Genomic DNA, 72,089 nt, shown 5'->3' on the forward strand with positions numbered 1-72,089 from the left:
GAGTCAGGCAACGTTCGCATTAATGTCGTCAAGCTTCTCGTGAAAGGAGGCAAAGTTTTTAGCCATTGATTCCATCATGGCAGTGAGGTCTGGTGCTGCCACCCCCGGATTAGGGTGGTTGTCAAGTTCTTCCTGTGGGGGCGACGTGTGGCCCACCTCAGCCCGAGGGACCGTCTTAGTAAATTTGTCCATGGCACCCCCTTTAGCAGATCCTTTGGAACGACTCGACATGGCCGGAACCAGAGGGGGAGGTAATAAGATGAAGGGAGCGGGCTCCAGCGGCATTAGGGGCTGCCACAGGGTCAACGAGAGCAGCCCGGCAAGTTGAGAACACAGCCCCCCTCGGTCAGTCCAGCTAGTCAGTCAGGTATTGAGGAGGCCCCGTGCACGGGGATTCTAAATATATAGCTCAGCCAAGTATGAGGCTAGATGGATCATCACATTCTCTATTGCGGTTCCCTCGGGGAGCGGTGTCAAGTCTGGGGAGGCTGCAGCTCCGAAGCAATGTATGGCAGGGTGGCAGAGGGAGATTCCAGCGGGAGAGGTACCCCCTACAGCCACGCGGCTGAAGTGTGGGTGATAGGGCAATCTGCCGTAGAGAGGCTGTGTCCCGTTGTTCCAGGGAATGGACCAAGCAATGCACATGCCGCCAGCCAGTGTCAAGGGAGAGGGTAAAAGAATCGCGGATACATGTAGGGCTCAGGTGGAGCCACCCCCTCAGCTCCTCACCTGACCGGCATCGGATCGGCATTGATACAGAAATCCCTTAGAAAATGGACACACCATTTAGGTTCAGCTGGGTTACAGATCAGCAGCGATGCAAGTGTAGTGTGTGCCCCAAGGCGCCAGGGGCAGAGCAGCCAGCAGCGAATCCGGCGGTAGGCACCCGATCAGGCCACGATGAGGACAGGGCCCGGCGGAGGCCCAAAGGCGGCCCTCAGCAGGACACAGTGGGACGAAGATCTCCGGCTCCGAGGGTCCGATTTCTCCCAAAATTCGACTTGCGGATAGTGCTCGTTGGCCGCAGTGCAGTGATCGTAGCAGGGACACAGGATCCAAAGCAGAACCGCAGATGTCAACGGATAAAAGGCGGCTAGGCACGGAGCTCTTGCACTAGGCAGCCATTTTACAGGCTGCTTCAACAGCACCCCCCCCCCAAAAACATACTTTTAAAGTCAGACATGTTGCTTAAACCTAAACTAATCTCCCGGTTGGTTTCTTTCTTTTTTGTAGAAACACCCACACAAACACTCGCCATTCATGTTCAACTCCTTAGAGTATGTCACCCCAGGTATACTTAATATGTTACTGGCTTGTCAAACTGCTTAATTGAAATGAAATGCTTCTTGTTTGCTGACAGCAGTTATTGGGAAATTGTGCTGTGGGTTTATGGGTGCCAACCTTTCATTTTCACAATGGGGTTGAAAATTCCCTCACCCCTACCCTAAATATAAGCAAGTGACTAGGCCAATCCTTCTCCCTGGTTGATCAACCCAGATTTATTTAGAAGCAATAGCAAGAACTCATAGGTTTTACAGGCAGTTTTAAACATATAACATCTCTGCAACATTCACTCAACCGCTTGAGCTGCCTTTGTTGCTTTCTTCTTTAGGATGTGTCACTCTACTATCAAAGAATTAATCTCAGATGAGGATCCCTGGTTAGGCTCAAAATTGCTGTATCACTGACTGTGGAGGTTCATGAACATGATTCATGGGCGTAGGACATGAGGGAGTAGGGGGGACAAATCCCTCCCACAATTTTAAGTGGGGGGATATAATGGCATTTATCCCCCCCAGAAAATGTAAGTGTTGTGCACAGTGCCCACGATTATTGTGATTTCTGTAACCCGTTTACAATGCACAGAGGAGGTTGCTGTCAGAAAACTTTGTGTCGACTTTTCAACTTTAAGGGCCTGATTCATGGATTATTTTGCACCGTTCACAGTGACTTTGCACTGCCAACCCAAACCCTGATTCATGGACCTGGGCAAACTGTATGTTTGCACTGCAAAGCCAGTGCCAAGTCATTTTGTACTGCAAAAATGACTTTGCACTGCAAAAATACACTTTGCACAGTTCCATGAATCAGGGTTTGTATCGGCAGTGCAAAGTCACTTTGAACTGTGCAATAAATTCCACAAATCGGCACGCAATCACTAAGTGCATCATCTGGCATTGGCTTGTAACATGAGACTCTCGTGACCATCTCGAGGGATCAGATGGCCTCTGGCTGTTGTGCGCTGCCCTAAGTTGCCTACTATCTATCAGGCCACCTTCAGCAAGTGCTGATGAATTGGGCCATTCATCACGCCCTAACATATGTCCCTGGAATGGATCCTGTCCCCCCTGCTATTTAATTTCTGAATGTAGTACCTGCAGTCCCCTGGCCCTTTTATGTGTCATAGATGTGCATGCCTTGTACCGACATGGTATCAATCTCTTTATGCCCTACCTCAAGAAGATGAGGTCTTGGATGATTGCTGACTTTTTGAACCTTAACCATTAAATGAAAGTTGTGTCTGCTCTCTCCTGCCCATCTCTCCAATGTCCAGTGAAATCGTGACTATTCAGTGTTTCTTGTACGGGTGCTTGCGAGACCAAAGATTTTAAGTTGTGATCTAGTTTCCAGGATATTGGTCCTTTGTCACCTCTTACCTAATGGATCGCTCCATTACCCGATGTATACCCTTGTGACTAAGAGCCAGGATGGTTGGCAATTCAAGATGTCCACCTTAGTAATCCGATCTCCTCGGGTTGGAAAATGTGCCTGGCTGGCTCTGTCCACATGCATAGTTAGTAGCAGTATCTCCACTATATTCGGCAACAGCTATGGTTGTAATCCTATGTGATGCCTACCAGAACACCTATAAGGAATTAAGCTCCTGCTGTAGCCGGCGTCATGGAAAAACAACCACAGACTCTTCAGGTGGATTGGTGAATGTCTTTATTAGCAGCCATTAAAGCCTGCAGGGATTACACAAAAATACATATATATATTTTTTTAAACGAATGGTTGAAATGATCAGATTTTGGCTGTATCAAAATTGCATACCGCCGAAATGCTGAACATTTCAACTATTTGGTTTTCATTTTAGGGAACAAGGGAAGCAGGGGTTGTGAGGGTGTCCCCTGCACCCTTTTCCCCAATATTGAAATTGGGGGTGGAGGGGGACGGGGTGTCCCTCGTATCCAAAACAAAGTTTTTGAACAAACAAAAAAAAGGACCCTGCAGCGCTGGTTCCCATCCTCGGAAGTGAAGGGAACTGAAGCTCCAAGGACCGGGCCGCACACAGTAAAGTGTGCGCCAAATGGTAACTAAAGTGGTGGGGTTGTGTTAAGCAGTGTCTACACAGGCCATTTAGCTGTGGGGTGGTTATTTCAAATACATTTAGAATTCAACATTTTCGTCTTCGAAATGTTCATATTCGAAATAATCACGTACATCTAAACCAGCATACATGGGACAAACAGCATCCCAACGGCAGCGCGAGACTCGGCACAGCAACCTCCCTCCATCCACTCACAGTGCTTTTATACAGATGAGTACCCATAAAAATCAATGGACGGGGTGGTTCAGGCATTGCATGAGATCGACAAGCAACTATGTTTTGGGAGGCTGTTCAGTCTCTCAACATACACGTCATCGGCAGATGCTACATTCTCATGCCCAGGAAGGCACAATCTTGATGTTAGCAGAACACCTTTTAAGATACATTAAATTCCTGCTGTTCATGCTACTTCCATGATTCTCACATGGCTATGGGGAAGATGGCTTGCTTACTATTGCTACGTCCACCTGCTAAAGCTGCCTTTCCTAGTGAGGAGAGTGTCTAAAATACACTTGAATAAGCCAAATAGGAAAAGCATCAGAAGTAAAGACGATAGAAGCGGGAATCATTATGCGGTGGAAGACGAAGTCCCTATGTGCTTAAGACATGCGCACTATAACATTGGACAAACACTGTTATGGCAATAAGGCACTGCTAAACATGGCAGTTAGCAGAGACAAGGACTATTACAGCGACAGGGGTATCCAGGGAGTTTAGAAACATTTTGTTCTCAATTCCCCCCATACCGGGCAGTGTTTGTTACGATGAACAACGTAAAGAAATGTATGGCCATATGTGATGTGTTGAGATGCATGATCATTGGGTTGGTTGTTCCATTGTAGAACTGACCTTCACCATATATAAGTAGTGCTTGTCAATGTCTGACTTACTTGGTGAAATTAATGGCACCCGCCCACCTTCTAGCGTCCAAGTCATTGTAGATATTTTGCTGCGTTTTGTTGTAGCATTCTTTTGGGGCATGAGGAGTTATTGTATTTTTTGTTTTAATTTCTATCAGTATTTGGGAGTTGGAGAAGGGGTGAAACGGGGTGTGAGGGACCTACCCCCATGTAAATTCCATACAAATGTGGGTTAACAGCCAGCATTGAGTTGGCCATCCATGAGTTGTACCAGATCCAACTGTGTAAAGTGCATTTTTGGCGTGCAAAGTCAGTGCAAATTCATTATTGCAGTACAAAATGACTTTGCACTGCAAATATTCCATGACTCGGGCCCAAAAATGTGTCTGTACATGACATTGGCGACGAATCGGGATCGGCACACACTTCCCTTCAACACTGACACAACACTCTCTAATGACTATCAGTGCAAAATGGCGCAACCCCGCCTCCATTTCTGCCACACCCATGTAAACTAGCTATTCATTGGAGCCAATGGCATAACTGTGAGAAACGACATAGTTTGGTATGGAATTTAAACTATCCAGAAAGACTGCCAGATGGCACACCACCAACCGCTGCTGAAGATTAGGATGTATATCAGTATACGCTAAAGCCATTAACGTGATAGAAAAGTCATTTGGGAACAACGAAAGCATGACGCGCTGAACACAGGCAGGTTTTCCGAGTGCAGAGGGCAGGATTGGCAACGCATACTCTACTTCCGCCCCAGTGTCAGCATGAAAACCAGATCGAATCATCAGTTTATCATTTTTAGATATTCTCCGATTACATGAAGTAATCATCGGAAACCTTTGCCACAACATTTCAACTTTGTATTTATTGAAAGCTCCTTCGCAACACAACACTTGCATTGGTGTGTTTACAACAACAGGGCCTTTACAGCTCCTGCATTTGTGCATCACTAATCCAATGCTTTGCTGGGTGCATGGTGTCATGAGAACATAGCTATTTATTTATGTATGTATTGGGTATTTATAAAGCGCCTAGACATAAAATGGTGTTTCAGGGCATCACTAGACAATAAAGGGGATGGGGCAGGGAGGAAAACACCAATGACAGTCCTACTAGGCCTTGTTTTTAACCATATTGCAACTAGAAGCTGCTGTCTGTCAGACGTCAGTGAGATAATAAATCAGTAGCTCCTAACCCTTATTCACATATCCTGATTCCTTCTCTTAAAATATCTTGGTGAAGCAACTGCACATGAACGTGGTTGGGCAACCAGAAAGGCTCGAAATAGAGAAGTATCCAAAGCGACCTTAATTATAAAATCCTCTCAGCCTCATGGAGCCTCACCAGTCCGGAACCCAGGGTCTTTAGGTCCTTTAATCACTGCTTACTCAGTTGAAGTTCTGTCCCATTCAGCCGCAGCACGTCCAAGAATGCTGGCAAAACATGCTTGCCTACACCAGCCTATGCCAGCTCCCACAGACTGTAGGCACAAATCTGAGAAATAGATGTCGCGGCTGCCAATGCTCTATCGGTGTAATCAAAATGTCGTAACCAGGTTCATGCTCAGCCACTCAATTTACAAGCACTATGTGTGTCCTTCACTGAAGTCCTGGTAAAAACAATCATTGGCAAAGCCAGCAGTTTTGGCTTGTGTACAAGTATTACGCATTTGCCAAGCTCTGCTGTTAGATGCCCAGGTACTCACACCACTAGTGACTTTGCTGACTCAAAAGCCCAAACTGTTGGCATTGTAAATGCTTGTTCTTTTTCAAATCAATTAGGATAAAATCAATAGAAGAAGATATTGTGTGAGTACATGTACTCTATTGGTGAAAGTAAGATGCAAGCACTTAGACTTGGGACTTCAAAAATAAGTTATTGATAGTAGAATAAACATCTGCAAAAAAATCCTTATAATAAAAGAAGCTTTATATATATTGTGGGAAAGGGGATGCAGGTATAGGAGAACCTGAGCCTGAACGGGTCAGTTCCTTTATATGGGGAGCCCTTGCAGCCCTACTTTATGTGAGGCTAATCAGGTTTTGGCTAATGGGTGGGCTGATTCATTCTGCTCACTGGTGTGGGCAACAAGAGGCCTGGAGTGTAGGAAATTGCCTTATCCTGGACCGTGTATTTTGGTTGGACTTGGATTGAGCCCGCTAGCACAGGAACCGAGATTGAAACAAGCTGCAGTCATTCAACCACTGCGGTTTGGTGGTGCTCAGGCACCTCAAAGAGGAAGGGAACTTTTATTTTTATATGGGAGCACAGCCTTTTGTTATTTTGTGGACATAGAATACCCTATGAGGTCAGGACACTGCATTTGACACCCTTCTAGGAAGGACTTGGAATGAGAGAGCCATATGGCCATATGACCTCGAGCAATGACAAAAACACACACCTCCTCTTTGTACACATATTTGAGCGATGTCTCAAGTGCACTTTGACTACCTCTGAAGGTTTCACACTGTATACATCAAAAAACAGTCTCTGCCTGGCAAGCCTCAGCCTCATCTCCCAGCAACCATCAATCCCAGACTCCCATGACCTTGTGTGGAGATTGGTGCAATCAACTCACTCTTTCATGGATCACATCCTTCTTGTCCACATCACTTGGAATCGCCATTTGCACCGCATCCATCAGGCAGCGATGAACACTTTCCACGACCCCATTACTTTGGGGAGGAACAGCCTGCTCTCCTGTGTTTTATACAACGTTGGCCGAGATACCTTTCTACCTCCTTAGTCAAAAACGGTGGACCGTTGTCACACCGTGCACTGGCTGGCTGGGTTGGACTGTCACCGAAAGCACACAGAGCTCTCGCTCCAACAGCCTGCTGCATGCCCTGCTCCATTATACAGGAGAGAGGGCTTTTTAACTTAATGGTTCTGCATGGCCTGGGGCCACACCCAATAGATACTGTGCCAGGCGAGGGGATGCCTTCAGTCCTACCCCAATAGTTTGATCCTAACTGCAGTACATGCTGTTAATGGCCTCTGGTATTCACTGAGCCATGCTTGGAGCACAGAGGGCCTGATTTAAAAACAATGTGTAACATTGGGTGTCTGTCTTGAGCCACCTCTCCAATATATTCACATTGCACTTTATGACTCAGAAAAGACTCAATCATGTTTGTGTGTGCAATATACACAACAATATAATGGATCTGCTTGACATACAACCAATAGCAACAGAATGTATCATGCAAATCAAACATAAAATAAATGTTCATGATCATCACTCAATACAAAATAATTGGCAGATCATTTTACTCTGTGGTTTGTGTCTGCAGTAAAGTCCCTCTCAAGAGGGTTTTAAAGTTTGTGGGATTTGTGGACAAGAATGGTGGGTGGACACCCAATCTTTTTGGGACCAGCTATTCTCAGGCCATGAAAGCCTTTTGACTTGAAATTGTAATATTTTTTACGTGAACTGAGCCTTCTGAAGTGAGACGCCAAATTGAAAGATTTTATACTCTGAACTGCTTTTATTTTTCTTCATGTCTTGTTAATCTTTCTTCATTTTCTTGTTTTCTTCTTTTCTCTTGTTTTATACAGTGATGGTATATGTCATTTGATACATACTGCTATTTTAATTTTAATTTTGTGAAAAGTTCAGTTCTTTGACTAAAACACAATAAATAAAAAATATAAAAGTCCCCAAGGTGTCTCCTGTCCCTCTCAGATGTTATGTGTCTCCTACGCCTCTGCCTCTGAGGTTACCCTCCCTGTTAGGGCTGGATCCTTCCTTTGGGCAAAGGCAAGATCTGGTAATGGGGTAATGCCCTCGACCACCCTTTTACTGATTTTCTTTCTAATGAGGTCAGCTTCGCCAGATCCCAGCGACCCTCTTTCGGTTTCGGCTAAGGTTTTAACCTCTTGGGACGCTGGGATGAGGGTTTTTCAACTATCTATTGTGCTAAGGCCTCCCCCTCTTTAACCAGATTGGTGCTCCAAGGTTATGCAGGATCACCTTCACATTACCCCCAGAGTCAGGATCTATCACACCTGCCGCAACCTCTAATGCATGTCGGCAGGCAAGTCCAGACTTAGTCACTAGTCTGATGTAGGTTCCCAGTGGAGGGAAAAGGCTTAGACTTACTGGTATTAATCACCTTTCATTTGGTGGGATGGAAACATTCTCCACACTACATACATCAAAGCCAATGGACTTGGGAGATGACAGAATAGGGCCTTTGGCCTTCTCATTCACCTTTGTAAATAACAGGGTCCTTAGCTTATACCAGCTGGCCGATATCCCACCTCTAACACCACATATGGCAGACCAGAAGAAGGACTCAAACTAAGATGTACCATGACTTATTTAAATAAAAAGAAAATGCCTATCTAAACTTATTGCTATAAAGGAAGTTCCCTACCTAACAAACTAATAAGTAAGGGGGCTTGTCAAAGTCTAAAAGAAATAGTCCTTAGTCCAAATCCTATTAGCTAACTAGTCCCTACAACATAAGAAAAATATAACAGAAAAAGGGAGGCCTGAGCAATAACCTCTGTCTTTGGCTTCTGCCTGTCCCAATCACTTGGATCTCCTCTTCAGGACGTTTTCAGATGCCCATCAATTGTTTGCAATACAATTCTCAACCTCTCTGCTGGTTTTGTATGCCAATTCTTAATTCCAAATGGTTCCCTCTTTCCAGGAAGAAATGTTTTCCTTATACGATACCCCCATTTCCGACTTGATGCTGGAGAATGTTCTAATTCAATACTTAATGACTGGAACCCTCCAGGGTCTCTCTTTCTCCAGTTTGGACTGTCTCTCTGTTTCTCTGTGCTCTCCAACCCACTCTGTCGCGATCCACCTGCTTCCGAGGGCTGGTCCTCCTTGAACTGACTTCCTGTTTCTTTCCACCTCAGCAGCTCTGTTCCTTTTTGACATTGCTTTCTGTATTAGCCCCCTTCTGTGTCTGATGCTTGGTCCCTCGTTTGGATTTCCTGGCTCCCTTGATCTTGGCTCAGGTGTACTGGAGTGCCTTACCTCTTTGTTCTTTTCCTGCTCATGAACTTGGACTCTTTCTCTCTGGAATTCTCTGCTGAACCCTCTGAGGACTTCTTGGCTCCAGTTTTCCCCGGATCCCATTCTTTCCCTGTGGAACTGAACTTGGACATTCAATTGGACTGCATCTGTGGGAACTGTTGCTTCTTTTGTAACTTCCTGTCTCATGAAATCCTGTGACTGTGTTTAGCCCTACATTGCGCCCTCGTACCGCCCGGGTCAGGCATCCTCTGGCTGCTAATATCTTGCTGATTCTTTCTTGGAACTACACGCTCTCCTTGGAATCCCTTAATCCTTCAACTACTCTGGCTGGAGTTTTGCCAGTAGGCTCCTTGCTTGCAACTGTACGACAACAGGTAGGAGTGGGATTTAGTCTGAGGGTGGAGTGGGTTATACTCGGTTTTCATTAAAGGTATATTGAACTGTTATCTCTGTTTTGTTCCCCCCTTCTAGCTTTGCTGTTCACTCCTGACTTTTCACCTGAGCCCCTGGCCTGTTGGGTTTCCATATCCTCCGCAGGCTGCGCTCTCGGGGGAAAAGTCTCCCTGTGAAAGGAGACCCTGGTTGGCCATTGAGACTGGGGTTACCCAAGTGGACCCAGTTCCTGAAACCCTCTGACCCTCTGATGGGCTTGCTTTAGCTCAGCTTAGATGGGGCAACTTCCCGATCATGTCTATCAGGCTCTGGTTACCCTTGTGGCTTTTCCAGCCTCTACAGTTAATGTCTCTTGGTTTATCCTATTTATCATTCCAATTTCAAATCTGACTTCATGGCCCCCTACCTATCAGACCTAAACCTCACCTTTAAATATCTTTCTTTCAACCAGGCCTCATCTATTAAGCAGGCACTCAATGACTTCAGTCTAGCTCCAGTTTCCCCCTCAATAGCACTACCCGTTATGCACCTTCTCACCCTCTACCCCTCACTCACAATCCTGCGTGAACCCTCATATTCATCCACTCAAAAGCTCACACGAGGCTTCACTTACACCAATAACATAAACCTCTCACACGTACACTTCTTACATGCCTTTAAAAGGACCTTCTTGAGCTTCTACATTCAACACTGCCAAATCCAACTACTTCCCCCAACTCATCTCATATTTATCCTTTCACTCTTGTACGCTATCCTTTACTCTCAAGGCCATGTGAGGCCCCTCGTCCTGAAACGTTCACTTTTCCCACTCTGCTTACAAATTTGTCTACTTCTTCTCCTCCAAAATCCGAGATACCCTTTCTTCCCTGCATCCCTTTTCTTTCGCCCACCCTCCAATCCACCCTCCTTCATTCGCTTCCCTCATTTTGCCTGACCTCAACCTCTGTGCTGTCTCCTCTTAGGACTGCCAACCCCTCTTGCACTCCTGTTGAACCCTTTGCCCCACAAACCAACAAAGAGCTTACTCCTATAAACCTCATAGATCTCTCATCTCTCTTCAACCTCTGTCTCGCTACTGGAATCTTTCCCACACACTGCAAGGTAGCCACAGTAATATCTCTCCTTAAGAATCCCTCTGAGCTGCCAACTACCAGCCAGTCTGTCTCCTGACCCACCGTTCTAAAATCCTGGTGTCCGTGTTCCTCAACAGGATCTTTTACTACCATGAAGCTAACAATCCCTGCAACCCTACTTTAATCTGGCTTCCACATTCGCCATTCTATTGAGACAACATTGACCTACATCACTGGCTTGCACTCCAAGATCTCCTCCATCCTCATTTCTCTGGACCTACCTGCTGCCTTTGACACTGTCGACCCCCTTCCCTCCTGCTAACCCTCTCAAACCTCTCGATCCATGCCACTGCTTTTGGCTGGGCTGGATTGCCTCCTACCTTTCTGCTACTCCTCTATTCCCTGAAACACCATTCACTCTGGTACTGCTTCTCCGCCAGTAAGTGCACCTCAAGGCTCGGTCCTGAGCCCTCTGCTTTCACGCTCTTCGCCTTTTGTCTTGGTAAACCTATCTATTTGATTGGGTTCTCTCACCACCTTTTTGCAGATGATACCCACCCGCATTTTATTCTCTTTCCACCCCATCACCCTGACCTCTCGCCATCGTGCGTCGCTAGATAATGCTTTGCTGTCCTACAGCCCTGAACGCCCCGACCTCTCCCTTCCCCTCTTTCATTTCTCCTTGGCCACCACTCTCCATTGCACTCAGGCTTTCCAGCTTGGAGTCCTCCTATCACCTCTACTCCCACTGCTGCCAGCCTCCACCTCTTCAACATCTGCAACATCCGCCCCCTCCTCAACTATCCCTCCGCCAACTTGGCCTCTTCCAGTACTGCTCAAGCCTCCTCCTAGGACTCCCTAGATACTTGTTGGATCCCCTAAACAAAGTCGAAAACCTTGCCGCACCCACCCTCTACAATTTGTCTGGCTCCTCCTCAACCTCTCCTCACTGCCTCCATGCAGGCTGCTTATCCGTGCATCAATGGCGCCTCGACACACATCTGTTCATTATCTTCTAGTGTATACACTGCCTTGCTCACCTCTGCCCTGAGTCCTGTTTTTCCACTACTCTCCTCACCGAACCCTATGATATAGCCAGGTCCCCAATCTGTCTACCCATGCCTGCCTTGGTCACCCTCCTGCTTCCGTTCCCTCTCCACCCATGCTCCCTTTCACTGGAACTGCCTGCCTCCAGAAATTAAAAACATCTCCAAAATGCACTCATTTAAATCAGCTCCCCAGCTGCACCACCTGCGCGCTAAAGAAGCGATAACCGTGTAGTGCGGGGCTTCCTAAATCCTCCACACATTTTGCGATGACACTTATTATCACCCTCCCCTATCATCTCTCCGGGAACTTCCGGGTCAATGTGCTACGCCAATCCCCATCTCCACCAGGTCATGTGTCAACTATAGTATCCTAGCTCGTTCTTTTCTACGTCACCTACTGCAGGGCTGCCTATGCGTTTCTGTTGCTGGTCGAAACACGCCCATTCCTTAGGACAATTACAAATTCAAATAGAAATGACACTTTCTTTCCAGCAAAGTACCCACAGGGCATCAGGTTGTGCAAAGAGCACAGTCAACGTTACTAAGCGTACATTTCTCGAAAATTAGCACTTAATGAAGCTTGAAATTTCCTGACGGAAAAACATTGCAAAATTTCCCCTGATGTCCTAAATGCATTTTTTAGTGACGCAACCCATTTCTGCAATCCTATGTCCAGTTAATTGGGTTTGTAAGTGCAAGATCTTAACAGCATTTTTACACATGCATGCTATCACATTACGAGTGCTGGTCACACACAGATATGCTCACACATGTATGTTGGCACGTTACAAGTGCTGGTCACACAGAGATATGCTCACACATATATGCTAGCACATTATGAGTGCTGGTCACAGAGAGATATTCTCACATATGCATGCTGGCACATTATGAGTGCTGGTCACAGAGAGATATTCTCACACATGCATGCTGGCACATTATGAGTGCTGGTCACATAGAGATATTCTCACACATGCATGCTGGCACATTATGAGTGCTGGTCACATAGAGATATTCTCACACATGCATGCTGGCACATTACTGGTCACACACAGATATACTCCTGTTCAGGGAGGAATTGCCATAGCATTTCGGTGCTGGACTGCCCATGTGGGCGGGACAAAGACTGATATGCAAATGAATATTTCCCAGCTGTGAAAGGTACAGTGAGCAAAAAGCAGATGGCTGCGAACTCTCAATGTGGTTAACAACCACTGAACAGGTTATCATGCCTTGTTCTTCCGAGAGAAGGGCGCCTGCTACCTTTGTTGAATTTGTTGAAGGAACTTGGGGTTGGTCACCCTAGGTTACCTGGGGGCAACCAGACGTGGACTCCCTGCTCACTGTGCTTAGAGAGGCTCAGCTTCACCTCACTGATGATGCCCAACAAGGTTGAAACACGTGTATGGGGTTGCTGGTGGTACTCTTGTTCAGGGAGGAATTGCCATAGCATTTTGGTGCTGGACTGCCCATGTGGGCGGGACAAAGACTGATATGCAAATGGATATTTCCCATCTGTGAAAGGTACAGTGAGCAAAAAGCAGATGGCTGCGAACTCTCAATGTGGTTAACAACCACTGAACAGGTTATCATGCCTTGTTCTTTTGAGAGAGGGGCGCCTGCTACCTTTGTTGAATTTGTTGAAGGAACTTGGGGTTGGTCACCCTAGGTTACCTGGGGGCAACCAGACGTGGACTCCCTGCTCACTGTGCTTAGAGAGGCTCAGCTTCACCTCACTGATGATGCCCAACAAGGCTGAAACACGTGTATGGGGTTGCTGGTGGTACTCTTGTTCAGGGAGGAATTGCCATAGCATTTCGGTGCTGGACTGCCCATGTGGGCGGGACAAAGACTGATATGCAAATGGATATTTCCCATCTGTGAAAGGTACAGTGAGCAAAAAGCAGATGGCTGCGAACTCTCAATGTGGTTAACAACCACTGAACAGGTTATCATGCCTTGTTCTTCCGAGAGAGGGGCGCCTGCTACCTTTGTTGAATTTGTTGAAGGAACTTGGGGTTGGTCACCCTAGGTTACCTGGGGGCAACCAGACGTGGACTCCCTGCTCACTGTGCTTAGAGAGGCTCAGCTTCACCTCACTGATGATGCCCAACAAGGCTGAAACACGTGTATGGGGTTGCTGGTGGTACTCTTGTTCAGGGAGGAATTGCCATAGCATTTCGGTGCTGGACTTCCCATGTGGGCGGGACAAAGACTGATATGCAAATGGATATTTCCCATCTGTGAAGGGTACAGTGAGCAAAAAGCAGATGGCTGCGAACTCTCAATGTGGTTAACAACCACTGAACAGGTTATCATGCCTTGTTCTTCCGAGAGAGGGGCGCCTGCTACCTTTGTTGAATTTGTTGAAGGAACTTGGGGTTGGTCACCCTAGGTTACCTGGGGGCAACCAGACGTGGACTCCCTGCTCACTGTGCTTAGAGAGGCTCAGCTTCACCTCACTGATGATGCCCAACAAGGCTGAAACACGTGTATGGGGTTGCTGGTGGTACTCTTGTTCAGGGAGGAATTGCCATAGCATTTCGGTGCTGGACTGCCCATGTGGGCGGGACAAAGACTGATATGCAAATGGATATTTCCCATCTGTGAAAGGTACAGTGAGCAAAAAGCAGATGGCTGCGAACTCTCAATGTGGTTAACAACCACTGAACAGGTTATCATGCCTTGTTCTTCCGAGAGAGGGGCGCCTGCTACCTTTGTTGAATTTGTTGAAGGAACTTGGGGTTGGTCACCCTAGGTTACCTGGGGGCAACCAGACGTGGACTCCCTGCTCACTGTGCTTAGAGAGGCTCAGCTTCACCTCACTGATGATGCCCAACAAGGCTGAAACACGTGTATGGGGTTGCTGGTGGTACTCTTGTTCAGGGAGGAATTGCCATAGCATTTCGGTGCTGGACTGCCCATGTGGGTGGGACAAAGACTGATATGCAAATGGATATTTCCCATCTGTGAAAGGTACAGTGAGCAAAAAGCAGATGGCTGCGAACTCTCAATGTGGTTAACAACCACTGAACAGGTTATCATGCCTTGTTCTTCCGAGAGAGGGGGGCGCCTGCTACCTTTGTTGAAGGAACTTGGGGTTGGTCACCCTAGGTTACCTGGGGGCAACCAGACGTGGACTCCCTGCTCACTGTGCTTAGAGAGGCTCAGCTTCACCTCACTGATGATGCCCAACAAGGCTGAAACACGTGTATGGGGTTGCTGGTGGTACTCTTGTTCAGGGAGGAATTGCCATAGCATTTCGGTGCTGGACTGCCCATGTGGGCGGGACAAAGACTGATATGCAAATGGATATTTCCCATCTGTGAAAGGTACAGTGAGCAAAAAGCAGATGGCTGCGAACTCTCAATGTGGTTAACAACCACTGAACAGGTTATCATGCCTTGTTCTTCCGAGAGAGGGGCGCCTGCTACCTTTGTTGAATTTGTTGAAGGAACTTGGGGTTGGTCACCCTAGGTTACCTGGGGGCAACCAGACGTGGACTCCCTGCTCACTGTGCTTAGAGAGGCTCAGCTTCACCTCACTGATGATGCCCAACAAGGCTGAAACACGTGTATGGGGTTGCTGGTGGAACTCTTGTTCAGGGAGGAATTGCCATAGCATTTCGGTGCTGGACTGCCCATGTGGGCGGGACAAAGACTGATATGCAAATGGATATTTCCCATCTGTGAAAGGTACAGTGAGCAAAAAGCAGATGGCTGCGAACTCTCAATGTGGTTAACAACCACTGAACAGGTTATCATGCCTTGTTCTTCCGAGAGAGGGGCGCCGGCTACCTTTGTTGAATTGACACAGAGATATGCTCACACATGCATGCTGACATATAACACGTGCTGGTCACAGAAAGATATTATCACAGATGAATTCTGACAGAATGCGTGTGCTGGTCGCAAAGAGATATTCCCACACATGCATGCTGGTACATTACGAGTGCTGGTCGCTAAGAGATATTCTCACACATTTATGCTGGCACATTACAAGTGCTGGTCACACACAGATATGCTCACACATGTATGCTGGCACAATATGAGTGCTGGTCACATAGAGATATTCTCACACATGCATGCTGGCAAAATAATAGGGAATATGCAAAGATACTGGTGCCAGAAAGGGAGCTCTCACTGAGGCCAAGCGCTGGTCGCAGAGAGATATTGTCACACATGCATGCTGGCCCATTACGAGTGCTGGTCACACACAGATATATTCACACATGCATGCTGCCACATTATGAGTGCTGGTCGCAGAGAGATATTCTCACACATGCATGCTGGCACATTATGAGTGCTGGTCGCAGAGAGATATTCTCACACATGCATGCTGGAACATTTTGGAGTGCTGGTCACACAGATATAGTCACAAATGTATGCTGCCACATTATGAGTGATGGTCACATAGAGATATTTTCACAATGCATGCTGGCACATTACGAGTGCTGGTCACACACAGATATATTCACACATGCATGCTGGCACATTACAAGTGCTGGTCACACACAGATATGCTCACACATGCGTGCTGGCACATTACGAGTACTGGTCACACACAGATATGCTCACACATGCTTACTGGCACATAACGAGTGCTGGTTACACAGACATATTCTTACACATGAATGCTCGCACATTATGTGTGCTAGTCACAGAGAGATATTCTCACACATGCATGCTGGAACCTTTAGGAGTGGTGGTCACACACACATTTTGTCAAAAAAGGATTCTGGCATGTAACAAGTGCTGGTCTCAGAGAGATAATATCACACATGCATGATGGCACATTACGAGTGCTGGTCACACAGAGATATTCTCATAAATGCATGCTGGCATATAAAACGTGCTGGTCACAGAGAGATATTATCACACATGCATGCTTGCACATTATGAGTGCTGGTTAGACAGACATATTCTCGCACATGTATGCTGGCACATTACGAGTGTTGGTAGCAGAGAGATATTCTCATGCATGCATGCTGGCACATTACAAGTGCTGGTCACACAGAGATATTCTCACACATGCATGTTGGCACATAACGAGTGCTGGCCACATAGAGATATTCTCACACATGTATGTTGGCACGTTACAAGTGCTGGTCACACAGAGATGTGCTCACACATATATGCTAGCACATTATGAGTGCTGGTCACAGAGAGATATTTTCACACATGCATGCTGGCACATTATGAGTGCTGGTCACAGAGAGATATTCTCACACATGCATGCTGGCACATTATGAGTGCTGGTCACAGAGAGATATTCTCACACATGCATGCTGGCACATTATGAGTGCGGGTCACATAGAGATATTCTTGAACATGCATGCTGGCACATTACAAGTGCTGGTCACACACAGATATGCTCACACATGCATGCTGGCATATAACACGTGGTGGTCACAGAAAGATATTATCACAGATGAATTCTGACAGAATGCGTGTGCTGGTCGCAGAGAGATATTCCCACACATGCATGCTGGTACATTACGAGTGCTGGTCGCTAAGAGATATTCTCACACATTTATGCTGGCACATTACAAGTGCTGGTCACACACAGATATGCTCACACATGTATGCTGGCACAATATGAGTGCTGGTCACATAGAGATATTCTCACACATGCATGCTGGCAAAATAATAGGGAATATGCAAAGATACTGGTGCCAGAAAGTGAGCTCTCACTGAGGCCAAGCGCTGGTCGCAGAGAGATATTGTCACACATGCATGCTGGCCCATTACGAGTGCTGGTCACACACAGATATATTCACACATGCATGCTGCCACATTATGAGTGCTGGTCGCAGAGAGATATTCTCACACATGCATGCTGGCACATTATGAGTGCTGGTCGCAGAGAGATATTCTCACACATGCATGCTGGAACATTTTGGAGTGCTGGTCACACAGATATAGTCACAAATGTATGCTGCCACATTATGAGTGATGGTCACATAGAGATATTTTCACAATGCATGCTGGCACATTACGAGTGCTGGTCACACACAGATATATTCACACATGCATGCTGGCACATTACAAGTGCTGGTCACACAGATATGCTCACACATGCGTGCTGGCACATTACGAGTACTGGTCACACACAGATATGCTCACACATGCTTACTGGCACATAACGAGTGCTGGTTACACAGACATATTCTTACACATGAATGCTCGCACATTATGTGTGCTAGTCACAGAGAGATATTCTCACACATGCATGCTGGAACCTTTAGGAGTGGTGGGCACACACACATTTTGTCAAAAAAGGATTCTGGCATGTAACAAGTGCTGGTCTCAGAGAGATAATATCACACATGCATGATGGCACATTACGAGTGCTGGTCACACAGAGATATTCTCATAAATGCATGCTGGCATATAAAACGTGCTGGTCACAGAGAGATATTCTCACACATGCATCTTGGCACATAACGAGTGCTGGCCACATAGAGATATTCTCACACATGCATGCTGGCATATAACACGTGCTGGTCACGGACAGATATTACCACACATGAATGCTGGCACATTGTGGGTGCTAGTCGCAGAGAGATATTCTCACACATGCATGTTGGCACATAACGAGTGCTGGCCACAGAGAGATATTCTCACACATGCATGCTGGCATATAACACGTGCTGGTCACGGAGAGATATTACCACACATGAATGCTGGCACATTGTGGGTGCTAGTCGCAGAGAGATATTCTCACACATGCATGTTGGCACATAACGAGTGCTGGCCACAGAGAGTTATCCTCACACATGCATGCTGGCACATTATGAGTGCTGGTCACAGAGAGATATTCTCACACATGCATGCTGGCACATTACGAATGCTGGTCACACACAGATATGCTCACACATGCATGCTGGCACATTACAAGTGCTGGTCACACACAGATATGCTCACACATGCATGCTGGCACATTATGAGTGCTGGTCACACAGAGATATTCTGTCAGATGCATGCTGGCATATAAAACATGCTGGTCACAGAGAGATAATATCACACATGCATGATGGCACATTACAAGTGCTGGTCACACACAGATATGGTCATATATGGATGCTGACACATTACGAGTGCTGGTCACTCATAGATATGCACACACATGAATGCTGGCACATTGTGGGTGCTAGTCGCAGAGAGATATTCTCACACATGCATGTTGGCACATAACGAGTGCTGGCCACAGAGAGTTATCCTCACACATGCATGCTGGCACATTATGAGTGCTGGTCACAGAGAGATATTCTCACACATGCATGCTGGCACATTACGAATGCTGGTCACACACAGATATGCTCACACATGCATGCTGGCACATTACAAGTGCTGGTCACACACAGATATGCTCACACATGCATGCTGGCACATTATGAGTGCTGGTCACACAGAGATATTCTGTCAGATGCATGCTGGCATATAAAACATGCTGGTCACAGAGAGATAATATCACACATGCATGATGGCACATTACAAGTGCTGGTCACACACAGATATGGTCATATATGGATGCTGACACATTACGAGTGCTGGTCACTCATAGATATGCACACACATGAATGCTGGCACATTACGAATGCTGGTCACACACAGATATGCTCACACATGTATGCTGGCACATTACAAGTGCTGGTCACACACAGATATGCTCACACATGTTTGCTGGCACATTACAAGTGCTGGTCACACACAGATATGTTCACATATGTATGCTGGCACATTACAAGTGCTGGTCACACACAGATATGCTCACATATGTATGTTGGCACATTATGAATGCTGGTCACAGAGAGATATTCTCGCACATGCATGGTCGGGCATTACAAGTGCTGGTCACACACAGATATGCTCATACATGAATGCTGGCACATTACGAGTGCTGGTCCTCAGGGATCACCTTTATCCCCGCTGATATTTAATTTGTACATGCGTCCAGTACCAAATATACCGAGGAGGCCTGGTTTGAGGTTCCACTCATATGCCGATGATACTCAAATCTATATTGAGATGAAGAACATCGAGGACGCATTTATGAGAATGAATCAGTGTATGGGTAATATTGACAACTGGATGGCATGTAATCAGCTCCAATTGAATGCAGCAAATACTGAGATTGTTTTGTTTGACCGTCAGGGTAGAATCACGGATGAGAAGCAGTCGTTCTCCCCTCTTATTCTCGGTGAGAAACTCCAGTTTGTAAAAACAATCAAAAACCTCATCTGTGTCTGGCAGCAGAACCTAGGCAGTGAAGCCCAGGTGGGGGCCAAGGTGAAATCCGTATAATATTCCCTGCGGATGCTTAGGAATGTTCTTCCATTTTTGCACGCATTAGATCATGCAGTGGTGGTGGGGTCAATGAACACCCATCTGGATTATTTCAACAGTCTGTTTGCAGGTATTCCAGCTAAACAGATATCCAGACTTCAGAAGGCCCAGAATGCAGCGATCAGACTGATAGGGCATTTGAGAAAAAGGGATCATGTATCTTCCCTTCGTAGATCCTTACACTGGTTGCAGGTTGAGGATTGAATCAAGTTTAAAATAGCATGCATGATGTACAAATGTCTCAATGGCCTTGCTCCCGACTACCTCAGTGCGAAGGTCTGTCTCTATCGTCAGCGCACTACGCTCAGGACATAAAATGCTGCTGGCCGTTCCACGTGCTAAACTGGTCTCCAAAGGGGATAGGAGATTCAGAGTGTTTGGACCTAGACTCTGGAACCATCTCCCACGGGAGATTAGAGCCTGGCAGTCACTGGGTCAGTTTAGGAAGCTTGTAAAAACCCATCTGTTTAAGTAGGCCTCTCAAGCTAGCGACACTTCTATTTATTCGCACAGGCAGAAGTTAGCAGGTTTAACTATCTGCGCCTGAATACAGTTGAGTCTGTCTTGGTGCGCGGTACAAATAATCAAAATAAAATCAGATATGCTCACACATGCTGGCGCATTACGAGTGCTGGTCACACAGACATATTCGCACACATGCATGCTGGCACATTATGAGTGCTGGTCGCACACAGATAGGCTCACACATGCATGCTGACACATTACGAGTGCTGGTCGCAGAGAGATATTATCACACATGCATGCCGCTCATTAGGAGTGCTGGTCACACAGATATTCTCACACATGCATGCCGGCACATTACAAGTGCTGGTCACACAGATATTCTCACACATGCATGCTGGCACATTACGAATGCTGGTCACACACAGATATGCTCACACATGCATGCTGACACATTACGAGTGCTGGTCGCAGAGAGATATTATCACACATGCATGCCGCTCATTAGGATTGCTGGTCACACAGATATTCTCACACATGCATGCCGGCACATTACAAGTGCTGGTCACACAGATATTCTCACACATGCATGCTGGCACATTACGAATGCTGGTCACACACAGATATGCTCACACATGCATACTGGCACATTACAAGTGCTGGTCACACACAGATATGCTCACACATGCTTACTGGGACATTACGAGTGCTGGTTACACAGATATATTCTTACACATGAATGCTGGCACATTATGAGTACTAGTCGCAGAGAGATATTCTCACACATGCATGCTGGAACCTTTAGGAGTGGTGGTCACACACAGATTTTGACAAAAAAGCATTCTGGCATGTAACAAGTGCTGGTCTCAGAGAACTAATATCACACATGCATGATGGCACATTATGAGTGCTGGTCACACAGAGATATTCTCATAAATGCAAGCTGGCAAATTACTAGTGCTGGTCGCAGAGAGATATTCTCACATACGCATGCTGGCATATAAAACGTGCTAGTTACAGAGAGATATTATCACACATGCATGCTGGAAAATTACGAGTGCTGGTTAGACAGACATATTCTCACATACGCATGCAGGCACATTACGAGTGCTGGTAGCAGAGAGATATTCTCACACATGCATGCTGGCATATAACACGTGCTGGTCACAGAGAGATATTATTGCACATGAATGCTGGCACATTACTCACACAGAGATATTCTCACACATGCATCTTGGCACATAACGAGTGCTGGCCACAGAGAGATATTCTCACACATGCATGCTGGCCTATAACACGTGCTGGTCATGGAGAGATATTACCACACATGAATGCTGGCACATTGCGAGTGCTAGTCGCAGAGAGATATTCTCACACATGCATGCTGGCACATGACGAGCGCTGGTCACACAGATATTCTCACACATGTGTGCTGGCACATTACGAGTGCTGGTCACACACAGATTTGGCCACACATGTATGCTGCACATTATGAGTGCTGGTCGCAGAGAGATATTCTCACACATGCATGCTGGCACATTACAAGTGCTGGTCACACACAGATATGCTCTGACATGCATGCTGGCACATTACAAGTGCTGGTCACACACAGATATGCTCTGACATGCATGCTGGCACATTACAAGTGCTGGTCACACACAGATATGCTCTGACATGCTTACTGGCACATTACGAGTGCTTGTTACGCAGACATATTCTTACACATGAATGCTGGCACATTATGAGGACTAGTCGCAGGGAGATATTCTCACACATGCAGGCTGGAACCTTTAGGAGTGGTGGTCACACAAAGAGTTTGTCAAAAAAGCATTATGGCATGTAACAAGTGCTGGTCTCAGAGAGATAATATCACACATGCATGCTGGCAAATTACTAGAACTGGTCGCAGAGAGATATTCTCACATATGCATGCTGGCATATAAAACGTGCTGGTCACAGAGAGATATTATCACACATGCATGCTGGAAAATTACGAGTGCTGGTTAGACAGACATATTCTCACACACGCATTCTGGCACATTGCGAGTGCTGGTAGCAGAGAATTATTCTCAGAAATGCATACTGGCATATAACACGTGCTGGTCACAGAGAGATATTATTGCACATGAATGCTGGCACATTACAAGTGCTGGTCACACAGAGATATTCTCATACATAAATGCTGGCACATTATGAGTTCTAGTCGCAGAGAGATATTCTCACACATGCATGCTGACACATTATGAGTGCTGATCACAGAGAGATATGTGCACACCTGCATGCTGGTACATTCTCACACATGCATGCTGGCACATTATGAATGCTGGGCCTGGTCACTGAGAAATGTTCTCACACTTGCATGCTGGCACATTACATGCGTTGGTCATAGATATTTCCACACATGTATGATGGCACATTATGAATGCTCGTCACAGAGAGATATTCACACATGCATGCTGGCAGATTAGGAAAGCTGGTCACAGAATCTCACACATGAATGCTGGCACATTACAAATGCTGACACACCCATTGTGAATGCTGGTCACGGATACATAGTCTGCTGCTCCCGAGACTGGAGGGGCACTTTTATCAGCCTTCACCATCTTCACTCAGCAGTTACATTTTTAAAGCTGTGTAGCTATTGCATTGCTCTATCAGGAAACGATGAGTGCAATGCTTTTCAACGGGATGTTTCATAATGTAAGTGCAATCTGATTGCTAACGGTTTGAAGTGCAATCTTGCTGTTGACTATTTTATGTCTCCACGTGACCACAGAAAGCTCCAGCAGTAGGAATAGGGCCTGCCTTCTGCGCCACAGAAGAGGACCCATCCCCCTCACTGGCTGGTGGCAAAGCACTAGTGGCTCATCTGTGCTGCTAGCACTGTGGTATCAGATGGGCAGTGCCCCGGGCATCAGGTAGACTTTGAGAAGTGGGGCTGCCTCATGGTGAGTGTGTAGGAAAGACCCAGGGACTTGCGTGGGCAGTACCGAAGGCAGTTTCTCGGGGCAGGCAGATGCCCGGGTTGTCAGTGTGTTGAGGGCCTAAGATCAGCTGTCACCAGCCTTGCCAGGGCATGGAGACTAGCGCGTCAGTGGTCAGACCGGAAGAGCTCTGCTCTTGTGTGCCTTTTTTGTCATTTTGCATTGCACGAATAAAGAAAGAAACGGGGTGGTAGAGTGCCTTGAACTGGGCTGTCAAATACTTTTGCTATCAGTAGAACATTTCAAATGGGAGTGATTACTGGTAGATAACTAAGAAGCAGCAACCTGTGGGAAATATTGACTAAAGCCAGGTGACCTTGTCATGCATTTTCTTTCAATATGCGTCTTGCAATCTTGAAAGCGCACGGGTGAAACAGAGATTTTTTTTTAGGCTCACATTACTTTGCATGCTGGCACTTACAGCCCCATATTTAGGGTGGGGAAAGTACATTTCCAAACATACCCTTTTTGCAGAACCTCACTATAGCAATTTATATATTTGCAGGTTTGCTTATTGTATCATTTGGATACTGCTAAAATCATCACTATTAAAATAACTATTATTTTAGCTCTTGAAAACCAAACATGGACACATACATATGTTATATTCCTGACATTAATACTGCACTCTGTTGCCATGTGCATGGTCTCCAGGGACCAGATTACAGAAACTTTGCACCGGTGCAAGTGCAAAGTTGCATGCTGTTTGCACGAGGGCAAAGTTTCTCTATATTTCAAAACACTGGGACATATAAGAAAACTATTTCACTGTGACAAGCGTAGTTTGGCATGGTATAGGCACCAGCGCAAAAATTGCTATTGTGCAAAAAAAGATACATTTCCAATGCGTTTTTTCACCATGTCAAATTTTTCCCTGGCGCTAATACCATTTTGTATTAGCACTAGGGCAAGCGTTGCCCTGTAGCAATAATGCGGTGAAAATGTATCTTTTTGGCCCGAGTGCAATTTGTGCCCTGGTGTTTATACCATGCCAAGCTGCACTTGCATTGGTACATTAGTATTCTTATGTGTCCCAGTGTTTTTAAGAATAGGGCAAACTTTGCCGTAGTGCTAATACCGTGCAATTTTGCACTTGCAACGGTGCCACGTTTCTGTAATCTGGCCCCTGGTGCTCTGGCAGACCTGAAAGAAAAGGGAGTGGGTTAGGGTAGTGGGGATAGAGGGAAAATCCAAGACAGCGCTGCCGCTGAGTTGATGTGTGCAGACTAGAAATACCCTGAGCTATGCATGCGGTCCAGTTTTGGGTGTTCTGTGTCCTGCACATAGGGGCATTTGTGTCCGAAGGAGAGCCTCGAGAGCCGAGAGTGTCATTAGTACTAGGATGCAGTGCCCTGGGCTGAGGTATGTAAGCTGGTTGTAGTGGTGTCGTTTTCTGATGTTTGATGTCTGTTGGGAAGGGCATACAGCTGGCATATGTTAGTTAGTTTGCATAGTGTGTGCTGGCTTTGAACATGTTAGCATAACAAGGCAAGAAGAAGGCTTGAAAGGAATAACAAAAAATTAAAACCCATAGCAACGCATGAAGAAGGCCTACTAAGGCAGAAGAACCTGCTGTCCTCCCCACAATCCTAACCCAGTCCCAGGGAAGTCATTTCACCAAAATGCCTGGGGTAGTGGAAGTGATATGACATGCCCCTTGACCTCTGATGACATCACAGGAAGGGATGTCATTTGACCCCAACCGAAGTGATGGAACACAACCTTTCACCCCTTGACAAAACAGGAAGTGGCATCACAGCATTGTTCCTAAGTACACTATGATAAATATGGTTACACTATCACTGTAATGTGATATACATTTCATACATGAATGGATCACCATATGTATCATTAATATCAGTGTGTATTTGGCCATATTACCAAATGATGTCCAAGGCCAAATGATAATGATGTGTTATTTTATAGCACTTAGACTTAAGCGCTTTATATAGAACAAATATACATACAATATCACCCAACCTGTGTTGGTACTCATTTATCAACCTCAGAAGGATGAAAGGCTGAGTTGGTCTTGCGCCAGGATTCGAACCTGCAATTTGCAGATCACACACACATGGCAGCAGCAAACGCTCAACCCCCTGAGCTATCTTACCGGCTATAGCTATCTTACCGTATAGTAAAAAGAGCAATTACATGTCTGAATGTTCTCAAAGTCAGAAAGCAAATTACACCCTGTAGTGGATGCCATTAAACTGGAAACTGATATTTAACTGCAGGCCAGTTCATCTGCAGGTCTGGTGCAAAGTTTCCACATGTCAAGCCTGCGTGGATCTACTTTTCAGACTTCAGAGGTTGGCCTCACACAGCATCCCGTACTCTGGGTACTCGGTACCTCATACATGCAAACCAACATCCTGAACAGCATGCCATGCAGATAGGAAAAATAGACACATTACAACAAAGCATTAAATGTGGCACAATGAAATCAAGGGGTACTTTTTGTGCTATGGTCAAACATTTCTACACTGTGCACAAGGATTTTGCCAATTAACCGAGGACGCTGAGATGGAATGTATTGTGATGATCGTAACATAGACAATGGGGAAAAAAACATGCTGTGTCTGCAGCTTGCGAAAAGCAAAAAACGTAGGGCCTGATTCACAGACACGTTTTATAATGGCGCAATCCCATAGGAAAACACTCTGTGAATAGGAACATAGTCCGATATGGATGCTTATTCTACTCTAAATGCTTTTTGGAGGTTTTTGTCTGCATTATGAATTTGAGGTGTTTAAGAACAAACTAAATCATGGATGTTATAAGGGTCTCAGGCCAAAAGGCGGGTACAATGGATTGAGGGTGGAAACCATCCATAGAAACCTCCCTAGCCAAAAATAAAGGAAGCTCATAACACAGCCAAACAGAGTCTTCTAAGGGCCAATAGGCGGAACAAGCAACAAGCTGACAAACATCGGAGCCAAGTACCAGCATGGGAAAAGGGCACCAAGGTTATGCTATCTACCAAGTTCTTACCTCGTTGGGTCCGTCCATCCAAATTATAACCTCGGTACATTGGGCCCTTTGAGATACTGTACAAGATCAACCCAGTAGCCTATCATCTCAGATTACCAAGAACCCTTAGTCGGATTCACCCGACATTCCATTCCTCTCAATTGCGCCCCTTTGTGTATGACAACAGAAAGCAAAGGACTCCCAAACTTCACACTCTACCAGATCCGGTCTCTGATGAATATGAAGTCTCCCGCATCCGTGATTCCCGGTATCACAGAGGTCGTCTTGAATACCTGATCCACTGGAAAGGATATCCTTCATCCGAAGATACCTGGGAACCCCAGACCCATGTACATGCATCCCGTTTGTTGCGACAGTTTCACAGGCTTCATCCCAGTAAACCGGGGGGAGCAGCCTTGGAAGGGGGGAGAATACGTGGCGGCACAGTTTGATGGCGGCCTTGTTTCCACCTGTTCCACAACCGCCAGGAACCCGCGGTTGTGACAACTACACCCAGCCCCTTGCTGGGTGCTGAGGTTATCTCAGAGCTCATTGACAAGCTTGGCGCAAGAACTGAAGAATGAACCATGGCAGAAGCAGGTGTGCAGCATTTAACTCATTTCAGGGCTGTTCTTCCAGAGATGGGCAGAGCACTTGTGGCTTATCGCGTGCGCATGATGTGAACTGTCCCAACAGATGAGTTCTTGGAGCCAGGATGGAATCACATCACACATCATTAGCTATTTGCACTACAAAAAGAGTGGAAAGGGAGGGGTTATCTTTCTAAGGTCAGTGGGATTCACTGATCTGTATTAACACATTTTGCCGGTAACCCTTAAATGCAGTGGTAACGCTATTACAGCTGCATGCGTCCGCCAAATCACGGATATACCGTGAGGTGTGCTGAAAGCTGGGGGTATATCCACCACAAATTTGCCGATTTTTGGCGCTATTACCGTGCGCTTTTACTGCGGACAGTAGTAGCGCGTGAAAATTCCCCTTTGGGCCCAATGGGGAATTCCCGAATGGGCCCAATGGGGAATTACTGTTCTGCCAAACCCGTGTTCCGGCGCTGGTTTGGTGGGAACACTAATAGACCCGGTGGTATTCCGGCAGTATTATCGCCGGGATACCACCCAACTCGTGATGAGGCCCTTAGACTTTTACACAATTTAGCATTGAAAATCATTAGAGGGAGGTGCCAACATTGTGTGTACATAGTTTTCAAATTAGTTCCAGGAGCAACAAACAATATGTTTCGGTCATGTGGGTTCCTTTTGATTGTCTTTTCATCTTCTGCCTTCTTGCAGAACTCGGGGCCTTCATAGTGTGCAGCTTTGCCATTGCCTGACTATTGCAGGCCCATCCCATCTGCATTTGTCCTGCCTTCCTTTGACTCAGAGGGGCAGACTCTCCAGTGTTCCTCTTTCCTATTCTGTTCCGTTTCACCCTTTTCTTGTTCCATGCTTTAACTTCCAGTGACATGCAGGCCCTTTGTGGTCTGCAGCGTTGCCTTTGGCTGCTTTGGTGAGCACAATCCAGACTTTCACTGATAGCAACTCAGGGGTTCCTCGGTAAACAGCACTCTGACTGTCCCTGGTACCATCCACTGGGGTGCTAGGCAACAGCACTTGGAGTGTCCCAAATAATAGCACGTGGAGTACGGGGGGTGCAAAGTAAACAGCATTTGAACTGTCCCAAATACCAGCCTTGTTGGTTGTTAGCAGGATGTATGGAGTGCCTAAATCTTGACACCCGCTCTGCAATCATGCAGAGCGGGCGGATCGTAGGGGGCACCCTACGGCATCCGGAACACCAGATACAACATACAGTTGGTGGCGAACCGCAGGGAGCACCCTGCGGCATCTGGAGCAACGTAGCCACTCTACCTTGATGGGGGGCACCCAGCACACCGCAGCCCCAGCTCTGGGGGCACCCAGGCCGGGTTGCTCCAACATGCCCATGATCACACGGCAGGGCCAGCTCGTGGGGACGGTGTTGCCCAGCAGGGGCACCGTCTCAATGCTGGGCCACTCCAACAGGGCCTCAGCACACTGCGCTGCACTAGCATGGTGCACAGGAACAAAGGATGGAGGAGTCGGGTTCGGATCGACTGACGAGCCGGAAGTGGCTCGTCCTTTTTATTAACTTGGTCACATGGTTACCACCATGTGACCATGATACAGATCCTGGGAGCTACCATGCTCCCCAGGAGGGGTTAAATACAACAGTAGTGGTGCTAGCTAAATAGATTTTGGCTGCCTGACAGCCACCAGCCTTAGATGTCTGGTGGTTCTGGCAAGGTAAGGCCAATGGTGTAGCGCACCATGGGATGACGAACCATTCCGATGAGTAACTGGAAAGATTCATTGTAATAGAAGTGCCCCCTCTGCGCATGTCAGGAACAAAAAGCAAGCGCCTCTCCTTTCTTCCTTGTTCCTGTTAGCGTGGCGGTGCTCAGGGAGTTTAGACGGATTCCTGCGTAACTGCTGGACCCATATGCAGGCAAACTTACATTTGTTGTGATGGGATGTATGAGTCGTGTATAGCCGCCCCCTTCCCTCCCATGAAATATTACACCACAACATTTGGTCAAGTGTTGTCAATAAAAGGCTGTAGGTTTTTATTGTTAAAGATATGGTTAAGGAACATAAAAAATAATCGCATATCGTAATAATATAGTACTTTTAGGCACTGGGTCCTGAGGTTACCCCCCCAGGCCTGTGCCGCCACCGACAGGTAGGTTATCGGCTGTCTGTGTTCCCCCAAAAGTTAGGTTATCTGCAACCTCTGGTAGCTAAAGTACTGGTGATGTCTCTATAAAATAGTTCTATGCCATGCCCCGATAGATGGGTGCCATCCTTGTGAAATAGATCGGGGTCACCTAGTGTTATGGCCGGGTGTTTTATAAAGCCCAAACCTCTGGCTATGCAGAATTTTTCCAGCCCTCTGTTCAACTTTCTCCTGGAGTTGTCTACTGATTTATAACAGGTGGCCCCTTGCCATGTTTTTCTCAGCAGGATTGCAGAAAAATAAATGTCTGTGTCCCTCCAATTGTATGAAATGCCTGATAGTGAGGCACATATTTCTTCATATAAAATGTTTCTTCCCATGCTTACCAGATCATTGCCCCCTAAATGTATTATCAAAAATTCTCCGGGTCTCTGTATGCGACTAGGTCGGCTAGCTTGTCATGTATGTCTGGCCAGTGCAGGCTTATGTAGCCCCACCATGATGCAATTGTGTTCCTGAAAGCTGGACCATCTTTAGTTTCTTCGGCCCAATGCCCTGTCCTGAATACAAACGAGTGTCAGACTATCCAGGCTGATTATAAAGGTGAGTCCCGCTCAGCTGTTGTTTCTGGAGAAAAAAGCGGGTATGGGGGGGTTAGGAAAACTATATTAGTTCTGGTCTGATGTATCTCCTATAGCAAACCGACTTCCACCCCCCTATTTTCTACTTGCTGGGTGCCTAGACCTCCTTGCCATGCTGAGGTTTCTGCCCCAATCCTAAAAGAGTGGGTGCGAAATACTTTGGATTCCATCCTGCTTTGGCAATTGCTTTCATAAGCACCCCCTTGAATTGGTAGTGACTTAATGCTGAGGTATCCCTGTGGATTAGGAATCCCCCCCCCCCCACTTTGGGCCGCTGTGCATGATAGAGTTTAGTGATGCACACCGGGCAGTTTGGTACATCTTCAATGCAGCAAATGTTAATGACCCTTTTTGCACCAGTTTTGGATCAATGAATTTTGATGTTGATGCTGTCCCTTCTAACCCCGGTTTCCATAATGCCGAAACCATTGTTGGCTTTCGTGCTGGAAGCTATGAGCTCTCCCACTCGAAAAGCCCCAAAGTATGTGAGAAAAAACGCTGTTTTGAATAATAATGCTTCATATGGGTGAGAGCATATGCTGTCTAATAGGCTTGTTATTTTTACTAGTTTATCAAAATCTAGTGGGAGACGGTTGAGGTCCCTCTATTTTACCCCAGCCTTTCATTGCATATGAAATTAACGCGCTTTGTGTGGGGTCTGAGTCACCCAGTAATTTTGAAAAATAAGATATCGCTACCAGGTGTCTTGTAGCCCAATCTTTTTTAAAACCCTGATTGTGAGCTCACTTTAAAAAGATTTCTATATCTTTTATTGTTATTAACTCTACGTGGTTTAAACCAGTTGTTCTAAGAACCGTTTGCAAGCACTTACTGTACTGGGCTGTAGTGCTGCTTGCCAAGGCTTTCTCTGCCATCTCTACTAGGAACCCCGCAGCAGGGTTCATGTTTTCTGTGGGCAGCATGCTGCTGGCACCCGTTTTTAAGGTGCCTGGTTGTTGATGTGCATCCAGCCTTGGCCCTTGGGCACAGGCGTTGATGCAGATGTCTCTAGATTCCCACTATTGCCCAGCAGTCCGCTGGGATCGATGTCATCTTTGCCTGGGCGTGTGGTGCTAGCTCCCGAAATCTTGCCCACTGAAAGCAAGATAAAGCGTCTGCAATGTTATTATCTGCTCCAGTGATGTGTTTTGATTTGACAAAAATATTTTCATGCAGTGTGACCGTTGTGATGGCTCATAGTACTCTGAGCACCAAATGACATTTGGTGGTTCTTTTGTTCTAAATTCCTACCACTGCCATGTTGTCACACTAAACCATGAGTTCCGTGTTAGCCAGCTGCCTGCCCCATATGCGTCTGGTTAGCCAGAGGGGAAATATTTCTAAAAGAGTGATGTTTTTTGTCCATCCTGCTGTGTGCCATGACTCAGGCCACTGTCCAGCCACCCATTCTGTGCCTAGTATGGCCCCAAAACCCTTGCTCCCTGCTGCATCCGTAAAGAGCACACTTTTTCCCCCTGTGTTCAAAGGCGTGCGCCAAAGCGTGGTCCCGTTGAAATTTGTGAGGAAATTCCACCATACTTTCAGATCTTCTTTCACTTCTTTGCCCAGCCTGATGTGTAGGTGGGGTTTGATGCATGGTTTGGGTTTGAACTCTAGGCTCCTGGAAAATACTTGTCTTTGTGGAATGATCCTGGCTGCAAAATTGAGGCTAACTGCCAGATATTGTAATTCCCCCACTGTGCCCTTGTTCTTTGTGCTTAGCTCTTGGAATTTTCCTAAAAGTTCTACTACTTTTGTTTTTGGTATTCTGCATAAGCCGTCTGTTGTGTCTATCTCTATCCCCAAAAAGATGATGTTTGTGGATGGCTTGGTCGTCTTCTCAGCTGCCAGTGGGATGCCCCATTGTGCAGCCGTCTTTTCCAATTCTGTCAGCGCCCTACTGCATTCTTCCGAATCTGTTGGGCCCATCACCATAAAATTGTCCAGGTAATGCACTACTCTGACCCCTGGTACTTGTTTCTGAAATGCTCTTTGGAAAAAAGAGCTGAATTGTTCAAATAGGGCGCAGGATACTGCGCACCCCATGGGGAGGCATCTGTCCACATAACATTTTTTATCGAAAGTAAAACCTAGTCATTGCTGCGAACTTGGGTGGACTGGTAATAACCTGAAAGCGGATTCAATGTCCAGTTTTGCCATAAGGGCTTTCCTAACGCAGTCCTGTATTTATCTTAATGCCTTCTGGAAATGAGTGCAGGTGATTGCGGATTCAGTGTGCGAGATGCCGTCATTGAGAGAGTGGCCCCTGGGATACGACAAGTGGTGTATTAGCCTCATTTTACAGGGTTCGTTTTTAGGTACCAGGCCTAGTGGTGACACTAGATAGTTTGGAAATGGCATTTCCTCCCAAGGGCATCCTATCCTACCCAGCTGTAATTCTTTTTCTATTTTTTCTCTCACCACCTTTGGGTTGTCCTTTGCTGAGACCAAATTATTTGGGATTTTCTGTGACCCTTCTCCTTTAAAAGGAATAATGAAACCTTCCTCGGAGCCCTGCTTGATTACTGAGCTGATTTCTTTGTTGGGATAATTCATTAATACTTCGCTAAAGTTTTCTGGGTTGATGGTAGTTATGCCTGATTCCAACCTTGGTGAAAATGTTTCTTTACTGATCTTCTTGGTGTTTTTTTAGGGTAATCTGGTGCAGTTGCTTGCAAGGTGTTCCCCGTTGCAATTGGAGCAGTTGTGCTTATACCAGCACTCCTTCCCCCATGAGCATTTATTTTTTCCATAATTCCTGCATGGAATAGTGGATTTTGGGGCATGGTGAGCTTTGCTCTGCCCACGGGCATTTGACCTAGCTGCCCATGGCTGGTCTTTCTGAAAGGGTTGTCCTCCCTTCCTGCGTTTTTCATTTTCAGTATTTCTATTTTCCTCTTGTGAGTTTTTATTTGTCTTACCGGTTGCCTGAGCAACCTCCTCCTCTGATGGAGGCTCGACATTCAATATATATAGATCGTTCTGTACTTCACATCCCATTCTATTGCTGGTCTTTCCGACATATTCCTTCTGAATCTTATGTCGTAGGCTAGCCACCTCTTCCCCTTGTGGGGGAGTTTTACCTCTCTGATTTTATTCCCATATAGCCATAGCTTTATTCCATCCCCCAGAAATTTTTCCAGGAAAATTGTTGCTAAGATGGCAAATTATTTTGACCAGTTGTCCCAGTTCTGTTCTACCTGGGCGTTCCTGGCTATGGCCTTGTCCTCGATCTTTCTGGGATCCCTGAATGCATCCCTCCCCTTGCATTGAGCCTCGATAAGCGAGAATATTTCAATGAATTATTTTACCTATATGGCCTCTTTAATTGGTATATTGATGTTCCATGCAAGGGATTATTTGCACCTATTAAGTATTTCTGTTTCAAAGGATTTCAGTTTTAAATCTAGCTAGGCACCACTGAATATCATAATATCTCTGATGGTGCTGTTCTTTATGTCTATCAGCCCTGTGTTGTCTGGGGTGGGCATCGCCCATGCTTTCAATGGCCCTATTGGTTCTGGCCCTGTTGGTGTGACCACTGGTGCTGTTGGCTCTGTGGGTGTTACGGGATCTATAATTATAGTGGGTTCCAAAGGTATGTTCAGACCTGCCACCCCTTCTGGCTCATTGAGCGCCTCTTGCTTGTATCTGATTTCCAAAATCATCTGTTGCATCTCTTTCATATTCTCACACAAAATTGACAGTTTTTTGTTTTTGTTACCCTTGCTAGGGCCTTCTCGTGCCTTTCTTTTCTTCATTGGGGGGGCTGTCTTCCTCCTCTGATGGTGGTGTCACCCTCTCCTTTGGTAGCTCGTATAAATGTTCTCTGACCCAGTCCCAACCATAATTCTCAGCTGCCTCAATTGTAGCTTGCAGATGTGGTGATTTTTTTTTGGCAATGTTTTGGGCTCCTGTGGCTTTCTACCTATAGCCGGTAACCTTATGTTGTGCCCCGTTTTTAGGGCACTGTTAAAATATGAGGTTGTTTAAATAACTGCCTGTCCCTTGTGTCATGTGACTGCATGCACACATTTACAATTCTTTGCTGTTACCAGTACTAGGTAACTGCTGTCTTGCACCCCGAGATCGTTTTTCTCTCTATAGCCAGTATGTCTTTGTAGGCTTGGTTGTAAGTTCCCTTGTTACCGTGTGGTGCACTCTTACAGGGCTCAAGTCGAGGGTACATGCTGGGGATGGAGTCCACCCACTTTATTCAAGAGGGTGGACTCAGTACCCCCAACTAAAATGAGAAACATTGAATGTCCTCTTTGAATTTATGAATGAAAGCCAACCTCGAGGACCAAAACACAATTTTCAGGTTGGTAGGGTGGACACTTCACCACTGCACTATATAACCGATGAAAGATAACAAACTAAAAGTGAAATGTCCCATTTCGGTACTTCAAGTTCCAGGGTAAACATTGGGCCTCATTCCGAGTATGGCGGTAAGGGATAGCGGCCACCGGTAACGAGACCGGTGGCGGTATTCCCTTACCGCCATACTCCGAGTTCCCTCTGCGCCCTCGCCCTTAACGCCTGCTTTGAGCAGGTGTTAAAGTCGAGGGCGCAAAGGGGCCTGCAAGCCAATAACGGTGACCGTAATGAACGGTCACCGTTATTTGCATCTTCCCCATTCCCATTGAGCCCTATGGGGGCTCATTTGGGAATGGGGAAGAGCCTTGGTGAATGGGGAATCACCGCCCCGCCAACCTTGGAATGGGGCGGTGATTCCGCCATCCACCAAGGCGCTGCCGGTCCGGGTACGGCGTCAACCAAGGCGTTAATAGCGCCATTGGTTAGCGCCGTACTCGGAATGAGGCCCATTGTACTGGTTCTTGGAGTTTAAAGCATACACACCTTTTAAAGTTTTGAAAAACACTGTTAGAAGAAAATATCCTCTCTTGGTTTTGTGTGTGGGTCGATTTTATGAAAGGCAATTGCCATTCGTCCTGTTCAATTTGGGTGGTTATGCAAAGCCAATTTAATGAAATGTGTATATTTCACCTTGATATGCTAATTTCTGGTGACATCACATTCCATTGCGTTTGTTGATGAGTCCCCCCATTTTATTTTTTAGGACTTGACCCCTGCACTCTAACATCGTGCGTGTCATGATCTCTGCTTCCAAAAGGTCAGGGTTTTCCCAACTCCCTTGGAAGCAGATCCATAACCCAGGTTCCGAGTGCCAACCAGTCCCAATTGGGACCTTTTGGACCCAGTCCTGGCGCCAGTGGCACCAGGCTCATAAATATGCCCAGTCCCAGCGCTGGAAGCGCCGGGCTCATAATGCTTGGGTGGACTTACCTGCAGCAGACCATGCTGCTTACTTGCCTGCTAGTTGAGCCTCTGATCCTCTTCTGTTTGGAACTACTTTTCCTGTTGGGTGGGGCAGGAGCCACTCCCTAGATTCAGAACACTGGAACTCTTCTGGAAAGCAGGAACTCTTTTCTTACCTAGGCGTGGCTGTGGAAGGAGACACCTAAGCACTACAGGAGGCTATTTAAACCACACCCGATGGATGAATCTTGCTTTGCGTTATTCTGCATCCTCTGCAGCAGAACGCTCATCGTGTCTTCTGCATCTGATCCTGGGCCTAAGGAAAAAGGCTTACCATCCTGAATCCAGTCTTCAGCAACACCTATAAAGACAAGAAAGAACAGGTTAGCATTACGGTCTTCAGTGACAGCTCTTCACTTACCTGGTCCATCGGCTGTCACCAACGCCTCGCGCTGCATTCCGGCATCTGAAAGACAAAGGCTTACCTACTCTTCGTGCGCTCCGGAGGTCTTCACACTGCATTCCGGCATCTGAAAGACAAAAGCTTACCAACTCTTCGCACGCTCCGGAGGCCTTCGGCGCTGCATCCCGCATCTGAAAGACAAAACAAGGTGCGTTTAAAGACATTGGGGAACTTTAATACTCACGTGCCATTACTCCTTTCCACATCTAACCCAGTGGGTATTCCGGCACCCTGCAGCCGCTCCGAACTTGTACCTGCAAAATAAAAAGACAGTTAGAGCGCATCGTGAAGCAGGCAACAAGCGCTTACTTACGTGCTTCCAGGCGCTTCTATTCATCACACGGGCTCCATCTTCAACTCACTTCAGCCCGTCATCCGCCATCGCCGGAACCCTGCAAAACAAGAAACATCATTACTAAAGACTTTAAAGACATTAGAATTACTCGAAACTTACCGTTCGTGCAGTAAACGACGGACAGCAGTCCTCTGAAGTCAAGAGGCCTGCTCCCCTTATCCAGTGAAGAAACTGGTTACAGCACCCTGCCCCGAGGCAGATGGAGAGCACAGCGTACACTTACCTAAGGTGAGAGCGTTAACCTTTGGGGTTCTACAGGAGAAGAGAAAGGGAAGAAGAGAGAGACATTCAATAACCCAGTTCCTTAATCCCATATTTTCTATCTGCAGACATCTTACCCTTCGAGTCAGACATACAGTGCACAGAGGTCCAGCCCAAAGAGCCAGCCGTGTGTTACACATCACCTTTGAAGATACGGTATACGCCCAGTCAAGACCGGCGCCTCTACGGGAATCAGGTGAGCGTTACAGAACGCAAAGCCTACCACAAAACTCCCGTCCAGGCGCTATGGAAACCTCGGATACCGACCAGCTAGCCCAGTTACTTGGGGAACTAAGGGCAGAAGTGCATGCAGCCCGTCAGGAAACGAACGCTCTAAGAAGGGAACTGATTATTTCCAAGGAGCGAACAGATGATCTCGCTAGACAATTGCTACAGTCACAAGCCGGACAGACCCCGTTACCCGCATCTGGGGGAAATCTTCCTTCTACATCCTCTATGAATCCAGTGCAGATCAACCTACCTGGGAATGTACCTCTGGCTCCGCCCGAACGATTTTCTGGTGACCCAAAGAGGTTTGCAGTATTTATCAATCAGTGCCGGTTGCATTTCCTATGCCGGCCAGCAGCCTTTCCAACTGATCAAGCTAAAGTAGCTTTCGTGCTTTCGTACCTTAGTGCCAATGCGGCAGACTGGTCGATCCCTCTAGTAAATCAAGATGATCCGGTCCTCCATGATTTTCAAGCTTTTCAGCTCAGTATGGAAAAACTGTTCGCAAGACATTCACAGGGGCAGGCCTTGGACAATGAGCTTCTTTCGTTGCGACAAGGTAATCAAGACCTTTTGGCTTATATTGCGTCTTTCAACAGACTGATAGTGGAAACTCAATGGCCTGAGGACAAAAGGATTACGCTGTTTTATAGAGGTCTACGTGGAGAGCTCAAAGATGTGTTAGCCCAAGTAGTGAATCCCCCACAAGATTGTTCGGACTATATAGACTTAGTCGTTCAAATAGATCACAGACTGCAGAACAGGAAGGCCGATCGTTCCAAGTTTGATGCTCGAGTATTTTCCAAACCGCCAACTCCTTCCAAAGGAGTAGACTCCGGGGAACCCATGCAAATAGGGGGTCTGAAAGGTCCTCTAACACAAAAGGAGCGGGAAAGGAGAAAACAGTTGCAATTATGCCTCTATTGCGGAAACTCAGGGCACTTTCTTCGAGACTGTCCGGTGAAACCTGCCAAGAAGGCCTCGCATTTCGTGATACCTATGGTCCTCATTAGCCCTGATATCCGGATCGATTACATGCAATTGAAGCTTACGTCGACAGCGGTGCCATCGGCATTTATGTGGATCATGAAATGGTTTTGAGGATGAATCTAACTCTTTGTCCCAAGGCTGTAAAGGACGTCATTACTACGGTGGATGGTAAGGAGATAGCCTCCGGGCCAGTAACGCATACCACTCGAGAGGTGACGCTAGTAAGTCAAGATGGACACCATGAGAAGATCGTGTTCGATGTGATCAAGGCCCCTCAGTTTCAGATTATTCTAGGAATACCTTGGTTAGAGAAACACAATCCTCTGATCGATTGGCGAGCAAGAACGGTCCAGTTTCCAGAATGTGTCTCTACTTGTCACCCTCCACCTGGTGTTGCACTGGCAGCAATTTCTTCAGAGACTCCCCAGTTACCTCCCGAATACCTAGAATACCAAGATGTTTTCCGGAAGGATCAGGCTAACTCTCTACCTCCTCATAGGTCTTATGACTGCCAGATAGACCTGATACCTGGATCTACTCCTCCTTCTAGTAGAATTTATGCCCTCACCGAGCCTGAGAACCTTCACCTTCGACAATACCTGGATCAATACCTGGCAAATGGGTTTATTCGTCATTCCAAGTCCCCTGCTTCTTCAGCTTTGTTCTTCGTTCCAAAAAAGGAAGGAGACCTTAGAACTTGTATAGATTATCGCTCCCTGAACCAGATCACCGTTAAGAATAGATATCCATTACCTTTGATCCCTGAACTCCTGGACCAAGTCAGAAAAGCATGCATATATACAAAGCTGGATCTTAGAGGAGCTTACCACTTGGTACGAGTAAAAGAGGGCGATGAATGGAAGACGGCCTTCCGCACCAAGTATAGGCTATTTGAATATCAGGTCATGCCCTTCGGACTTTGCAATGCCCCGGCCGCCTTTCAATATTTTATGAACGATGTCCTCAGAGAGCTCATAGATGTGTGTGTTGTTGTTTACATTGACGACATCCTCGTTTATTCTTCATCGGAATCTGAACATCGGAAAAACGTGAAAATGGTCCTCGAAAGATTGCGTCAACACAAACTTTTCGCTAAGTTGGAAAAATGTGTTTTCAACGTGACTGAAGTTGAATTCTTGGGATTCATATTATCACCTGGCGGAGTGCGTATGGATTCAAAGAAGGTCGATGCAGTTCTCAAATGGCCATCACCATCCTCCGTAAAAGGTGTGCAAAGCATGTTAGGCTTCGCTAACTTTTACCGCAGGTTTATCCCCGAATTCTCTCGAATAGTCCAGCCCATCACTGCCTTGTTAAAGAAAAACAAACGTTTTGAATGGTCTACCGAGGCGGAACAAGCTTTCCAGGATTTGAAGACTAAATTTATCTCTGCACCAATCTTAAAACACCCTCGCCCCGAACTCCCCTACATCGTGGAAACTGATGCTTCAAGCCTTGCCATGGGGGCAGTTCTATCACAAAAGGACCCGGTAACCAATCAGTTGCATCCCGTGGCATTTTGGTCCCGCAAATTCTCGCCTCCTGAAATCAATTACACGATTACTGACAAGGAACTTCTGGCTATCAAGTCTGCCTTTAAGGCTTGGCGGCATTATCTGCTGGGGGCCCGACACACCGTTACTGTGATTACGGATCACCGAAACCTGCAATATTTGAAAACCGCAAAAGCCCAATCCTCTAGACAACTCCGTTGGGCATTATTCTTTGCCGAGTTTGACTTCATAATTACCTATCGACCGGGTACAAAGAACGGTAAAGCTGATGCCCTTTCTCGGATGGGAGTGGAAGAACACTTGATCAACCCTAAACCTGTACCAATCATTCCCGAACAAAGAATTCTGGGTGTAATCGCCACAGAATCCATAGAGGAAGTTAAGGATAAAGCCAGGCAACTTGTAACTCCAGCAGACATACAGAATTGGCATCTGCAGGGAAAGGACTTTGCAGTAAAGGACAACTTATTGTATTTCCAAGAACGATTATACCTACCCAGCACAGATTTACAGAAAAAAGTAATCTCTTGTTATCACGATTCTTTAATGGAAGGACATCCCGGTATGGCCAAGACCTCAGAAAAGATCAAGCGCTACTTCTGGTGGCCGTCTTGGAAAAAAGATATCAGAGACTTTATAATGTCCTGTGGAGTATGCGCCCAAAACAAGAGTCAAAAGGAAAGACCAGCAGGCCTCTTACGCCCTATTGACATCCCACCTCGCCCTTGGCATACGCTTTCTATGGACTTCATCACCGATCTACCTCCATGCTCCGGATACAATACGGTTCTAGTAATCGTGGACTTATTCTCCAAGATGGCGCATTTCATTCCGCTCAAAGGCTTGCCAACAGCAGCAACTCTGGCCCGAGAATTTCTCGAAAACATCGTCCGACTGCACGGTTTTCCTTCGGTTCTAATTTCGGATCGAGGTAGTCAATTTATTTCTCATTTTTGGCGAAGTTGCTGTCGGTCGGCTCAAATTGATGTGAGACTATCGACCAGTCACCACCCTCAGACCGACGGACAAACCGAGAGGACCAATCAAACTCTGGAACAGTATTAACGCTGCATGCTGCAACAAACTGAAAAAACTTGGAAAGACATCCTTTGGATAGCCGAATATGCCTACAATAACTCTGACCATTCGGGAACTGGGAAAACCCTGTTTTTTCTTTTGTACGGCAGTCACCCTCGAACCTCGGAGTTGGATCCCCTCCAAGATCTTGAAACACCAGCAGTAGACTACCTGCATTCTAAAATCACCCAAGCCTTTAAGGAAGCTGTTTCTCACCTTCAAAGGGCTAAAGAACAATACAAGAAAGGAGCAGATCAACATCGGAAGGAAGCCCCTCAATATCAAGTAGGGGATCAAGTCTGGTTATCCACCAAATATCTACCTCTAAAAGGGCCACGCACATTCAACCCAAGATACCTTGGTCCCTATTCCATCACTACCATAGTAAACCCAGAAGCGGTCAAGTTGGACTTGCCCCCGCACATGAAGATACATCCGGTCTTCCACGTCTCTCTATTAAAACCCGTGCAACCTCAAACCCGACTAACTAAATCTCCAAAACCTATCCTAGTTGATGGAGAACTCGAGTTTGAAGTCAAAAGCATTCTGGACTCCAAGATCTCCAAATCTAAACTATTTTACCTAATTGACTGGAAAGGCTACGGCCCCCAAGAGAGATCCTGGGAACCTGCTGAATATGTCCACGCTCCTCGCCTAATCAAAAGATTTCACCGAACATTTCCTAACAAGCCAAAACCCCCAGAGAAGCCCGGTTTGGGAGGGGCCTTGAGGGGGGTACTGTCATGATCTCTGCTTCCAAAAGGTCAGGGTTTTCCCAACTCCCTTGGAAGCAGATCCATAACCCAGGTTCCGAGTGCCAACCAGTCCCAATTGGGACCTTTTGGACCCAGTCCTGGCGCCAGTGGCACCAGGCTCATAAATATGCCCAGTCCCAGCGCTGGAAGCGCCGGGCTCATAATGCTTGGGTGGTCTTACCTGCAGCAGACCATGCTGCTTACTTGCCTGCCAGTTGAGCCTCTGATCCTCTTCTGTTTGGAACTACTTTTCCTGTTGGGTGGGGCAGGAGCCACTCCCTAGATTCAGAACACTGGAACTCTTCTGGAAAGCAGGAACTCTTTTCTTACCTAGGCGTGGCTGTGGAAGGAGACACCTAAGCACTACAGGAGGCTATTTAAACCACACCCGATGGATGAATCTTGCTTTGCGTTATTCTGCATCCTCTGCAGCAGAACGCTCATCGTGTCTTCTGCATCTGATCCTGGGCCTAAGGAAAAAGGCTTACCATCCTGAATCCAGTCTTCAGCAACACCTATAAAGACAAGAAAGAACAGGTTAGCATTACGGTCTTCAGTGACAGCTCTTCACTTACCTGGTCCATCGGCTGTCACCAACGCCTCGCGCTGCATTCCGGCATCTGAAAGACAAAGGCTTACCTACTCTTCGTGCGCTCCGGAGGTCTTCACACTGCATTCCGGCATCTGAAAGACAAAAGCTTACCAACTCTTTGCACGCTCCGGAGGCCTTCGGCGCTGCATCCCGCATCTGAAAGACAAAACAAGGTGCGTTTAAAGACATTGGGGAACTTTAATACTCACATGCCATTACTCCTTTCCACATCTAACCCAGTGGGTATTCCGGCACCCTGCAGCCGCTCCGAACTTGTACCTGCAAAATAAAAAGACAGTTAGAGCGCATCGTGAAGCAGGCAACAAGCGCTTACTTACGTGCTTCCAGGCGCTTCTATTCATCACACGGGCTCCATCTTCAACTCACTTCAGCCCGTCATCCGCCATGGCCGGAACCCTGCAAAACAAGAAACATCATTACTAAAGACTTTAAAGACATTAGAATTACTCGAAACTTACCGTTCGTGCAGTAAACGACGGACAGCAGTCCTCTGAAGACAAGAGGCCTGCTCCCCTTATCCAGTGAAGAAACTGGTTACAGCACCCTGCCCCAAGGCAGATGGAGAGCACGGCGTTCACTTACCTAAGGTGAGAGCGTTAACCTTTGGGGTTCTACAGGAGAAGAGAAAGGGAAGAAGAGAGAGACATTCAATAACCCAGTTCCTTAATCCCATATTTTCTATCTGCAGACATCTTACCCTTCGAGTCAGACATACAGTGCACAGAGGTCCAGCCCAAAGAGCCAGCCGTGTGTTACACATCACCTTTGAAGATACGGTATACGCCCAGTCAAGACCGGCGCCTCTACGGGAATCAGGTGAGCGTTACAGTGCGCCTCTGTCCCAATCCTGTTTGCTCGTTACAGTTTAAAACAGGATTGTTTCTAGGAAATGCTTTTAATAATTGCTTGATTCCTGGGTTTGTGCATTAAAACATTTTTTCCTGTATCGTATTTCTCTTACAAACTTTCTGTAGTAAACAAAATCGTTTCCCTTTGCGTTTGCTTGCTAAAACACAAAATGCTAATAAAATGCTAGTATTATAAAATACGTCCCCGTGTGTTCTTGTTTTTGCTTCCCTTCGAGTTAGTTTCTAACATACAAATGCTTTTAACAATGCTGTATTTATATAATGTTGTCGCAGCGCGTTCTGGCTTTCCCTCGCGGCTCTGCGTTGGCTTGCTTCCAATAACCTTGTAAGCATAGCTTTTCAGGCCTATGGTATTTCTCCGGAGCCTCGTTGCTGGGCAACCATGGCGCAGGGGGCTGACTTGCTTGTAACTTGAAGCCACAAAGCTGCCACCTGTGCCGGGTTCCCTTCTGCTGCTTTCTTCTTCCCAGCGACGATCCTAGTCCGCTCGTGCCTCTTGTGGCCCGCTTGCTCTGTGAAACCGCTTCCGACTTCTGGTGGCGCTGCTGTCTGGGCCTCTTCTCTTCTCACGACCGCCTGGGTGGCTTTTTCCCCCGATGCCGCTGATCCCACCACACTGCAATGCAATGTATTTGAACAGGGCTATGTTAAAAAAATCATGAGATTGAAAGAAAGCAAAGACGATGAGTACATGGCGAACTTTGCAAAAGAAAAAGAGGAAGACGCTGAGTACATAGCGAACTCCCTGGATGTTTGGGTTCCCGTGCAGGGTCTACAAACAGCTTGTGTTCCTCTGAGCTGAAAGCAGCTCATTATATAGGGCACAGGGGTAGCCCCTGGGTCCTTGTAGTGCATCTGTGGGGCTGTGAAGCCAGCCCTCAGGCCGGCATGCAGCCGACTGTCTTGTTAAACGGAAATCATATTAGTGCCTCCTTTTGATTCATATTGGCCTAAGCCTAGTTGCTCCATGGGGAAAACCGCGTTGCAAAGTTCTGAATTAGAATTGACTTCAAGCGCCATCTTGGAAAAAGCCCTCCATCTTTGGTTCTAAAACTCCTGCTCACTCTTCAGTAAATAATTAGCTATGTTTTCAACTGCAAAAGCAGAATCGACCTTTGAGCCTATGTCAACACCAGGGCTGGCAGAGCAGACTATTTGTCCTGTGCAAACAAGACCTTGCAGTCAGAACAAACTCTCATTCAAAGTGTTATCTATGTCTACAAACCTCATCTTCCCACAAACAGTGTTATACAATGAATGCAAACTGATGCTGCGAGTTTCTGAAGGAATCTGTTACGCTCACCTGGCTCCCACAGCGGCGTCGGTCAGACCCGGACGGCTGCGGTCTCCACCAACGTGATGCGTAGTGCAGAGATGACTGACTGGACTGGCCCTCCTAATCTTCTCTGCTTGACCCGTTGAAGTATTCTCCTGCAAGTGAAGAGATGGATTTAGCCACCCGTGGAGTCAGGTGATGGCACCCCCCACAGTCCTCCCCACTAATCACCTCCGAAGTACCCTCTCAGCAATCTCACCCTATATTCTTGAAAGATGAGCTCTCTATCCTGCATGGATTGCAGGGGCGCGTTGATGCCAATTACTTCACTGGTTTGAAGGCGTGGGAGAGTTCCGGAGAGTATTGACTCTGAGGTTCCTGGCGAGGACAAGTAAGTATCAAGTTCATAGAGTTCAATGTCCGATGTTCACTCTTGTTCCCCCCTCCTTCCTTGTCTTGCAGCTGAGTTTGTGAGAAGATGCTCTCGTGGTAGCTGGTGGCGCTGAGGTAAGAGTCTGTATTTCCCAACGCTGTCCGGTAAATGTTGCACATGTTTAACGCGTTGTTTTCTCTCTATTTGCAGGTGCGGCACATGAAGATGTGGAGAGTTATAGAATAATGCCTCTGGTGGTAAATCAAGTAAGTCTATGGTGATAAGAGTTATATTTGTTGGTTTTCTCGGCTCACCTTGTTGTTTTCTTTTGTCCCCCAGGTGCCGGAGTTCGGCGAAGAAATGATGGAGGCAGCGCCGAATCGAAAGATGCTGCGAGGACTGGTGAGTATGGCGCGGCGCTGTAGCTGGAGATGCGACGCGTACTGAAATGATGTTCTTTCCAGGCCCGGAGGCGAGATGGATCCGGAATCAGGTGAGGAATTTGAAAATAGTTTGTTGCAAAGTTCTGAATTAGAATTGACTTCAAGCGCCATCTTGGAAAAAGCCCTCCATCTTTGGTTCTAAAACTCCTGCTCACTCTTCAGTAAATAATTAGCTATGTTTTCAACTGCAAAAGCAGAATCGACCTTTGAGCCTATGTCAACACCAGGGCAGGCGAGATAGATCCGGAATCAGGTGAGGAATTCGAAAATAGTTCATTTTCTAACCTTGTCCTTTTCTTTCCAATTTGCTTTAGGAGCTCCAGATTCGAGGCGGGCGTGGCAGAAGACTGGATGCTGACTGCAGGCACGGTGAGCGTTACGCTGTTGGATGCAGAATAACGCGAAGCGTGTGCTGCTGTTCGGGCGTGGTTTAAATAGCCTCCAAAGTAGTTCCAGATAAGAAGTTCCCCAGAACCACGCCCGAGTAAAAAATAGTCCCTGTTATAAAATAGTCCCATCCAGGCCTCACGTTGGCTTGGACTCACTTGCAGCATGGTCTGCATCAGGTAAGTAAAGTCTATGAGCAGGCGCCAGGACTGATTCCTATGATGAGCCTGGCGCCTAAGGCGCTAGGACTGAACCCAAACAGCCCCCAGCCGGGGCTGTTGGGGTTTTAATAAGTGTCTGGATGCCTGCTCCCGGAGCTGATGGGCTTGGTCCTGATGCCCGGGGGTAGGCATCATGACAGAATCCTGTGTACATTGGAAAGCTAAAGATCCACACAGCTGACGGCAACAAAGTTTGTCAGTATGTTTAAGGAACCTTGGAGCTAAAGTGAACTCCAGTTTAAAGTGTTTTCTGTATCAATAGCCTCGGCTATATTCAAACATAAGAACTGAATGTAGGCAAACTATAAAATGTGTACCTTAACAAAAAGCTATTGAATTTGTTTATTGGAACTAGGATCAGCCTAAGCTGAATAATTAACATGACCAGACAGAACAAAGTTGTAACCATTGTATTTTGAGGACTGGAAAACACTTGAAGTATGTAGAGACAATGGGGGTCATTCCGAGGTTAGAGGTAAGGAATTACTGGCACCGGTAAGGGTGCCAATGCCGGTAATCCCTTACCTCCGTATTCTGAGGTCCCTTTGCGGGTCCTTCCTTACCTCCTGCTTTTAGCAGGAGTTAAGTACGGGACCCGCAAAGGTACTTCGGAGGTAATTACGGTACCGTAATTTACGGTGCCGTAATTACCTCCTTCCCCATTCCCATTGAGCCCTATGGGGCAGAAATGGGAATGGGGAAGGGCAAAAGGTGAATGGGGAATTACCGGTACCTCCAACCCTGGAATGGACCGGTAATTACTCCATTCACCATGCCGGATTCGGGACGGTTTCGGAGGCAACCATGGAGCTAATTACTCCATGGTTAGCTCCAAACCCGGAATGAGGCCCAATATTGTTGTATTTTCTATGTGAACTGGGCACAAACCCAAATTTGTAACTTATTAGTATGGAGATGTGCTGAGCTATGACGTGGATTGTGTATAAATACTGCATGTTTTGTGATGACCAGGACTCACTCCCCTCACAGTGTTTCTGGTACACGCTGTGAGGTGCTGAGAACCGGATAGCTATCTGCTTTGATATTTGAATCTGTGCAGAATAAATCTTTGAAACTTCGTGACTGGCGGATCCAATTTTTGTTGGTATCAAGCCTTGATATTTCCTTGATTTTACAGTCTGAGCCCCTTGGGGGGGCCTTTCTTTGTTGTTCCCCTGCCTGGCTGACCTCGCTTCCCATGGGTGCTTAGCACCCATTTGTTATTGTGGAAGGGTGAGATGTACTTTCACACCTCACCCTTCCTGCGCTTTGTAGCGCTGAGACTGTGTGTCTCCTTGCTGTTGGAGGAGAGGGGAGCTGCGTCTTGGGGAGGGCTGCTTCCCCTCTCCTAGGGCCTGCTGCCATCGGGCAGCAGTTACACGGCCTCGCTTGAGGCTGCCTGGTAGCGTTGCCCAGAAGTGGATGTGGAAAAAAGTGCCAACCTGACTAATATTCAGATTGCATGCTAAAAGGCGGAAGTGGAAAAGGCGGCCAAATGGAGGGGGATGTGTCCCCCCTGTTACCACCATGTCCTACACCTATGCGCACTTTAACAGAATGCATGAGATTCAGAAATGACCCATTCATGCAGCGTGCACCCCTCTGCCCCTTATTTCACACAGGGTCAGGGGACTGCTTTTGTTTGCTACGTATTTCTCGTGTCTGAATCCGGGATACACTATGAAACGTGCAAAATTCTCCCTTCGCCCAGGGACATCATTTAGGGGTCACACTTGTGACCTCTGTGGTCTCCCTTGCGACCTCTAAAAAAATGTTTTAAAAAATGAATATATATATTTTTTTAATAATGCAAGCTTCCTGGGCTGTGGCCAGCGCCATGTGGCTCTTTTAATTCTGGAGTGACTGGCTTTCTTGTTAAGGCCCCTTAAAACAAAAAAATAATAAGAACATGAGTGGAACAAGTCTAACACTTTCAGTACTGACCCTAAATAAGAAAGAATAGGAATACCAAATAATGTGTCTTTCTGGAATTCTATACAATAATTGCTAGACTCATTAAAAGTTTAATGCAGGCACACTTCACGGGGTGAGTCACTTTTAGTCTGTTCTTAAACACCTCAACTCTGCCTTTCATTCTTTCTAAGGTTGATAAATGAGTACCAACACATGTTGGGTGATATTGGGTGTATATTTTTTCTATGTAAAGCGCTTAAGCGTAATTCTATATAATAACACAACATTATCATTTAGCCATGGACTTCTGCCTGCATTCACAGTAATTTGGTAATATGGGCCTATACACACTGATCTTAATGACACATATGATGATCCATTCTTGTATGAAATGTACATCAAATTATAGTTATATTGTAACCATATTTTTTCATAGTGTACAATGCTATGTGATGCCACTTCCTGTTTTGGCAACAGTTGAAAGGTCGTGTTCCATCGCTTCCCGCGATATCACTTCGGGTGAGGTCAAATGACATCACTTTCTGTGATGTCATCAGGGGTCAAGGGTCGTTTGATGTCACTTCCGCTACATCTGGCATTTTGGTGAAATGGCATCCCTTCCTTCACCCTCTGCCTTGTGCATCTATGATGCCCACCTGCTGAAGTCCCTTGTGAATAAGGCGCACGTTTTTCTAACGCAATACAGAGGATGCGCTAGAACATTCCTTGCATTTGCTCTAGATAAACATTTGAGAATCGGGCACTTTGATGTTTGATGTTTAAGGCCCTGGTGGGTATTGCCCTTTTCAATGAAATGGTTGCATGCCCTATACCTGGTCTTGCAATTAGAGACATAAACGTCTTGGCTGGTGGGCTGCCACCCTTGGACGTCGCAGGCCAGGAATTGGCATCTGCGTTCCACATAGTTGCATGTTTGTATCGTGGTGTGAACTACTCCAATTTGTAACCTTTCCTAATCTGTTACAATGGTAGTGCTGTGCCCCTATTTACCTATAGGGGCACCATATAGCAGCGCTGCACTGGAAGGCACAGTGCCTCTTTCCATCTTGTAAATCTCAGCCAGAACAGTGAGAACCCTGCTTGACTATATGCATTCATGGGTTTTGCCAGTGTAAATTCTGCGGCACAGCGCGAGGTTTGCACTGTTGCAAACAGGGATATCTCACTCTGTGGGATGCATCCTAACTCGGACTGGCCATAGGGCAATGCCCAAACCAAAAATGAAAAATGCTAGTGTGGGCCAGTTTTTTGGGTCAAAGTGGGCCACCTTGTTGGCACAGGGCGGCCATTTTAAGTTACTTCACAATATGACTAGTAGTTTTGACCAGTGTCACCGAATAAATATTCTTTAAAATGCACAATTTGCATCACATTTCATCATGGGCCACTTTGTCCTTGGTGCCCGAGACAATGTTATGCCTCATTCCGACCCTGGATGGATCCATCGAAGAACGCTTGTGATTCAGGCTCCATTGCGCGTAAAGTTGTGTGAAGAAAGAGCAAGGCTTAACTCAGACTGTGTAGTACTGCGCAGTGCTCCGGGATACGAGTTCTTTCTCCCACACAGATCACATGTTCCTTCTTTAGAATGTCTGGCATTTTTCACAGAGAAGGCTCGTGCTCTTCATGGGACAGGCACGAGTCGCGAGGTCGTTTTGTTCTCACATGAAACCCTCATGACTTTTGTAAAAGAGGCATCTAAGGAAGAAAAAAAAAGATACAAGGCCGCTGTGGAAAAAGACAGGACAGAGAAGATGCAGATATTGGATGACGGCGGTATTAAAAATAACGGAATAGTCGTTGCAAACAGGGAGCATGTTAACAGCAGGTAAACTCACAAAGAAAGTGTTAATTCATATAAAGCAGAATATGGTCAGGAGACGTGCGGATAGGAAAATAATGATGCATTTTTTTATCTATGCATGCACACAATGTTCTGCTTTTGTAAGGGGTTGTCCTCGATCATTTAAAAACGGAAGCGCTGTCCCCAAATCCTTGCCTCGTTTACATCCCCAATCAACAATAGCCGCCGCCGTTACACTTTGGGCCTCATTACAACCCTGGCGCTAATGGGTTAACAGCGCCGTAAAAGGCTCTTTGCGGGACCCGACCTGAATGGCTGGTCTAGACCAGCCGTTAAAGTAGGGACCCGCAAAGGGACCTTGGTGCTAAGTGCGGTACCGCAATTTGCTGTACCGTACTTAGCGCCTTCCCCAGTCCCATTGAGCCCTATGGGCAGGGGCGTTGCTAGGGGGGGGCTAAGGGGGCTATAGCCCCTGGTCTTTTGGTTGTAGCCCCGGATAGAATCTCAGGAGCTACAGCCAAAAGGCTAGCTAGCCCCCAGTCCCAACAGTTCCAACATCAGCTTAGCCCCGGGTCTTTTCCAGACCTAGCAACTCCCCTGCCTATGGGCAAAAATGGGAATGGGGAAGGGCCAATGTTCAATGGGGAATTACCACCCCGCCAACCTTGGAATGGGGTGGTAATTCCCAATTGAACATTGGGGGACTCGTTACGATACCGGCACCAACCATGGTGCTAATAGCGCCATGGTTTAGCGCCAGTATCGTAATGAGGGCCTTTATCAGTATTAGTGTTTTAGCTTCATTGACAAACCATTGTTGCCTGCCAATAAGGGCTCACCCGATTAGTACCCAGGGACGTCGTTTCACCACAATGCCAGAGTATAGCGGAAGTGACATCACATGACCTTTGACCTCTGATGACATCACAGGAAGTGATGTCATTTGACCCCACCCCGAAGTAACATCACAGGAAGCAATGGAACACAGCCTTTCATCCCTTGACAAAAGTGGAAGTGGCATCACATAGCATTGTTCCTAAGTACACTACGAATAATATGGTTTAGGATATCACTTTAATGTGATATATATTACATACAGAAATGGATCACCATATGTATGTTAAGATCAGTGTGTATAGGCTCATATTACCAAATTACTATGAATGCAAGCAGACGTCTAAGGCCAAATGATAATGATGTCTTATTATTTAGCACTTAGGATTAAGCGCTTTAGTTTATATAGAACAAATATGCATAACATATAACCCAACCTGTGTTGGTACTCATTTATCAACCTCAGAAGGATGAAAGGCTGAATTGGCCTTGCCGGGATTCTAACCTGCAATCTGCAGATCGCACACACATCGCAGCAGCGAGCGCTCAACCCACACTGAGCTATCTTACAGGCTATAACTATCACACCGGCTACAGTAAAATGAGCAATTACATGTCGGAAAGTTCTCAAAATCAGAAAGCAAATTACACTCTGTAGTGGATACCATTTAACTGGTAACTGAGATTTAACTGCAGGCCAGTTCATCTGTAGGTCTGATGCAAAGTTGGCCATATGTCAAGCCTGCCTGGATCTACTAAAGATGTATTAAAGTGTTTATAGTAGCGCAGGGAAAGCAGCACACTCACACACCATCCCGTATGCGAGGCACTCGTTACCTCATACATGCAAAGAAACATCCTGAACAGCATGCCTGGAAAGATAGACACATTACAACAAAGCATTAATTGTGGTACAATGAAATCAAGGGCCACTTTGCGTGCTATTGTCAAGCATTTCTGCATTGTACACAAACTTTTAGGCACAAGGATTCTGTCAAGTGATCGAGGACACCGAGATGGAATGTCTTGTGATGATCGTAACAGAGACAACGGAAGAAAAAACATGCTATAACTACAACTTGTGAAAAGCTTATTCTAGTCTAAATGCTTTTTGGAAGTTTTTGTTTGCATTGTGAATTTGAGGTGTTTAAGAACAGACTAAATCAGTGACTCACTCCCTGAAGTGTGCCTGAAATAAACCTTTAATGAGTCTAGCAGTTATTGTGTAGAATTACAGAAAGACAATGGGCTTCATTCCGAGTCCGGCGGTAACCCTGCTGGTGCTACTGGCGGGTTGCCGCCGGACTCGGAAATGATTTACTGGCACCTGACTTCACGGTGCCACTGGAGGATTTCAACCCTGGCGGCCTGGAAAGTCAGGCGCCAGTAAATTGTAATTCCCCATTCCCATAGAGTCCAGTAGGACTCTGTGGGAATGGAGAACACGGAAGCACCGGCACTGTTGTTAACGGTGCCGGTGCTTCTGTGACGGTCTGCCTACCCTGGCCGATGTTTCCGGAGCGGCATACTTATAATGAAGCCCAATGTATTTATTTCTCCTATTCTTTTATATTTAGGGTCACTGCTCAGGGTTACCCTTGTGGAACCACTTGTTTTTTTTTAAAGAGGGCTGAACAAGAAATCCAGCCACTCCAGAAAAAAAAGCCACACAACACTAGCCACAGCCCAGGAGCATCAATTAAAAAAAAGAAAAAAAACATGTTTTTTATAGTTTTTTTATAGGGGTAGCAAGGGAGATCACAGGGGTGTCAAGGGAGACCTCAGGGGTCACAGTTGCGACCCCTGGCAGCCCCCAAATGACACCCCTGTTAGTACCTAGTAGTGGTGGCTGGTACATTTTTTTATTCAAATGTGGTCAATGTTTGCCCTGAATATATGTAGCGAGGGAGCACAAAGCAATAAAGGATGGTTCTAGGCGAGTTCTATCCCTGAGAAAATGTTTAACATGTTTTGTTAAAATTTGGTTAAAAAGCCAGTTTACAATGGGTTTTCTAGGGTAACAGATGTAAAAATCCAATAGCTGCAAGTCATCAACATGGCGGAGGGGCACTTTCTAGCTTCTTTTTATGATGCCTTTGCCCACAATGTATGCCAGAAAATCATGTTCATGCTGGCTGTGCCCATATGTGTCCATGGAGGCTGCACCAATATATACCAATATTGCCATATATGAACATACTCCTGTTGGCTTTACCAGTACAAAATGCCATTCCATAATAAAGAAATATGTCCAGATTGGACTGACCAATGTGGGCCACTACCATATAGTCACACTCATCATGATGTCTTCATCCTTGATGCCCAAAAATGCCATGCCATAGTGGACATTTGTCCAGACTGGACCAACCAATGTGTGCTAGTACAACGTAGGAGCACTCATTACGCTGCCTTAACCCATGATACCCAGTAAAAAATGCCATGCCACAGAAAAGAAATATTTTCAGACTAAATCCACCAATGTGGGCCTATACCACGTAGAAACACTCATCGTGCTGACTTTAACCTTTGCGGCCAGTAAAAAATGCTGCCTAGTAAAAAATGCCATGCCACAGTGAAAATATGTCCAGACTGGACCCATCAATGTGGGCCAGTACCATGTAGGAATTTGCCTCTTGCTGCCTTCACCCTTGATGCCCAGTAAAACATGCCATCGCACAGTGAATATTTGTCTAGACTGGACCCCCCCCCCCCCAATGCGGGCAGTTTGCACTTAGGTACATCCATTATGCTATCTTCACCCTTGTATATCATTTTTTAGTGGGCATCAACTTGAGGCACAGTAAGCGGCACTGTCTCTTCCCCAAACCTCTTCCCTGCTGCCCTGCCCCCAATCAGAGGCCTGCTCCCAGGGCCCAGCACACACACATCAACATTCACACAATATCATTCATTTGTTATTGACTCTTGCATTCATACACACACAATAGCATTCATATGGCATTCATTCTTCGATCCGTTCACTTTTATATTCGCCCACGCATCAGCATTCATACAACTCTAACATTCTAGCACCCATTTACAAACACAAACATTTGCATACACACACACAATTATTATTTTCTTACCTGCAGCCATGCTCCAGATGCCGGTCCCTCACTGCCTCATGCTGCCTGCTGCAATGAAGGCCCTCCTGCTCCAGCACAGCATACATGAGGAACCAGGAAGCAGAGAATGCTTCCTGGCTCATTCATAGGCACAGTGGAGCTAGCGCACTCCTTCTCTCCCCACCTCGACTTGGATGTGTTGGGAGGTGCAAGAATGCCCCCTCACACATTCAGGCCTGCATCATCCCAGCCACATCCTCAATGGACCATGCAAGGCTAGGGAAGCAAAGCTTCATCAACCTAGCATGGGTGTCTGGGCATGCGCTTTGGCGTACTACGGAATGGTTAAATGAAAACCATGTCTGCTGTTGGCAGTTTAAGCTAGCCCACTAGAAAGCAGCTGAGGGGGTGCTTAGTGTTCACACTGGGCTGGCTGGGCTCCTCTACAACGGAGGAGGATACTGGCGGGTCATGCGCCTCCCTTGCCCATTATGTACAAAGTAATCACTGACATCCAGCCTGTGCAATAGACACTGCAGGTAGGGTCTCTCTGCTTTGGTGCATGACCCAGTGGGGATGGCTGTGCAGGTAGCGATCAGTGTACCTTGGACATGGCTTTGCCCTGAGCACAGTGACATCTGAGAATGACCTTCACCAGTCCCAGTTGCCATTGTGGCTAAGGTCAATGCACCCAGGGCTTGGTTGAAGGCAACTGTGGGGGTAAAGTGACGCTGGGCATGGAAACATTCACGGGTGAGGGAAAACTTGTAAAGTGTAAAGAAAAAAATAATTAGCCCTGGTAGGGATATGTTGATTAAATGTTTTAATACCTCAAAGCTGGGCATGTTGAGTGCTCACTGCAAAAAGGTTCCAACCTCAAGTTATTGGCCAAGCCTTTTATCCTACTTTGGTTGAGCACCAGTTAAATTTGGTTATTACATGTATATGTACTAGCTGTCCCGGATAACTTCACCATTATGAGAAAAGACAGAAACCTCTAAAGGAGGGACATTGCTTTCATCTGCAAACCCAGCCTTGACATGAGAGCCACAGACTCTACCTCTCTGTTCTCTGCTGAGTTACTCTCAGTTAAACTACGTTTATCTCCCTCTCGCTCCATCTTCATGCACCTTATATACCGACCCCCAGGTCCGATAAGGACCTTTGAAGAAAACATATCGACCCTAATCAACACTAATACCAAACCTAGCTCCCAAACTATTATTCTTGGAGACTTCAACCTAGGCTTGAACGATCCCAGTGATACCAGCGCTACCATCCTAGCGAATACTATCACAGAAGCAGGCCTCTCTCTCAGGAACAATGGACCCACACAGATAAAAGGTTGCACTCTGGACTGGATTACAGACATCAACTGCTTATCCTGCGTAACAAATACTGAACCTTGTTTATGGACAGATCACCACCTGATCTCATTTACCATTCAAGACAGTCCTCAAACTAACTTGGCTAAACCTATAGCCCCATCTGCCATAACAAGAAACAAAAAAAAACATAATAGTCCCTAACCTCCTACCCCTGATCCAACCTATCACCAACTCTGCAAATCTACCCTCGGACCCAACGGACCTGGTTGATTTGTTCAATAATACCATCAACTCTGCTATAGATTCCATTGCACCACTTAAACTCAAGAAAGAGAAACCCACAGCTCATCTCAATTCGTGGTTTACTCCCAGCCTGAAAGCCTTGCGCAATGAGAAAAGACATGCTGAGGCCGGATGGAAAAAAAACAACCGATTAGAACAAGAACTGTCTCACCTCCCTGGCAGATACAAAAAGGAAATCATTTAAACCAAAAAAGATACATTTAATGAAAGAATAAAGAAAGCCAGCTCGAGCACTAGAGAAATCTTCTGTATCCTAAGGAATTGGAATCCTCGGTCACTCCCAAGGACTCATGCTTCAAAATCAAATCCTGGTGTACCAACATCCAAGATGCCCTCTGTAACAAAATAACCATGCTCCAAGAGAAAATGAGCATTAAGAAAACCAGTCTACACAAGATTGCCTTAAATACACAAGAAGCCATTTTGAAAGAAACCACCTTCAAGCGAGCCGATCCCAGCCACCAATTCATATTTAAATCTATCTCCACCGCTGAGGTCGAAAAGATCATCACCTCCCTCAAACTCTCTAAATGTCTTGGAAACACCTGTCCAGCACCCATCATTAAAGAAGCCACCAAGGACCTAGCTCCTTTTATCACTAATTTCATGAACTCCTCATTCAAATCATGCTCAGTTCCCACCAATCTTAAAAATGCCTGGGTACTACCCCTACTAAAAAATAAAAAAACATAGAAACCAGCACTCCTACCAATTACAGCCAATCACAACCATACCGTTTCCTCTTAAAATCCTCGATAAAGCTGCTTACATCCAAATTCAAGCTTACCTTGAGATCAATAACCTATTGGGCACACGCCAATCATGCTTTAGACCCGGACATGGGACAGAGACTGCCCTTATTGACCTAAAAAATCAACTGGACGACCGGAGAGACAAGTAAGAAACCTCCATTCTTCTCCTTCTGGACCTTTCCACCGTGTTCGACCTGGTTGACCACAAAGTCCTGTGCAACCACCTAATAACAGCCGCCCACTTCTCTAAGGAAGCCACCTCATGGATAAACTCCTTTCTGGACAACAGATCCACGAGAGTCTTCTCACCGTCCTCCGCAGCAGACCCAGTACCTATTACATGCAGAGTACCACAGGGTTCCTGTGTTTCTCCAACTATGTATAATATATTCACAAAGCCCCTCTTTGATATACTTCACAATATGGGTGTCTCATACACCAACTATGCTGACGACACCCAGATTCTCATCCAAGGAGACTATGAAAAAGATTTAACCATGATTAACAAAATATACTTAATCATACAAACATGGATGGCTATCCATGGTTTAAGCCTTAATGACGAAAAGACAGAACTCTTAATCGTCAGTTCTCCCAACAGACTGTCAAAACTCTCTCCACATTGCAGCTCCATCCTCATAGATGGAATTAAAATTGTAGTCTCAAAGGAAGTAAAAATCCTTTGGTTTCTACCTGGATTCTGCTCTCAACCTCAATGAACAAATCAACGTCACAGCGTCTGCCACCAACTACATTGATTTTTGCATGCAAACCCTTCCTGTCCACGGAAAGCTGCATTACATTTGCGAGGGCCCTTATCCTCTTCAAGTTGGACTACTGCAATGCCCTATAACTGGGCATCAGTAAACACAACACCAATAAACTCCAGACACTCCAAAGTAATGCCCTAAGATCTGTCATAGGCATCCCCAGAATGCAGCATATATCCCACACGAGACGCTCCACTAAGTGGCTCTCCATAAACGACAAAATCAAATTCAAATCACTCAACCTTACTCACAAACGCCTATCCAACCAGATCCCCTACAACTCATTGACAGATTTAATAAACACGCCTCAGAACAGCCCCTCAGAAAGGCGCAAGCCAATATCCTCAGAATACCCAAGTATAAACTCAAAAAAACTGGAGGTTCTAGCTTCCCTATCCTTGCAGCGCAACTTTACAATTCCAACCCTGACTCCTTAAGAGCAGTGTTAAGAGGTGGCTGCGCTCCCAAGAAATGTAACTACTTGCGCGTGTATCCCATACCTAACCTGGCTTACCATTTCCAAGTAAGAAACTGTATTTAATGTATCTAATGTGAATATGTGCATTTCTGCCACAATAGTTACCTGTATGATTATGTGCCGTATGTCCTTGTCGTTTTTAACCATGTAACCTGTAATGCGCCCAGATGCCTACGGGCTTGGTGCGCTTTATACATTAATAAACAATACAATACAATACAATAAAACAACGTTAAATCTAAAGTGATTTGTAAGAATCCTCTATACACCTGGCAAGGTATTATCTTTAAAGCCACAATCTATCCCTCCACTTTATTGTCCCTTGGGAAAGTGTTAGCCAGAAACCTGTGCAGTTCCCTCTGGGACCACTGCAAAAGTTTTAGGACTACAGGTGTTTGGCAGTAAACCCACTTGGTAGCAGTCTGTACCACACAGATTCACTTGGTAGCTGTGTCTGAGCAGTCAGACTTCCTTCAAGAAGAGTTAGGCAGTATACAGAGTATTCACAATAGGTCAAGAGGACACAGTAGAACAAGTAAACACTGACCAGGGCTTGGTGTAAAAGAGATATAATTATTTATTTAAAACCACATCTAGAAAAACACACAGGCACTAATAGTAAGCAATTCAAAAACACGGTCACTAAAAGATATACACTCCCTTAAAAGAATATTAGACAAGTCTTAAGTAAAGCCCCACTTATTTTCAGACAGCGGTGAGCACTTAACGTAGATGGCACTCTAATAATTCGTTTTTAAAAAAAGGGAGAGAAAAGCAGAGAACAAGTTGAAACAGATCCCAACACGTTTACCAGAACATGACAAGAGAGGAAGGCAAAGTAAAACCGTGAAGTTAGAGTTCAAGAGGCCGGATTCACTTTCAGAGGATCCAAACGAAATGTGTCCAGGGTCACACGGTTGCAGTGCACAAAAGTCTTGTAAAGGTTAAAAAAGGAGTTGGACCAAAGAACGGGACCAGTGAGAGGGTCAAGGCGGCCAGCCCAGTCCAGAAAGTTAAGGGGTTATTATTACCTTGTAGCAATCTTTAGAAAGGGAAGCCTGGCGGACACGGTACCTTAAAGTGGTGAGGACGCTCCAGCGGGGGCAGTTGTTCCTGGCAATGGATGCAAGTTGGTGCTTCGTCCGGGGGAAGAGGGGATCTCGTCGTGGAGGAAGACAGGAGTCTGTTGCACTGCCAGGGAAGAAACCAGCCGCAGAGTTTCTCAAGTACAAGGAGCGGTCCGGTGATTCGCGGTTCAGTGTTGAGTGGCTATCCTGCTGCCGGGGTGCTTGGCACGGGCAGTTCAACCACAAACTGGGCTGGGGTGCGAAGAAAGAAAGGTAAACTGGTTGTGCCCACCAGTCAGGGGAAGAAGCCTCTCCAGCCGGGAGATCTTCTCTGTCGTCGGGAAGTGGTGAGTCGGTTCGGCAGGGCTCCACTGGCGGTGTCATTGTGGTAGGTCGGCTCAGCTTCTCCCTCGTCGGATTTTCAGGTCCTGTGGCGACCTCTGAAGTTCCAGTCCCCAAAGCCCTGCTTTTATGCAGAAAACCCCCATTCACTCAGCCTAGCTGTCACTCAAACATGCTAAGTGGTGAGCCGGCCGGCTCACCACTTGGGCCAATCACACAAGAGTGCGACTTGAGTTACCAAGGTAACTCAGTCCAGGGTGCCTAAACCCCCTCCCACACCCCCTGTGGTACCCAGACAGAGTGGCACCACTTTTGGAGGCTTCTGTGGAGAAGCCCACCAAAAAGTGGAACAAAGGACTCGACTTGGGTTGGAGTCACAGAAGAGAACACAAACGCCATTTTAGAATAGAGTCTTGGCAAAAAAATACCAACCAGAGAATTAATATTAATTAAATAAACCGGCGGTATGTTCGAGGCTAAGAGAATTAAATAATTAAAGTTGGTAGCCTCGAACAATAGGAAAATCCCATAGGAAAATATTTGCAGTCGTATATAAAAAGTAGTTTCCACTGCCACCAGCCAAAACCCGATCAGGGGGGACGGAGACGTGCCCCCTCGACTAACAGACCCCGGGGCAATCGAATTGCCCTGACCAGTATGTACACAATATGATGGTGTGTACTGGTTTCTGTTAATAATTTGGTACTAGTAAAGCCAATGGTGACTTTACATGCCCTGGGAGACAGTAGTCAGTCCCAGGGTATGGAGTCTATGGTGGGGTGTCACTATGACACCCCTGTGTTACGGCACGGAGGGTGCTGGGTAACACATATAGGAAAAACACATGAGACCCTATGGAGTAAAGGACCCCATAGCCCATAAAACACATTACCAGTCAAAGGAATACATAAATCATGTCCAAGAGTGGGAGAAAAAGAGTCTCACTCTTGGCAGGAGGAAAAAACAAACTCCAGAAATCCAGCAAAGCTGCTGGGGGACTCACTAGGTTAGGAAATTCAGCCTAAAGAGAGAATTCTCCCTAACACTCGCCCCCCCCCCCCAGACTAAGGGACAGGAGGATTTAATCCACTCCTGGATGTAACTCATACCTCTAGTCGATGACATACATCCTAGAGAGTCCATCAGCATTTTGATGGTGACACCTTGACCTCTGTTCTAGGGTCAAATCAAAGGTTTTCCTTTGTAAGCTATATGACCTACAAACCCTTTGAGGAACATCAGTCATTTTAAAGTTATAGGGGATCTGGTTGACCAGTCCCTCAGAAGTTGTTACAACTTCTGAACCTGCGTTAGGCTTTTTCAAGGGGTCCTTATAAAGGATTCCCTTAGATCTAGAGGGGCCTCCAGAGGTCCTCACCACCTCTCTGTTGGGAGAAGGTTGGGCTTTAGGCCTCTTGGTTGGAGGGGATGGAGATAAGCAAGGTACATGCTTCTCCATCCTCTTAGATCTACCTTTAACCTAATTTAGGAGTTTCCCCCTTAAGTCTAGGAATTGGGTTGGAGTCTTCTGTGGAAGGTCCAACAGTCTGAAGGTTTTTGGCCTTAGACTTTTCTTTTCTGGTTTTCCACCAGCACTGAGAATTACCAGTTCTCATAGGCCTAGTTAGGGTTACAGTAGGTCTATCCACCTCTTCCTCAGAAGCAGGGGGAGTCACAGACTCTATGACTGCGGGAACAATGATGGAGCTTGGTTGGGGATCCCATTTCCCTAACATTTTAGCCTGAAATGTGCCTGGGTAGAGGTCAATTTACCAACACCAGGGCTTGTAGTGAGGGTCTCAGTAGAGGTTCCCACAGGCTTAGAGTGGTTCCTTAAGGTGGCCTCTCTAGCCAATTTGGTTTAGTTCTGGGTCTCCATACTGGGAGGCCTGGGGGTACTGGATACTACTCCTAGAGTTCTTAGATCATTCCCCAACAGGACTCTCTCAGGCACATCAGTCTGAACACTGACAGGAATCAACACTGTCATGTAATTACACTGAATGAGGGCTGGTAGAATTGGAACCATTTGGACAGGGCCTCCAGACATCTTAGTGGGACCTTTGGGTGCCTTAGCAACATCCTCAGGACTGAAAAAGCTTTCATCCACTACTGTTCTGCTGGCCCCAGAGTCTCGCCTGGCAGGAGTATCCTGACCATTGACAAGAACACTGTCCATATAATAAACTTTAGAGTTTTCTGGTATGGAGTTGTACACACTCCTATTCTGATCACTAACCAGACCCATAGACTCTACTGTTACACTTGCTTGAAGATCCAAAGGTTCTTCAGCCAAGACTTCAAAGTGAGCACTAGCCATTTGGACTTCTTCCTCAGGAGTGAAAGCTGAGGAGACTGTGCTGATCCCTGTAGGTTTACCCTTACATCTGGGATCTCCTTTGATGTGGTCAGTTGCCCCACAGAGATAGCATGTTCCGAATGCTCTCTGAAAGGGTGGCTTGGCCTGAACTTCTTCTGGTTTGTGACCAGAAGGCACACTAGCCTGTTGTGGTTTACCCTGGGGCTTACCCTGGTTATTTTGTTGTTTGGGGCCCTCTTTGGGTTGGGAGGTATTAGAAATCTCTTGGTTCCCTTTTGGTGGCTGCTTTCCCTCATCCTTTTTCTGAGTGACCCCGGAATCCTTGTGAGTGGCCCTGTTGGCAACCCACAAGTCAGCAGCCTTAGCTAGCTTCCTGGAATCTAATTCCTTTGAATCAGCCAAGTGCTGTCTGAGCTCAGGAGAGCAGGCATCATAAATTGACTCCAACATTACAAGATTCTTCATTCCTTCATAAGTGTTAACTCTGTAACCCTTAATCCATCCCTCTAAGTTTTTCAAACTTTCACTCACCCAGGTATCCCAAGGGGTACCATCATGCTTTTTGAGGGTCCTAAACCTCTTAAGGTACTGGGAAGGGGTCTTCCCAAATCTAGCTATCAAAGCTAGCTTCACACAGTCATAATCCTTCTTATCCACCTCCCCCAACTCCATTACCACATCAGTTGCAATAGGGGGAAGCCTAGAGAACAACCAGGGAAGTAACGCAGTCCCTGTGATGTCTTGGAGCCCATGATTATACTCAAACATTTTCAACCAATCCAACACATCCAATCTAGGTTCATACATACCCACTAATTCCTTAGGCATCCGGGGTCTTTTGGGACTGGAACTCATAGAAGAACAAGAGGAGAGAGAAGCATTTTCCACAGGCAACTTTTTCATTTCCAATTCGTAATTGAGCTCTATTTCTCTGAGTCTTAACTCAGTTTGCTTCTGCTCAGCCTGGGCATTCATTCTTCTGAACTCTAGCTCTTGGTTTCTTTCAGATTGAGCTAAAAAACTTTTATACTCTAATTCAAGCTTCATTTTTTCAAGTTCAAAATAAGCAGGGTTACATGTAGGACCTGGTATGGGCCCAGTAGGTACAGTAGTTAAGGCAGACAGAGGCTCATAGTGGCTAACTTCATTAGGTTCACTTTCTTCTTCTGACTCATTCTCAAGACTTTGATTCAGATCAATACCATCACTGTTTTCTACATTTGCTGGGGGGGTGGGTAGATTCCTCTGTACCTCCCAGACTTTGGTTTTCTAACAATCTTTCTATAAGTTCCATTTTCTTGCCCTTCTCAGAGAGATTCTTATGTCTACACAATAATTTTAAGCAATCAGCAGTTTTGGCAGACAATGATTCTAGGGTATAACTCTCCATAGCAGTTAGAAAATCAGCTTCTTAGTGCTAAGCTCTGTGGTTAGTTGTCCTAAAGTGTTCAACAAGCACTCTAAAGTGTATACTCAATACAAATCCCACCACTGTACACCAGTATTAGGCAGAAACCTGTGCAGTTCCCTCTGGGACCACTGCAAAAGATTTAGGACTACAGGTGTTTGGCAGTAAACCCACTTGGTAGCAGTCTGTACCACACAGATTCACTTGGTAGCTGTGGCTGAGCAGTCAGACTTCCCTCAAGAAGAGTTAGGCAGTATACAGAGTATTCACAATAGGTCAAGAGGACACAGTAGAACAAGTAAACACTGACTAGGGCTTGGTGTAAAAGAGATTTAATTATTTATTTAAAACCACATCTAGAAAAACACACAGGCACTAATAGTAAGCAATTCAAAAACACGGTCACTAAAAGATATACACTCCCTTAAAAGAATATTAGACAAGTCTTAAGTAAAGCCCCACTTATTTTCAGACAGCGGTGAGCGCTTAATGTAGATGGCACTCTAACAATTTGTTTTTAAAAAAAGGGAGAGAAAAGCAGAGAACAAGTTGAAACAGATCCCAACACGTTTACCAGAACATAACAAGAGAGGAAGGCAAAGTAAAACCGTGAAGTTAGAGTTCAAGAGGCCGGATCCACTTTCAGAGGATCCAAACGAAATGTGTCCAGGGTCACATGGTTGCAGTGCACAAAAGTCTTGTAAAGCTTAAAAAAGGAGTTGGACCAAAGAACGGGACCAGTGAGAGGGTCAAGGCGGCCAGCCCAGTCCAGAAGGTTAAGGGGTTATTATTACCTTGTAGCAATCTTTAGAAAGGGAGGCCTGGCGGACACAGTACCTTAAAGTGGTGAGAACGCTCCAGCGGGGGCAGTTGTTCCTGGCAGCGGATGCAAGTTGGTGCTTCATCCGGGGGAAGAGAGGATCTCGTCGTGGAGGAAGACAGGAGTCCGTTGCACTGCCAGGGAAGAAACCAGCCGCGGAGTTTCTCAAGTACAAGGAGCGGTCCGGTGATTCGCGGTTCAGTGTTGAGTGGCTATCCGGCTGCCAGGGTGCTTGGCACGGGCAGTTCGACCACAAACCGAGCTGGGGTGTGAAGGAAGAAAGGTAAACTGGTTGTGCCCACCAGTCAGGGGAAGAAGCCTCTCCAGCTGGGAGATCTTCCCTTTCGTCGGGAAGTGGTGAGTCGGTTCCGCAGGGCTCCACCGGCGGTGTCATTGTGGTAGGTCGGCTCAGCTTCTCCCTCGTCGGATTCTCAGGTCCTGTGGCGACTTCTGAAGTTCCAGTCCCCAAAGCCCTGCTTTTATGCAGAAAACCCCCATTCACTCAGCCTAGCTGTCACTCAAACATGCTAAGTGGTGAGACGGCCGGCTCACCACTTGGGCCAATCACACAAGAGTGCGACTTGAGTTACCAAGGTAACTCAGTCCAGGGGGCCTAAACCCCCTCCCACACCCTCTGTGGTACCCAGATAGAGTGGCACCACTTTTGGAGGCTTCTGTGGAGGAGCCCGCCAAAAAGTGGAACAAAGGGCTCGACTTGGGTTGGAGTCAAAGAAGAGAATACAAACGCCATTTTAGACTCGAGTCTTGGCAAAAAAATACCAACCGGAGAATTAATATTAATTAAATAAACCGGCGGTATGTTCGACGCTATGAGAATGAAATAATTAAAGTTGGTAGCCTCGAACAATGGGAAAATCCCATAGGAAAATATTCATGGTCGAATATAAAAAGTAGTTTCCGCTGCCACCAGCCAAAACTCGATCAGGGGGGACGGAGACGTGCCCCCTCGACTAACAGACCCCGGGGCAATCAAATTGCCCCGACCAGTACGTACACAATATGATGGTTTGTACTGGTTTCTGTTAATAATTTGGGACTAGTAAAGCCAATGGTGACTTTACATGCCCTGGGAGACAGTAGTCAGTCCCAGGGTGGTGTCACTATGACACCCCTGTGTTACGGCACGAAGGGTGCTGTGTAACACATATAGGAAAAACACATGAGACCCTATGGAGTAAAGGACCCCATAGCCCATAAAACACATTACCAGTCAAAGGAATACCATAAATCATGTCCAAGAGTGGGAGAAAAAGTGTCTCACTCTTGGCAGGAGGAAAAAACAAACTCCAGAAATCCAGCAAAGCTGCTGGGGGACTCACTAGGTTAGGAAATTCAGCCTAAAGAGAGAATTCTCCCTAACAGAAAGTATACAGTTTTGTTTTCTGCTGTTTTAACGGTTAACAATGTACAACAAGAACTCCTTCAACCAATCACTTTAGAGATTGTAACACCTTTTACGACCATAGAGAAAAGACCAACACCCTCTACTGTGAATGGCTGAATCAAGAGACAGGCATCGTTAATGTCTGAATACTGCAATCAAAACGTGCATGGCGTGCAGGTCACTCGGAGGTCTCTCAGGAGCTGTGTGTGTGTGTTTCCAATCCGGGGGTCGGCCAGATGTGGAGTTAAGACTCACAACCCCAAAATCAAGAATGTCAAGAAGGGGGCTGAATAGGTGGGGTGTGGCAGGGTGGTGGGGGAAACATGGGGTAGGCGTGAACGCACGATGCGTCCCATTCCCTGGTGTGCACTACATGCACAAGCCATGCATGTAGGGCAGGGTCCTGTGAACAGCAAATACAGGGCGTATCCATCTCAAGTGATCGCATTGGCAGTGTCACTGGGGATGTCTTAGAATGCTCTGATTACTTACCGGTAATCTTCATTACTCCTAGTCCTACTATTCCTCGTCACAGTACTAACTTCATGAGGCACCCGCCTCCGACACAGGACCTTCTTCTATTTCTTTAACTCCCTATAACTCCTCCCCCACATCCACGTCACTCAGTTTCATATTACCAAGCCGGAGCATGGGACCTTCCCCGCAGGGAGGGTGAGGAGGGTCGTCAGTACTGTGACGAGGAAGAGTAGGACTAGGAGTAATGAAGATTACCGGTAAGTAATCAGAGCATTACCTCCACGTCCACTCTTCCTCGTCCCAGTACTAACTTCATGAGGTATACCAAAGCAGCAACGGGGAAAAAGGTCCCAATGAGACACAGAGTCAAAAACAGTGCAGCAAAACACACCCACAATAACTCTAAATCACATCCCCACAGAAAAATCTCCAACCACGAAGGAACCAACCCCCGAGTGGGAGCAACTCAACCCATAGCGGTTGATGAAAATGCCTAGACCAGCCAAGGCGGCAGTCATACAAATCTCTTGCAGAGAAAAAAAAAACCCCTTGCATCGGCCCAGGAAGCCGCCAAACCCCTGGGGGACCGCCCCTGATCGTAAGCAGGTACAGGCAGGCCAGAAGCCACACAGGCCCTGGAGACCACAACCCGGAACCACCGGAAAATGTAAATCACAGATGCGTTATGCCCAGCCCCAGCCAGACCAGAAGCAATCAGAAGACTATCAAATTGGTGGAAAAAGCAAACCAATCCAAACACTCCAACACGTCCCGCCGGACATCAATGTTAAGCCGAGCCACCTCCTCAGGCGTTCTTGGATCATGAAAGAAGTCAGGGAGAACCAGACCCTGAGAGGTGTGAAAAACCGAGAGAAACTTCGGACCACACCCCAGCACCACCGAGTCTGGCAGCACCCTCAGGAAAGGAGCGTGACATAAGAGAACCCCAATCTCCCCAAGCCTACGGGCAGAAGTGAGGGCAATAAGAAAGCAGATTTCAGTGTAAGATGTTTGATATCAATCTCGAAAAAGGGCTCAAAGGAGGCCCGTGAAGGAACCGTAATACAAGAGGGAGATCCCAAGGGGGAAGCCCTTTATCAGCACAAGGACGGGAAGAAAAAAAAAACCCTGGATCAACTTCCCACCAACACCTCCCCATCTAAGTGACCATCAGAGTCCCCCAAAAGCAATTTCATGGAGGCCCACGGAGAGCGAAGCCGGAAAAAAAAAAAACTGCCAGGCCCCTGTCAAAACCCCTCCTGGAGGAAACGAAGGATAGCAGAGAGGGCAGAACGCAGGGGAGGGAACCCAGACCGCCCATACCAGTCTCAGAAATGGCCCCAATATCTGCCGAACACCTTCAGAGTGGAGGGTCCAGAGCATCCATTATGGACTCAACAACAGGAACTGAAAACCCCTGAAATCAACCCAGACTGAGCAATAGCCACAATGCCCATTGCATCCGGTGGACTTCCAACCGCAGATCCCCTTGAAGGGGACACAGCCACCTCGGAACCAGCCAAGGTTCCTAGAACCGAAGCTTCAACAGAGAGGGGAGCCAACTCCGGTGGGACCAGAACGGAGTTAACAACAACACAGTCACCCTGGACACTCTGATGCGCCAAACCACCTGGGGCAGAAGGGGAATAGGCGGAAAGGCATAAAGGAAAAAACCCCAAGGCCACTGTACAGAGAGAGCGTCCATCCCCGAGGCCGAGGCCGGGGATGCAAACTGGTCTAGAACCAGGGACCCTAATCTGACACAGGTCACCGCAAAGACCTGGGCCAACAGGACCAGTTCCGCAGAGGAGTGAAAACCGGCGTCTGAGAAGATCCGCTTGAACATTGTCCACCCTTCTGATACGTGAGGCCACCAGAGACACCAAGCTGAGATTCCTCCCAGGCGCCTATCAACGCTGCCAGAGCATTCAATAAGCGGCCGGAACCCCTTTTGCAGTTGACATATGCCAAGGCCGTCGTATCGTCAGATCGGATCGAAAACCGCCGACCGTCCAGCAACTCCTCGCAGAACACCAGAGCTTGGACAATAGCACAACTCTTGGCAATTGGACGATCGCCGACTCTCCCCAGATCTCACAACCCTTGAGCTGATAGGACCCCCAATGTAGACCCTATCCGCTGGCGTCGGTAGTAAGAGAGGCCACAGGAGGAAGGACCATGCACACCTCAGCCTGCAGACTTCAAACCCCCGCCACCATAGCAGGGAGACTAGCAGCGCTGGGGACACTGAAAACAACACTACGAAAGCCGAGATGTCGGGAGCCAGAGGGAGAGAGTATAAGACACCAGGGGACGTAACCGAAGACAGGCTCAAGGAACCGGAAAAAAAAAAACACGCAAGACGCCACATGCCCCGTAACTTCAGCAACAGGCGAGCCGAGACATACCGCCTTCTGAGAACCCAGTCCAGAACAGCCAGCAAGTGCCCCCCCCTGCACAACATCCAGAGTACGCTCTCCCCAGACGTCCGGACAAGCAGTGCAGGGGCTTGAGACCCATAAGGCGGTGACACATCCTAGAAGGCAGAGTGAACAGGGAGAGGAACGGGCAAGACGGTAACCCACAACAACCATTCGGAGAGAACGGATCCCATGGCCAACCACTTGGACCAAGAGCTGGGCACCAAAGTCCTAACCATGCAAACCTGGACAGGCGGAGACAGGAACAGCAACTGATACTCCCCCTCCGGAAGGAGCCCATTACCCAGGAAGCTGAACCCCACCGGTCCCATACACCTCCGAGAAGATAGAGACGAGGAGCCAGGGAAAAACCGCCAGTCACTGCACTTGCACCAGAGGAAATTCACAGGACGTTGAAGCAGGCCTGCGCCACAATATAACAGCATGCTTGTCAGCCCACAAAAAGATCCTACTTATCAAAAAGGAAGATACAGGACAGCCCAGACGTCCAGCAGACCATGGCCCCCTCAGCCGACAGAGGAGCCACCACACTGGCGTCAAAAGGGCAGAGTACTGTCACAAAAGCGGGGCAAAGCAAACCATCCCGGGTAGCAGACATCAAAGGCAACCCCCCACCTGGGGTATGCCTACACTGGAAAAAACCCACTGAAGTGACATCCCCTGCCAGGCCCCTGCCATATCACTTCCCACAAGTCTGAGAGGAGGCGTGAAAGCAACACGTCGGCACCGGAGGACCTAGGCCCTAAAAGAAGAGACACTGGGAACCCCCTGCATGGCCATTACTTCCATGATGCATTTTCTATAATTCCATCACGGACAAGGGAAAAGAAAATCATCTCCTTTGACCTTCCCTCGCGCAGTTCAGAGGAAGAGGACAGGACAAGGAGTCTGTGTCCATAGCTAGCACAGACCCAAACACACCACTAACTCGCCACATGACTGAGAGGTGGCTTGAGCCCTGTATCTAGTAGCTGGTAGCCCCATGCCCTAAATTGTTCCAATGCGTCGGTCTAGGAAGGATGAAGGGCCGAGTCAGCACCACAGAGACTCGAACCCGAAGTGTAGACTATGCCAGGCCGGTACCCTTCCGGCCGCTTGCAGACGTGTCCAAATCTGCGCCGTTTTCACAGGCTGCACGCAAAGAATGCAGCCAATATCTGGTGCATCCTGGGCTGTGTGTGTCTGAGGAGCGGGTGGTATGTGACATGCCTGCGACAGAACAGAGAGCCCGCACATTCAAATACTCTCTGCCACAGTCACCCCACGACAAGAAGCAGACAGTCCTCACAACAAAATGGAATACTTAGCCCATACTGCCAAGTGCTTGCCATCATTTCCAATAAAGATGTGTACACAAAGCACGAGGAAACGGCATGCTGAAGGAGTCAAGATGGCCACACCAGCAGGAGAGGGGAAAAATATCAAGCACAGTCCTCCCCTCTCCTTACCTTCCCCCAGAGAATGCAGCTAACATCCGGTGCATCCTGGGCTGTGTGTGTCTGAGGAGCGGGTGGTATGTGACATGCCTGCGACAGAACAGAGCCCCCATACCTTCAAAGACTCTCTGCCACTTTCACCCCACGACAAGAAGCAGAGAGGCCACACAACAAAAGGGAATACTTAGCCCATACTGCCAAGTGCTTGCCATCATGTCCAATAAAGATGTGTACATAAAGCACGAGGAAAAGGCATGTTGAAGGAGTCAAGATGGCCACACCAGCAGGAGAGGGGAAAAATATCAAGCACAGTCCTCCCCTCTCCTTACCTTCCCCCAGAGAATGCAGCTAACATCCGGTGCATCCTGGGCTGTGTGTGTCTGAGGAGCGGGTGGTATGTGACATGCCTGCGACAGCACAGAGCCCCCATACCTTCAAAGACTCTCCGCCACTTTCACCCCACGACAAGAAGCAGAGAGGCCACACAACAAAAGGGAATACTTAGCCCATACTGCCAAGTGCTTGCCATCATGTCCAATAAAGATGTGTACATAAAGCACGAGGAAACGGCATGTTGAAGGAGTCAAGATGGCCATACCAGCAGGAGAGGGGAAAAACATCTAGCCCAGTCCTCCCCTCTCCTTACCTTCCCCCGGGCCGTGCAGGACCCGGGACACAATGCTCACGCTGCGGTCCGGAGCCCAGCAAAGAACCGAGCGAGCAATCCCGCTCAACTGTGACCACAAGCCCCGCAGGTGGCCCAGGAGCAGCGCTGCACCCGAGGTAGCCGAGGGCCCCGCCACACAGCCCCCCCCAGGGGGCCAGCAATCGGTGCCCCGCACCGGGAAGAAAAGTCCAACCTGCCGGAGGCAGGAAAAATTAAACTGAGTGACGTGGATGTGGGGGAGGAGTTATAGGGAGTTAAAGAAATAGAAGAAGGTCCTGTGTCGGAGGCGGGTGCCTCATGAAGTTAGTACTGGGACGAGGAAGAGTGGACGTGGAGGTAATGGATGATGCCGGATGTGAGGTGATGCGCAGTGCATGGCAGAGGGAGCTTAGATGGGGTGATTAAATGAATGCGTATACGCCCAGGCTCTTAGCAACGTCTCCTTCCTAATACGAGGATTACCTTAAAATATCTATATTGGATGCTTGAGATCTTCCGTAGGTGCTATGCAATAATTACGCACCCGCATGTATATTGATTTCAAACCATTTGCATTTAATCGGGGCAAGTATGTCCTCCCGCGTTTTAAGAACACATAAAGCTCTGTATCTAAATTGTGCCCCCCTGGCCTAAGCCTCCCGATTGAAACCATGAATCTAGATTTTAAGAGTCTCTATTGTAACCTCCTGTTACAGTTCCCAAATACTTCATCAATATAGGATAGATGTTATAATGTTTCAGTGAATGCTTTGCCAGGGGGTAATTATGTGTCTGTACTCTTACTTGAATGGTTCTACTGTAAAACACACATGTTTAGCTGACATACCAGAGGCTCGATGTACATGAAGTCACCTGGGCAGGTAGTGGCATATACTGCGTATGAAATGTTGAGACACGTCATGTTCCTCCCACCTCCATCAGCAGCACCCTGATGACTTGTGGTAATGCTTTCGCTATTTTTGCCTTTGAAGTGTTATTTAACAGTGGACATCTCTCGTATTGGAAATTATTGACTTTGCTCATTGCAATTCTTCTTTTCCTCAAACTTGCTTCTAAGACACGCACAGAGCATTTTAATAAAACTGCTGCCTGGCACTTTTACGTGCTGGGGTATTTATGACCCTGTGAAGTTGTTAATTGAAGGAATATGGGAACTTGTCTTTATGGGGGTGGGGGCGGGGGGACCAAGCCACACGCCAGGAAGCGCACAGACGCATCTTGTCACGTAATACATTACCCGGATGTTTGCATTAACGACGGACTCATGCCATGAGGGCGTGTAATGTGATTGAATGGGGTGGGAGGGCTCGTATACTGGAAGGCCTAGACTGAAGTTTCTGGAAGGTCCTCTTGCTAAGCTTCGAATTAGTCACCTGGCAAGTGACCTATCTGAGGTCTGGAGGGCGGGTCCGGTTGTTGCAGTCAGTTCCTTTAAGTGAAGATGTATATGGTATTTTGAAGCGCAAAGCAAGTCAAGCTGTTTCTGGTTTGTTACTACCCTACCCGATCATTTTTTCCCACCCACAATTATGAACGATTTAGAAAGACCGATAAAATTCAGTTATTCGGTCTTTCTAAATCGATCATGCAAAACCCATTCACCCAATTTACTAGCCCATAAACAACCCCCTCCACCCCCCCTCCCCGGCCCCCCCTCTGCTCCTCTCCCCTCCCCTACATTGCTCTCAGCAATGCTCCATTCCTCTCTGGGCGCACGCCATCTTTTGTGACGTGAAAGGCACGGACAGGCGAGGGAAGTCGCAGGAGTTAGGTACCTTATTTTCATGTGTGCGTGTGCGTGTGTGTGTATGTGTGTGTGTGTGTGTATATGGGAGGGAGAGTGTTATGTATGCCCCGGGGACCCACACACACAGGCATCCATGCAGGCACACAAAGAGTACGCGGGACGCGATGTTGGTTCATCCGCGTCCCGGCGGGAGCTGCCGCACGGGCGCACTTTATTGCCGCCGCGCATGCGCGGGCCACAACGAGGCTCGCGCATGCGCGCTACACATAACTCGGGACATCACATCCCTTTTCAACTTTAATTAAAACAGAACATAAACTTGCGGGGTGCCTGGTCCCCAATGCAATTGTTGGCTTTGAACACGGCCTTTGGCAATTACACTTACGTCGCATCAGGTCCCTTCGGCTTAGTCTCCCGAGTCCAGGACATAGTCCTTGAGATATCCTGGCAGCCTCCGCTCTCGGCGGACTGGATATCGCAGTGGGGTCTCAGGCCGCGTGGGACAGCCGAGCCCGGCTCCCGCTGGGGCTTGGTGCCCGCTCTCGCCTTGATCGGTGTGAGGTTCTTCCGTGTTTGTGTCTTCCTCCGGTGCTCCATTCTCGACTGGGTTTTCAATTCTCTTGAAGAATGACCGGTTGCGTGTAACAGTCCCCCGATCACAGGCCGCCGTTACCATCGTGCCCTTCACGTGTGTTACCTTCCACGGGCGTGGCTCAAATGGGAGGGACAGTTTGCCTTCCGGGTGTCGATTCCTGACCAACACTGTGTCCCCTACCTGCACTTCTTTTTCCTGTAGCCCTCGTCGTTCACTTTCCTTTTCGTTGCGCCTGATTCGCTCTTCCCGAACCTTCTCATTGTCAATAACTCCGGGTGTTCGACCTTCCTCCTCCGGTAGCAGTCCTCTTGGGCATCGTCCAAATAGTGCTTCCGTGGGAGCTACTCCCGTGGACTGGTGAGGTGTCGTGCGGTATTCCCTAAGAAATTCCACAAGCTTTTTCTCCAGGTCAGCCCCGCTGCTGGCGGATATTCGTAGGACTTTATTGAGGGTCCGCATCATCCTTTCGGCTTCCCCGTTGGCCCGTGGCCAGAGTGGGGACACCCTGCGATGTTGAATTCCTCTTTCTTTGAGATAGGCGGCGAACTGGTTGCCCGTGAATGGTGGGCCGTTGTCCGAGCATATGAGGTCTGGGAACCCGTGTGTAGCAAACATCTTGTCTAGTGCCTTAGTTGAGAATTCAGTCGCCGTTGATTCAACTATCTCAACCTCGGGGTAACGTGACCATTGGACCACCGCTACCAGAAAGTACATGCCCCGTCCTGTTGACCCGAAGTCGACATGTACCGTCCCCCATGGTTTTTGGCTGCGTTCCATGGACTGGATCGGCGGAGCTCTGTCACCTGGGGTCGCGGCCTGACACGCTAGACATCTTTTCACAAAGTTCTCTACCATTGTCTCCAAATCCGGGAACCATACTTTGGCTCTTAATCGTGCCTTTGTTTTGACCACTCCCCGGTGGCCGACGTGCGCTAGCTCTAACATCCGGGTCCTCAGCGTCCTTGGCACGACAATTTGGTGGCCTCTCAGTATGAGCCCGTCGTCTGAGATGGAGAGGTCCTCTCGCACCTTCCAGAGCGCTTGGAGGTCCCTCTGGGCCGCTTCTTGTCGGCGCGAATTGTCCCGCAGTACCTCTTTCCAGTCACCGCTCCTTATTGCCCTTCGGACGATGTCG

This window comes from Ambystoma mexicanum, chromosome 6q (genome assembly GCF_040938575.1).
Source record: "Ambystoma mexicanum isolate Mex_15411 chromosome 6q, UKY_AmexF1_1, whole genome shotgun sequence".
In the NCBI taxonomy this organism is placed as follows: domain Eukaryota; kingdom Metazoa; phylum Chordata; class Amphibia; order Caudata; family Ambystomatidae; genus Ambystoma; species Ambystoma mexicanum.